General features: G+C 38.3%; 1 pseudogene; it reads right to left on the bottom strand.

Annotated features, from left to right (window-relative positions):
- Nucleotides 1–37746: 37746 nt before the first annotated feature.
- On the bottom strand, nucleotides 37747–68111 carry LOC122056397 (annotated as a pseudogene).
- Nucleotides 68112–72089: the final 3978 nt, after the last annotated feature.

Below are 72089 nucleotides of genomic sequence, written 5' to 3'. Positions count from 1 at the left end.
GGAGTGTGTTCAGACTGCACTAGGCACCAAACTCAAGTTCAGCACAGCCTTCCATCCTCAGACTGATGGACAGACAGAGCGAGTAAATCAGATCTTAGAAGATATGCTCAGGGCTTGTGCACTAGATTTTAAAGGCAGTTGGTGCAAGTATCTGTGCTTAGCTGAGTTTGCCTACAACAATAACTATCAGGCTACCATCAAGATGGCACCATATGAGGCGTTGTATGGCAGAAAGTGCAGATCACCCATTTGCTGGCAAGAAGCAGGTGAAAGAAGAGAGATGGAAGTGGAACTGGGCATACAGACAGAGATGATAGATGAGACTACTCAGGCTATTCAGAAGATCAGACAGAGAATTGAGACTGCCCAGAGTAGACAGAAGAGTTATGCTGACACACGCCGTAGGCCACTTGAATTCCAAGTAGGGGATTCAGTCTTTCTCAAGGTCGCTCCTATGAGGGGAGTGATGAGATTTGACAAGAAGGGCAAATTAAGTCCTCGTTATGTAGGACCTTACCTGATCACAGAAAGGATTGGGAAAGTAGCTTACAAGCTGGATTTACCACAAGACATGTCAGCAATACACAATGTATTTCATGTCTCCATGCTAAAGAAGTGTTTTCACGACCCCAGCCAAGTGATTCAGCCTCAGTCAGTGCAGATCCAAGAGGATCATAGCTACGAGAGTAGACCTACACAGATAGTGGACAGAGCAGTCAAGAGATTGAGAAACAAAGAAGTACCACTAGTGAAGGTTGTCTGGCAGAACCAGAAGTACGAGGAAATCACTTGGGAGCGGGAGGACAGTATGAGACAGAAGTATCCAAAGCTATTCTAAGTTCGAGGACGAACTTTTTATAAGGTATGGGGAATTGTAACGACCCAATTTTCCCTATTTCAAGTTTTAAAAGTCCATAAAAATATTTGGAAATACTTTTAAAATATTCCAGATATTTTTAGGAATTTTTAGAGTATTTTTATGTAATTTTTAGAGGTCGTTTAGTAGGGTTACAAAAAGAAAGAAATTTTGACAAAAAAATCGTTGAAGGCGAGGTTCGAACCTACGACCTCGGGTTGGACTGACCCAACCGAACCTGGCCCGACCAGTTGAGCTACGCTCGTTCTGTTAACTAGGTATGGAGAGAAAAATATTTAAAGTAAAGTTATATGGAAACCCTAGAGATAATAAGAGGGAAAAACTTAAGTGATTTTTGGGAAAAGGATCTTTTTCTCCCGAAATTCTTTCTCTCCTCACCTCTCTCGCGCGACAGCGGCGGCTCGGGCGGAAAACACACCGAGGCGACGACGCTAGGGTTCCTCTCCGGTGCCGGCGGAAGGATTCTTCCGGCCGACCTTCACTCATACGTGGTCACCGTGACGAAGGGAGCTCGGGAACTCAAGGGAGCCGCCGAGATCTTCAAGCTTCACCCGAAACCCTAGGGTTTTTTCCTCTCCGTCGGTTGTAAGTGCAAGAACAAGAGGTGAGTTGCTTCTCACCTGCAGTAGGAGTTGCTCCGGATTTTTGGATTTCGTTTACTTGCTTTCGGATCTTGTTGTGCCAAGTAGAAGAATATGCTAGGGTTTTCTTCCTTGCCTTGATGAGATTCCTTGTTTCGAAATTTCTGCTGTGAGTTCGGTAGGTTTGTGAAGGTTGCTGCCATATTCCGAATTTATTAGATTGGGTGTGGACAGATTTCAGTTGGGAATTTCGTGTAGCACTTGGATTTGAATAGCTTCGTAGCATGAAGTATGGTTATCCTTGCTATTAGGCAATATACATGAGATGATATAGATTTCCTTTTTTAGCATGTAGTTTCGGATTTGTGCTGTTAAATTGGCATGAACAGCTCGGTTTTGAGTTGTTGTGCAGTTCGGGTTGTGCACAAGGAATGTGCTGTGCAGTTCGGTTTGGGTGTGTTTGATTGGTCTTGGAGATTTAGAAATCCTCACAATGAGGTGAAGTTCTTCTTTTAAAGTGAGACCAAGGTCTTTAGTATAGAGTTGGTTTCGGTTTTGTAATGCAGGTGATTTCCTGGACAGATTCGTAGCAGATGGAAAAAAATGGATTTTTCATTGGGCTCTATTCTAGTTTTCTACCATATACGCTAGTCCCTAGATTAGTTCTTGCAAGCATTAGTAGACAATCTAAGTTCTGCATTTTATTATAGTTTCCTTCCTTGCTTCCAGGTCATGTTGTACAGGATCGAGGTTGATTCAATTAGTTTTCTTTTGCCCTATTTGGTAGCATGATTAGTAAGATTAGATTAGCATTCATTTGCCTAGTTTACAGCATGTTTAGAAAGCTCAAAGTTGCATTCTTTTGCCTAGTTTACAGCATGTTTAGAAAGCTCAAAGTTGCATTTTTTGCTTAGTTTACAGCATGTTTAGAAAGCTCAAAGTTGCATTCTTTTGCCTAGTTTACAGCATGTTTAGAGAGCTCAAAGTTGCATTCTTTTGCCTAGTTTACAGCATGTTTAGAGAGCTCAAAGTTGCATTCTTTTGTCCTATTCTACAGCATGTTTAGAAAGCTTAAAGTTACTTTCTTTTGCTCTATTTTATAGCATGATTAGTAAGTTCAAAGTTGCTTTCTTTTGCTCTATTTTATAGCATGATTAGTAAGCTCAAAGTTATTTTTATTCGCTACTTTAACAAGCATGAACAGCTACTCTCTAAGTGGATACAGTTTTCCTTTTAAAGAATGCAGATCTTTCTTTCTTTGATTTACTTCTGCTGTAGCATGCCTAAAGATTTCAGATTTGTTAAGTATAGTATGCAGACTTTAATAAGCAGATTTTTATAAGTATAGCATGCAGATTTTTAAAGTATCAGTTTAACATGAGCAGTAATGATTCCTATCTTTAGTCTTTTGCTATTGGACTAATATGAGAAGTTATAAGCTAAGAAAGACCAAGACTTTAACTTGATCTCAATTTCAGAAGTTTAAGATCAAAAGCGCACACAAGGTGTTTGCTTAAATGCCAAGTAAGGGCAAGTATAAAGAAGTTATAAAGAAAGTATTTTACTTTTAAAGGGCATGTACCGGACACAAGATCCAAGGGATGGGCTCCAAGTTGCCCCTAGACATAAGGTCTAGAAGTGTCTTAATGGTTTTGGGATTAGCCACCTCAATTCTCATTAAGAAAGGGATGGGCTCCAAGTTGCCCCTAGGCACATGGCCTAGAAGTATCTTAGTAGTTTCGGGATTAGCTACCTCGATTCTTATTAAGAATGCGCGCAAAGTGGTACAATGCCGGGCCCAAGAGAAGTTGATTATTATTTTGAAGTATTAAAGTATAAGTTTTGAAACAAATGAAACAAGCTTCAAATATGTTTAGAATTAGAAAGTTTAGTTTCTTGTTATTTGAAGCATGCAGTAGTAGTTTCAATTGTTTCCTTGCTACTAGATTATTCAGCATGTTTAGTAGTTTTACATGTTTAGTAGTTTTACATGTTTAGTAGCTTTACATGTTTAGTATGTTTCCTTTATTGGATTTTGAGCATGATTAGCTTTACATGTTTAGTATTTCAGTTAGTATGATTCATTCATTGGATTATGAGCATGATTAGCTATACATGTTTAGTATTTCAAATAGTATGATTCCTTTGTTATTTATGAGCATGAGTAGCTTTACATGTTAGCATTCAGTTTTAGCATGTTTTATTTATATACATGCATATCGAGTTTTTGTGAGTAGATAGCGCTCACTAAGCTTTATGCTTATAGACTGCACTTCCTCCTACTGCAGATAAAGGAAAGGAAAAGATTTAGCAAGGAAGGCGACAAGGTGGTGGTGATGAAGGTGTGTGATGACTGGACTATGGAGAGATCCAGAGTTTGCTAGCAAATGTTCAGGATTTACCTATTTAGAGTTTCAGTTTATGTTCTAGTTCTCTTTAAATGTTATTATGAGTTGAGATTGTAATTAAGTTTTTTTTTCCGCACTTGTAGTTGGGTCCTATTGTTGGAGTGATATAGTTGTTTGCTATTGTTAGAGTAGTTCCTTCTTCTTATTGTGTTATTATACTGCGTGGTTGTGAAGATATATGTTCCAGCCGCCTGTGGCTGAGTATAGTATATTTGTATTGATGATTTGGTCACCGGTACAGGGGAGATTATGCCGAAATTTTTCGGTAGGGATTCCTCGTGGTTTTTAATTATACCGGTTAAGTAGAGTTAGTAGTTAAGTAACGGTCACTCTTAGAGAGTAGTAGTAGTAGTAAGAAGGGTGGTCGTTACAAAGCAAGGCTTGGTCGGCCCTAGCTTGGCTCCAAGCTTAGCTTGGCTGGCACCTTGCTTGGTCTCCAAGCAAGGCTTGGCCGGCCCTAGCTTGGGCCATAAGAAGCTAGGCTTTTGGTTGGATATAAGGCTTTATATAAGAGGCTACAATAGGGACATAGAAGAGGAATTGGTTTTGGTCTCCCGATGAACTTGAGCTTCCCGTGTTCGCCCTGAACACCCAACTCAAGCTCATCAATAATATCTCATTCCACTAAAGAGTTATTATTGCACTACCGCACCAATCTCATATTACAATATGGGCTCCTTCTTATCATGAGTGTGTTAGTCTCCCTGTGTTTAAGATATTGAATGTCCACTAATTAAATGAGTTACTGACAACTCACTTAATTAATATCTAGCTCTAAGAGTAGTACCACTCAACCTTATCGTCATGTCAGACTAAGTCCACCTGCAGGGTTTATATGACAATCCTTATGAGCTCCTGAAGGGAGCATCATCAACCTAGATTACTAGGACACAGTTTCATTCTATAATCAACAACACACCATATAAATAATATCATTTCCCAACTTATCGAGCCTATTGATTTAACAAACTAAATTGTACCCTTTGATAAATTAAAGAAATAAATATTAAGTATACATGCTTGTTATTATATCATGATTAAGAGTACACACTTCCATAATAACAGAGGTTTTGTTCTTTTATATAGTCAGTATAAAAAGAAACTACCTCAAATGACCCTGCTCAATACACTCATAGTGTACTTAGTGTAATTTTATAGTCAAGATAAACTAATACCAAATTACATTATAACCACTCCAATGGTTTGTCGCATTCCATCTTGATTATGAGCTACTATTTATAATTTATAAGGAACTGGTAACATGATCTTCTGTGTGTCTCCTCACATCATATTATCTACAATATAAATTAAATGGACAACTACATTTAACATAAATGTAGACATTTGACGAATGTGATTCTTATTTCAAAATAAAAGTTTATACAAAAGCTAGACTTTTAGTATACACTCTAACAGATATGATGTGCAAGATGCAACAGTCATCACATATATATAAATAGAAATCAGGTATACTACAGTAAGCCATCATGATCAATAAGGTATAAGAATAAACAGCAGTCAAAGTAAATAAGCATGGTATCTAGTATCTGCTAAATATCATGGATGGCAATGAGAGACTGTATAGACATCAAATCAACTATCCCAAAGATCAAGTGGATAAGTATCAAACATAGGAAAAATATAAGTGGAGTCAAGGTAAATATAGTAACTATCCGAATATAGCTCATGCACTAAGGTCAAAATACTACAGAATCAAGATAAGAAGTACCCGCTTTTATGTGTATATCGTGCTAAAACTATCCTCACGTCAAAATGCTCGTCTCGTATCAACGTCCTACAAATCACATGATTTACAGTTTAACTAATCACAAACACAACAATTAGCTAAACCCAAAACTCATCCTAATTAGGGAAAACCCTAATTGATACAATAAACCTTGATACACCCAAATCTACAGATTGATTAGATGTAACCCCTAATTAACCTTAATCATGTCAAATTATTAACCTGATTTAATCTATTCCATCATCAACCAATGAATCAATCCATTCCATCACCTTCACAGATTCTAATTGAAACCCAACAACCAATCCTCCAAAACTAGATCTATATTAGCATCAGATTCAAACTCATACCAAACTACTAACCCAAATCTGAGTTTCAAACAACAAGCTATAGATCCAAGCCGTATTCATGAAATCAACTACATACCCTATAGCCAAGCTTCTCCAACAAGCCCCCACCATTCCGGCAACCACCCAAAACCTAATAATCAATCAATCCAATTGGTAGGTTAATCCAAATCTTCTCCCACTTATACAAGCAATTAGGTTTTTCATAGATCCTGGAACTTGGAATCAAAGCTTACCCTATGCAGCCAATCCCTCTTCGACAATGGAGTGGCAAGAAGGGTGATGCTTTCTTGATATACTAACACATCATAGTTAGAGGGGTAAAGGTGCCCAAAGGAGTAGATCTGCCGCGATCGACTCAGTTGATCGCTAGAAATGGTGGATGCTTTGTGTATGATGGCTGGATGATGTCGATGTCATTGAGATCTAGTGGCAACACACCCGTTGACGCACTATGGGAGAGGCTGGAGGTGGAGAAGGTGCATAGATTCAGTTGCCGACGGTGGATCAATCATGAGAAAGGGGCAGAAGGCGCTCAAGTTTGGCGGTCGACCGTAGCTCGATCGCAAGAAGGGAGAGAGAGGAGAAAGGCTCCACACTGCAAGAGGGAGAGGGAGGAGGGAGGCTCAGCCGAGGGTGCATCGAACAACACCGGTGTGATCGATTCCCTTGCGGCATCTGGGGAGAAGGTGTCGAACAGAGAGAGACCGAAGGAAGAAAGGAAGAGGAGATAGCGTTAAATGGTTATGTACTAATGTTATATTCTTAGGGTTTGATTAACTTAACCCTAAGTTAATTTCTCAATCAACTCCCACTTATTCAATATTCCAAACAGGCTTTCTCCAAGTCGAATCGATCCATCCCCTTAAAATGTACCGTACGATCTCCTATTAAAACTAGAAAAATTTCTAAAAATTCATGAAAAATCTAATAAGATTATTTCTCAAATAACCTTATTATTTAATTATTATTTAGGTATCGTATTTTACATAAACATAATCATGAAAAATCGTGGATCTCCTATCCTTAGTGGATTACCTTGAAGACACTTAATCTTGAGGTAGTTGAGGTACTTGCTCATCATTATAAGACAATATCTCACTTTAAGTAGAAGGATCCTCCAATTATATTAGAGATGATAAGGGAATATCTTAGTTCACTACTCATATGCAATATCCATAATGTAAGGTATGATAATCATATCGCTACTTATTGCACTAGTAGTAACCATAAGAGGATCTTTAATGTTTTTATTAAATGATAATCCCTAACCTTAGCACTCCACCTTCCTCAATGAATTTGACATTTTCTATTTTAAAAAGGATCTATTAGAGGGATTATAAAATTTATAGCCCCTAGACTTCTCAAAGTAACCTATAAAATTATAGCTAACTATCCTTGAGTTCAATTTCTTTTCATGAGGCTTATAAGGTCTAGTCTCAACTGGATAAACCAAAATGTGTAATTGTCTAATGCTAGACTTCCTACCTATCAACATCTCATATAAGATTTTAGATATTATTTCATTGTACTCTATTAAGTAGGTAAACTATAATCTTAAGTGCTCACCCCATAAAGACTTTGGTAAAGAAATAAAAGTCATCATACTTTTAACTATATCTTTTAGGATACGATTATGTTACTCAACTATACCACTTTGACTAAGAATACCAGCATGATATACTAAGGAATAATCTCATACTCAGTAAGATAATTCGCAAACGTCCTAGACGTTGTTCACCTAATCCATCATATCGACCATAATATTCACCTCCACGATCAAATCTAATGACCTTAGTTTTCTTACCTAGTTGATTTTCAACTTCGATTTTAAAATTTTTGAACACATCTAAAGATCGTGACTTCTCATGATTAAGGTACAGATAGCCAAATCAAGAGTAGTTGTCTATGAAGCTAATGAAATATGAGTGTTTATTCCAAGATGTCTTAGACAATGGTCCATAAATATTCATATATATTATCTCCAAAACATGACTACATCGGTTTCCTCCCTTATTCCTTTTGTTAGTAGTGTTCCCCTTAACACACTTTATACAAATATTAAAGTTTGACATGTCAAAGGAATCAAGAATTTCATATGACATTAATCTTTCTAGACATTGTTTGGATATATGTCCTAAACGCCTATGCTACAACATGGAAATATTCTCATCAATTAATTTGCATTTCGCAACTATACTATGCATAATCACGTTGTCAACTATAGGAGTTAAGGTATGCAATTTATACATCTTATCAATCAAGGAATCATTGTCAACTAACACTGCATTGAAGAAAATACTAAAAATTCTATTTCTAAATAAATAAGAATAATTTGATTTATCCAAACAAGAAATTAAAATTAAATTCTATCTAAAAGATGATACAACAAATGTATTTTCCAAATTTAGAAAGATATTAGTTTCTAAACAAACCCTAAAGACACCTATGAACTCTACTTTAACCTTCTTTCCATTCCCCATATAGATGTATCTTTCACCATGAAGTGAAAGGCGGCTCCTAAGATAATCTTGCATAGTAACACTTATGTTAGTAGTAGCACCGATATCTATCCAACAAGTATTACTAGATACTATAGCTAAATTAACTACTGAACTAATAAAGTTTAAAAAATTATCTTTCTTAATAGGTCCGTGTATTTGAGACAGTTTTCTTCATATGGCCTCTCTTTTTTAAAGAAGAAACAAGTGGATTCCTGCTTCTTATGCTCCCATTTTTCCTTTTGAGTATTATATGAGATCTTTAAATAAGTGAATCATGTAGGCAGAGACATCAAGACAAAATGCGCTAATATACTCTCGGACATTTTGAGTTTTAGTACTTTTATATTTGTGGCGATATTAAACATCTCCATAATGTACTCCCTTATTTTTTCTTTGCCATTATACTACATGGATACCAACTTTGAAAGAAGTGTGATAGTCTCGATCTTTTCATTTGATGTAAATCAGTCTACCAATTAGTTAAAGAAACGTCTAGCATCCTTCCCTTCTGTTATTGAATCCTTAATTGGTGCCAAAATTAAAAGTCTCATAATATTTAGACTCATGTATTTTGATTGTTCCCATTTTTCAAATTCATCCCTCTGCTTATAGTGTTACAATTGGTCAGGGGTGCGAATGATCATATCTCAATGCATAGTCTAAGTCCATGTTGTAAGTACCCCGGGTTAGTTTTGATGTGGTCAACTAGGTTAAATTAGATCCTGTAGTTTTAATGTCTCGTATCTGAGTATGCTACAACTTAGGAATATAAGAAGCCGAATGAAAGATGAAACTAGCGAGAAAGATGACATGGGAAATAAATTAATGGGCTCAATGCATCCGAGGGGCGAGGTATTGTGGAACAGTACATCGGAGGATGAGAAGGAAGCGTGCGACACATCTGAGGGATGAGAAGCCAGGAAGGAAGCCTGCTCAAGGAGAAGATCGGAGTTGAGTTCGAGTGAGCTCAATTTCGGACGACCGGAGCATCACCCAAGCGAGTGGGATCGAAGAAGATCAACTTGAAGGTTGATCTTGAAGACCCAAGGCGCCCCCCTTGTGATTTAGGGTGCCTCAGGTGCCGCTATTGAAGCTACCCGGAAAAGGTGTGAAGGCGCCTCCAAGGTGTCTGAGGGGCCTCGAATGAAAAGGCACGAAGGTGCCTCAAACAAGATCGAAGGTGCCTCAAGCAGAGGCGCCTCTAATCATATTGAAGGTGCCTCCATTCCCGCAGAGCTATTGGCTGACCGTTCGAGTTTGGATAAATATTTATCCACACTAGAGGCACCCTGGACCTCTTTGGAGGCACCTCCAAGTGAAGAATACCAATGGCTACTTTATCCCAAGAGACTATAAAATGTCCCCTGGTGCTAGGAATAAATCAACAATCTCTATATTCATTTCCTAGCTAGTTTGTGAGCTTCTAAAGTTTGTAAGAAGCTACTCTACCTTCAACGAAGGAGAATTTCTAGTGCACTTTCACTTTTCTTGGATTAACAATCACCTTTATTGCAACCAAGTAATTCTTGTATCCTCTTACTTATTTTATGTATTTTCTTTTGATTGTTTAATTAATATTGTGTTCTTGCTAAGTTCAAAAAGCAAGAGATTTCTAACTTTCTTTTTAGGCTATTTACCCCCCCCCCCCCCCCCTCTAGCCAGCCTAACGCAGACCCACAATTGGTATCATAGCCCAACTACTTTAAAAGGACTAATCGCCAACTGAAACAACAAAGAGATGGTCATATCAAGCATTCATCCACTGAAGTTCGAGGGAGACTTCACTACATGGAAGAAGAAGATGGAGGTATTTTTTTAAAATGGATTTTGACATATTACTTACAATTAAATATGATTTTGCAACACCCAGAGATCAGCAAGGAGCTAAAAAGAAGAACAATTTTAGAGCAAGAAGGAGCAAGCCAACTCTGTGGCAAATGGAAAAATAAAGTTCCATCTACTAAAAGTTCTACTACCGCAAGAAGTCAATTAGATCAGCGCTTATGACTCCACCAAGGAACTCTAGAAAAAATTCCTGGAACTACACGAAGGGACGTCAAAGGCCAAGCTAGTAAGATGGGACTTGCTCAAAAATGAGCTGATAACCCTCTTGATGCAAGAAGGAGAAATGGTAGCCCAATTGAATGGAAAGATCAAGGTGTTTATCACCGGACTAATGAACCTCAGAGAATTGGTAACAAACTAAGACTCAATCCGATATGTTCTTAACGTCTTTCCAAGAACACCCAAATGGATGTCGATAGTAGACACCTACTACATTTCCAAGGACCTCGAGGTAAGTAGCTTAGAAAACCTATTTTCTACCTTTGAATTATATGAGTCAAGATGTACAGACATAAGAAAGGATAAGGAGCCGAACAACAACATCGCCCTAAACACTAGAAAGGTCGAACCAGATTCTAACACATCTCTTGATGAAGATGAAAAAACTTACATGGTAAGAAAAGTTCTTTAAAACTAACAAATTCAACAAGTTTCAGGCTAACAAGCTTCCACGGAATAAAAGAAAAGTATGATACTACAACTGCAATGAGGAATGACACATGAAAGAGAATTGTTCGAAATTAAAAGTCAAAGACAAAGGGTCAAGAAAGCCCAAATAAAAGAATCTCAAAACAACATGGGATTATTCATCATCAGAAGAGTCCAAACTAGAGATTATGTCGGACTAGCACTAATGGCGAGTTACAAAGAGAAGAGCATCAATAAAAGGGGAGCTATATCAGAGGAAAGTAGCAACGAAGGGGGAAGTTAAACTTTGAGACCGACATGGTAAGTGAGATATGTTTTCTTCCTCCTAACCAACTTTATGAAGGTATAAAATTAATGTATAAATCTTTATGTAAACTTAAAATTAAGAATATCAAATTGAAAAAGAAAAATGTGAATTTGAAAACTATTTTCTCTAAAACATATCCACTAGAAGAATTTGATAAAGTTAAAAATGAAAATACAAAATTAAAAGAACATATAGAATGTCTTAAACATTCTACATGCTCACATTCTGCAATTCAAAAATTCAAACATTATAGTGGACTTAATTGGTATATTAGAAACCATAGGGGCTAAATTTTAAAAGTATCAAAAAATAGCATTCAAAGAAAATTTTTAATAAATCCTGTAGGCAAAAATTTATTTTGGATTTCTAAATCATGTTTAGCCTGATAAAATTAATTGCATATGTTTAGATTTATTTTTCTTGAATTATTAACATGTTGGATAAAATTAATTGTTTCATATATCTTATGTTCACATTTTTTAGTAAATTTATTTTGAGAAAAATGAAATACTGTTCATCTGAGGTTTTACATCTTTTTCACTCCCTGCAAGATGTGTTAGTCCAAAATATAAAACATATCCTGCAAAACAGAGTTAAGCACAATAAAATCATATTAAGATAAATATTTGACAGTTATGAGACAGTCCGGTTCTGACTTTGGATTTCCATCCGGAAACCCTAGGTCGAACCGACTCCTACTGTTCCCTCATCGGGGAACGCGTCCTCACTTACTCCACTTAGGAGAGTTTACCTGTTGCCAAGTCGATCCTCCAGATCGACTGGACTTTTGCTCAGCGCCCGAGGCTCCAAGACTTTCTACTGGACGTTCGCTCCATCACCCATCCAGTCTTTTCACCTAGTCCACGACCACCAAGACTTTCCACCTAGAGTCCTCGACCCTAGGGTTTTTACCCCAAGCCTTCGACCCTCCAAGACTTTCTACCTAGGGTTACCACCCCCTAGGGTTTTCCACCTGCCTAATCGCAGCTAAGACTTTCGCCTAAGTACACTTAAGACTTTCCTACAAACTCATTTAAACATGTTAGACCACAAATAGCCTTAACTTTGAATCCTTTGTCATTATCAAAACTTAGGTTCGATCGTTGGATGCTTCTCGCACCAACAATCTCCCCCTTTTTATTTATGGCAACAAAGTTCAAAGTTAAGTAAAACATGAAAATAGTATAAATGCGTACAAGCATAAAATCAAGATTCAAGTGAAAAAAATAAGTGAAAAAATATGTAGGTGCAAAAAATATAAATATTTAGTTGCAACTTGTTGTATCTCCCCCTTAATCACTTATCTTACTTAACTTTCACCTTCCTCTCCCCCTTTGCCATATATCAAAAATATTACTTAAAAAATAGGGGAAAAAATGGAATGATAGGAAATAAGTTTTGCAAGAAGAAGCAAAAAATTTGAAAGAAACTTAAACTAAATATTGAAAATAACTTAGCTTTAAAGGAATTTAAACTTAGGTAAGTACGAGCTTTAAAAAAACTTAGCTTTAAAAGTACTTTAGTACTTAGCTTTAAAGGTTTCGACAAAACTTAGTTAGAAGTACTCAAATTAAATAAAGATTCTGATAAAAGCTTTAGCTTAGTCAAGTATTTAGTAAAATCTTTTGATAAAACTACTTTTTGATAAACACTAAGCTTAAAAACTAATTTTAATTTAACATTAAGCTTAATAATAATTATAATTCAAAATTTGACATTAATTCAACATTAAGCTTAAAATAATTTAAATTTTGAATAAACACTAAGTTTAACTAAGCTTAAAAATAATTTGTTTAAACATGAAAAATAATTTTATTTTAACACCAAGTTTGAAAATAATTTAATTCTAACACCAAGTTTAAAAATGACCAAGTTTTAAAAATAATTCTAAGTAAATTTTAACAAAACAAAAAAAACTTCTATTTGAAAAATATTTTTAAAAACATGAACTTGGCTTAATTTGAAAATATTTCTTTTACTTCCCCTTGATTAATGTCAGTCAATTTTTGTAAAAAAAAAAATTTAAGTCCTAGAGTCCAAGCATGAGTAATAAAATATCTACTCTCAAACAAATGTCTAACGGTCTAACCTTTAGTTACTAGCTATTTTATCAAAAGGTAGTAGCTTTCACTTGGTTAGTCAAATTAAGTAAATGTTCCAGTTAGTTTGACTAAGCATGGATGACTTAATTTGATTAATATGAATTTGATATTTAGTGCCCAGACTTATGTTGATGTACAGACATAAGTATTCTAAAGTCCAGGCAGTACCCTATGCATCTCACACCATTCTAAGTGTCTTTCATACACAAGCAAGGTAATCCTAGTGTGCTTGTGAGATGCTTTGGTTGAAACCTAGGGGTGCATGCTTTCTGAGGGGTAGATACCTAGGTTAAGTCTAAATTTTGAAATATTAATAAAATTGGTATTTAAAAATATTTTTCCTAGAAGTTAAAAAACTTGAAAGGAATTTTGAAAAGTAAAAATCCTAGTCTATTAAGCATGTTCATCAAACAAACCAAAGCAAACTGTCTATAGATAGCATGTCAATCATATACAATGCATAGGAATGTATATAGTCTGATCAGTCAGATCATCGTCAGTAGGTGGTGGTAGTGGTCGCTCAGGGGCCCGCAGAGTCTAAAGGAGCTGCTCAAGTCTGGTAGTCATGTCATCCTGGAGAGCAATCATCTCCACTCAGAGTGCGCTAAAACCATCCGAGACTAACCGCTGTAACTGTTGGTGCGGTTAGCACTAACGATTTAACCCATGTTTTGATGAATGACAAATAGGTTAAGTTAGTTTTGTTGTTGTCTGACACTTTGATCGAGTGTGCAGGAGAAGTCCAGACAGGTCGACGGGCTGATCGGATAGCTGGCAAGAAGTCCAAGCGGGTCAACGGGCTGACCGGACGCTTGGCGAGAAGTCCAGCTAGGTCGACGGGCTGACCAGATAGCTGGCGAGAAGTCCAAGCGGGTCAACGGGCTGACCGGACGCTTGGCGAGAAGTCCAGCTAGGTCGACGGGCTGACCGGATAGCTGGCGAGAAGTCCAGACGGGTCGAAGGGCTGACCGGACGTCTGGCAGGTAAGTAAGGTAAGTCACTGGAGGGGAGTGACTGCGAGGACGCGTTCCCGGGAAGGGAACATTAGGTGTCAATCCGGCTTAGATCCATTTCGGATATCTAAGTCGAGATCGTGACTAGATTCCGGTCTCGGAAAGACGGAATCTAAGTCATACTCTTTGCTAATTCATACTCACTTTGCTTTTGCTAACAATCTGTGTTGCAGGGTAACTTTGCCTCTGGACTAACATTTGTCTTGCAGGACGGATTCTGCGGGAAAACAGGGTCCGGGCGCCCGGAAGGAATCCAGGCGCCCGGAGGTCCGGGCGCCCGGAAGGGATCCGGGCGCCCGGGAGGCAAACTTCATCCAAACTCGCCGTCGCCACGTGGAGCATCTCGGTTTGAGCAGCTACGTCACATTCCAGGCGCCCGGAAGGAATCCAGGCGCCCGGAGCAACATATAAAAGAAGCCCCAGGCAGGAGCTTCAGAATGAACTTAGAATCCAAGATCTGCTGCTCTGTGCTCTTGCGACGCCACGAAAAGCTCTCCGACTCAGTGCTGGTTCTGTTTTAATTCTATTGTTGGTATTTTCTTTATCTGTCAATTCTTGTACTTAACTTTGTAATATTCGAATTGATAGTGATTGCCCAACGAAAGTGGTCAAGGACCACGGGCCTTCGAGTAGGAGTCGTCACAGGCTCCGAACGAAGTAAAAAACATGTGTCTATTTTACTTTTTCGCTGCGTTTATACTCTTGTTTTTCGAATCGATATTCACCCCCCCTCTATCGAATCTAACGGTCCTACAAGTGGTATCAGAGCAGGTACCGCTCTGATTTGGTGCAACCGCCAATCAGGCAAAGGGGGGACTTTTTTAAAGAAAAATTAGATATCGTTTGTCTTTTAAATAAAACCTTACGCCTTTCATTTTTTCCCTCCAAAACGGTTTTTGAAAAATACATCGTCATCTTTTCACCATTGTTTAGTATTTAAAAAATATTACATTTTCAAAATTTTGAAATAATATTTTTTTCAAATATTTTATTAATATTTTAATAATATTTTATTATTTTTTCCGAAAATAGTGAAATATTATTTTTTCCAGCACTGCTAATCCAAGACCAAGTCTTGGGATTTTTTTTCTGTTTCTCTGTGTGCAAGAATAATGACTTTTCAAGAAGGACGGAACCCCCACGAACCACCACCATACGATCAAGATTTCAACTATTGGAAGCGATTAATGGAATGCTTCTTAGGAAGCGTAAACTTTGATTATTGGCTGATATTGAGAAAGTCTTCTCAGAACTCAGAACTAAACACAAATGTAAGTAAAATCATTTGTAATGTTTTACCTAACAATGTTTTATGCAGACTAGAAAAGTACAAAGATGCACATGAGCTTTGGACCCAATTGATCAAACTTCACGAGGAGCCGATGGAGCTCGAGGATCAAGTAAAAATCGAATCCGAACTCGGGTTAGATCCAATCGAAAAGCCTGCTGAATTAGGGGTTGCGCTCAAGGTTAGTGATATTTACCAAAATACCCCTGCTAATAGTAGTTTAAAAAATATGAGCATTGATCTGGTTATTTCTGAAAATATATGTGAAAATAATGTAGTTGACAATAATTACAAAAATACCCCTAGGATATTATCTGATAAAACAAATCCAATTAATTTAAAAAATTCAAACTTATACCTAAACAAATCTGAAAACTCAAATGATAGCGATGACAAGGTCAATATTGATCTAGATAAAATTAATAAATTATTTAATAATCTAGACAATATTAATCTAGAAAATCCTATTCAAACCCAAGATAATTTAATTAATAAAAAATTAAAGTTTAACGATAAGAATAATCAAATAAATTCCACTAATTATATCAACTTAAAAAATAAAGAAAATATAAGAATAAAATCAAACACTTTGATAAAATCAAAACTAAATTTAAAAAAATTAAAATTAAATGTTAAAAATAACATATTAAATAAAGATAATCCAAAAAATTCAAAATTAACAATTAATAAAAGGTTTAAAGATAAACCTTTAAGGAAACATAATTCAAACAATTTAATTAATTCAAAGTTAAAAATGAATAAAAAATTAAACTTTAAAAATAAGCTATTAAAGAAAGATAATTCAATTAACCTAATAAAAGTGAAATTGAAAGAAAATTCAAATATTAAATACACTCTCTTAAAGAAAGATAATTTGACTAATTTAATTAATTCAAAATTAAAAACTTAAATTTAAATTATAAATTTTAACCAAAACTTAACTATAATAAACCTAGAACTAAAAACTAAATTAATGGCCAATAATTCAAGGGGAGACTCCAGAATAGCTGGCACCTCCAAAACTAACATACCCGAAAGGGTAACCCAAACCAACCTACCTGACAGGGTAATTAGGACTAGTTAAAGAGGGTTCAAGTTTAACTTGAAAAATGGTACTGGTGAAGTTTTGGATGATAGTACGTTAGGGAAGCTTAGTCTATGCATGTCTAGGAAGATATGGCTTCGACCTGGTGCATCTGGCTAAGTGGAACTGACCGAAGCTACCCTTAATGAATCCAAACCGGTTAGACCAAGGTTTAGTACTAAGCTCCGTGGATAGGACTATTCGGAAAACCTCGAAAGGTTGGTTACTTCTAATGATGTCCAGGTGACTCACCAAGCTTAGAAGTTTATCCGAAGAATGCCTATTTGTTGAGACCAAAGCTAAACCTGAATCTAACACAAGTTAAACCAAACTCTGTAACTAAATCTAATTCATCTCACAAAATTATAGAATTCCCTGATTGATAATCTAGATCAGGTGAGATGAATAAGGATCAAATTAATTTTCAAATTAAATTAAAATTAATTAAAATTAAATTTCAAATTTTAAATTGAATTACAAATTGAATTTCAAATTAAAATTAAATTTCGAATTAATTATTAATTAAATTTTGAATTAAAACTAAATTAATTTTAAAAAAAATTTAAATTAACTTTAAAAATTATTTTAAAAATAAAATTAACTTTAAAAAATTATTTTAAAACAAAAATTAACTTTCAAAAATATTTTTAAATTTAACTTTAAAATTTTTAACTTAAAAATTTTATTCTAAACTTAAAAATTCTTTTAAAATTATTTTCAAATTTTTTAAAAATTATTTTAAAAACCTATTTTAAAAATTATTTAAAAACTATTTTAAATTCTTTAAAAACTATTTTAAAATTATCTTTAAAAAAATTATTTTAAAAATTCTTTAAAAAAAAACTATTTTAAAAACTATTTTAAAAAATTCTTTAAAAACTATTTTAAAAATTCTTTAAAAACTATTTTAAAAATTCTTTTAAAAACTATTTTAAAAATTCTTTAAAAACTATTTTAAAAATTCTTTAAAAACTATTTTTAAAATTATTTTAAAAACTATTTTAAAAATTCTTTAAAAACTATTTTTAAAATTCTTTAAAAAACTATTTTAAAAATTGTTTAAAAAAAACTATTTTAAAAACTATTTTGAAAATTCTTTAAAAAAAACTATTTTAAAAACTATTTTAAAAAATTCTTTAAAAACTATTTTAAAAATTCTTTAAAAACTATTTTAAAAATTCTTTAAAAAACTATTTTAAAAATTCTTTAAAAACTATTTTAAAAATTCTTTAAAAACTATTTTAAAAATTCTTTAAAAACTCTTTTTATTTTAAAAAATTATTTTAACTTAAAAATTATTTTAACTTAAAATTATATTAATTATTTAATTAACTTAAAAATTATTTTTAAAATTACTTTAACTTAAAAATTATTTTTTTAAAAAAAACTTTTAAAAATCATTTTTTAAAAAAAAAAACCATTTTAAAAATCGTTTGAAACTATTTTAAAAATTATGTATCATTTTGAAAAATGCTTCTTATTTTTTCACTATAATGAAATTCTGTAAACTTAAAAATAGTAATAATAAATTATTTCTATAGATTATTTTCACTTTAAAAATTATTATTTTAACTTTAAACTCATTTTTAATCTTACACATCATTTTAATCTTAAAATTATTTTTAAATTTAACTTAACTGAAAATTAAATCTTAAATTAAAACTTAATATTGAAATTACAATCAAAATTAAAAATTTTAACTTAAACTTAAAATTAAACTTAAACTTAAATTAACCACTAATATTAATTTAAATCTAAAATCAAAACTGAATCAAACGTATGTTAATTGACATAAAACATATTATAAAAATCATTTTAAATTCCTTTTAAATGTTGTTTTAGAAATCCCTTAAAAAAATAATAATAAATAAATAAATAAATAAAAATAATAATTATTATTATAACTAACACTTTCATTGACCAACTCAATCAAGTCATATGAAATTTAAATTATTTCACTAAGTATTAAATTATTAAATCAAGTAAAAACTAATCAATAAATTATTGATAACGCTTAACTGTTATTAAATTAATAAAATCTTATCTTATTTAACCTTAAACTAAAGTTAAGCACCTGAATCTAAAATTAATTAATAATTGATTAATCAAATCAAATAAACAGTTATACCAAGGATACAGAGATAATAATATAAGTGTTACTAAATTAGACAAATATGTTAGGCCTTTGAAATTTAACACAACCAAACCTTAGTATTAACTTAAGGGGGAGATATTAAATTAAGGGGAGTAACCAATTCAGGGGGAGGTTCAATGTTTTTCTTTTTAAATCCCCTAGAAAAATTAATAAATTAAAGGAGAGTAATAAATTAAAGGAGTATCAAATTCAAGGGGAGGTTGTTTTTAATCTCCTTAAGCGTTATTTTTTAATCTTCTCTTTAAAATCTCTCTAGAAAATTCTACCTCATTTAAAAAAAATTTACTTTGAATATTTTTAGCATATATTTTCAAAATTTTAAGTATCAAGTTCAGGGGGAGAAATTAATTAAAATTTTGTGTGTTTGAAAAATGCTTTTTTACATCTATTTTAAAACTAACTTATTTTTAAAAAACACCAGTTTTCAAAAAGTTAAATTTAACTAAGTTTAATCCCACCTAATTTTACTTAAACATGAAAAGTAAATGTTACTTAAACATGAAAAGTAAATTTGAAAAACCTGATTTGAAAATTTTTACACCCTTGAAAAGTTAAACTTGATTAACTTTAAATTTATACTTTTCAAAATTCAACTTGTCTCCCCCAAGTCAACTTGACTATTTTTTTTAACTTGGTGTTAAAAATTGTAGTTTCATCTTTCAATTTTGAACCAAACTTAGATATGTTTCAAAATCTGATTACTTTTTACAGTAACTCTACACTATGATTGTTTACCCTTGCTTATTTTTGATGAATGCCAAAGGGGGAGGGTTAGGTGGTTAAGTTAGCTAAACCAATTTGAAAATACAAACTAACTTTAAAACCACATAAATGCATGTTGTTTCTTGCATATGATTTCACTAACTTAACCAGGTTGTCATTCCATCAAAAAAGGGGAGATTGTTGGTGCGGTTAGCACTAACGATTTAACCCAGGTTTTGATGAATGACAAATAGGTTAAGTTAGTTTTGTTGTTGTCTGACACTTTGATCGAGTGTGCAGGAGAAGTCCAGACAGGTCGACGGGCTGACCGGATAGCTGGCAAGAAGTCCAAGCGGGTCAACGGGCTGACCGGACGCTTGGCGAGAAGTCCAGCTAGGTCGACAGGCTGACCGGATAGCTGGCGAGAAGAAGCGCGGCGAACTCCAGCGACCGACGACGATTGGCGGACGCCGCACCGGCGAAAGCCACGCAACCTGTCGGCAAGTCCAGACGCGACGCGCCTGGACCTGCCTTTCGGCTTTAGCGCGCCACGGAGGGGAGTGACTGCGAGGACGCGTTCCCGGGAAGGGAACATTAGGCGTCGATCCGGCTTAGATCCATTTCGGATATCTAAGTCGAGATCGTGACTAGATTCCTGTCTCGGAAAGACGGAATCTAAGTCATACTCTTTGCTAATTCATACTCACTTTGCTTTTGCTAACAATATGTGTTGCAGGGTAACTTTGCCTCTGGACTAACATTTGTCTTGCAGGACGGATTCTGTAGGAAAACAGGGTCCGGGCGCCCGGAAGGAATCCAGGCGCCCGGAGGTCCGGGCGCCCGGAAGGGATCCGGGCGCCCGGGAGGCAAACTTCATCCAAACTCACCGTCGCCACGTGGAGCATCTCGGTTTGAGCAGCTACGTCACATTCCAAGTGCCTGGAAGGAATCCAGGCGCCCGGAGCAACATATAAAAGAAGCCCCAGGCAGGAGCTTCAGAATGAACTTAGAATCCAAGATCTGCTGCTCTGTGTTCTTGCGACGCCACGAAAAGCTCTCCGACTCAGTGCTGGTTCTGTTTTAATTCTATTGTCGGTATTTTCTTTATCTGTCAATTCTTGTACTTAACTTTGTAATATTCGAATTGATAGTGATTGCCCAACGAAAGTGGTCAAGGACCACGGGCCTTCGAGTAGGAGTCGTCACAGGCTCCGAACGAAGTAAAAAACATTTGTGTCTATTTTACTTTTTCGCTGCGTTTATACTCTTATTTTTCGAATCGATATTCACCCCCCCCCCCTCTATCGAATCTAACGGTCCTACAGTAACTGCATGGAGGACTCCTCGAGACGAGTGAGTCGATCCTCGACGGACAGTGAAGTGGGTTAGGTCGAGGTCGAGGGTTGTGCCGGAGAAGGAGGATGCCCAAAGATCTCTGCATCCGTAAGCTCTAACCACTCCTCTCCCTTGACTGGGACATAAAACTCATCTCCCGCGACTAGAGTGGCTCCCTCAACTGGAGCAGCATCCTCAGTTGGAGCAAAAAACTCATCCTCGAATGGAGTAGCTGGCTGCGGCCCACCTCTCCAAGCCAGGACACCTGAGCGGTAATGTCTATATATACTAAGGCTAACTGACGCTATCCGAACTCGTCATATGGACTAAGGGAAGTAACCCTCCCCTGGGTCGTATCTATCTCTAAGGTCGAAAAAATATATGACAATAGGGCATGTGGACCTCAAGTCTAGTGACAAGACTGGATGCGCGTATAATGTTATGAAATATATGCAATGCTATATCTATATCTAAATGCTAACAGAGGGCATACAAAAAGAAGGAGTGAGAAGGTCACATCGTCGAAACATTCCGAGACGCAATTGGCAAAATGTAGGCAGTCAGGACCCAATATATGATATAGTCCTGGACCCTAAGAAAGAGTGACCTAAAGTCAGTCACTACAAGTGATCTCTGTTGGGGTTGCAAGGTTGCAAACATAGTCCCACATTGAAAACACATGGGAAAGATCATGGGTTTATAAAAGAAAGATATCTCCATTGGCATGAGGCCTTTTGGGTAGAGCCCAAGAGCAAAATCATAAGGGCTTAGGCCCAAAGTGGACAATATCATATCATTGTGGAGATATCTAAATTCTTTTCGATCCTACAATTGGTATTAGAGCCCGGACTGCTAGAAGGTTTAATCGTTGACTGTGCATAAGAGCTATAGTCTGATTGAGCCATGTGGGTATAATATTGACCTCGAACAAAGAAAGTGGGGGCTCCTATGTTCGGATCAAAAGGACCAGACACCAGGCAGGAAGTCCTAGTTGCGGCTAGGCAAGGAAGTCCTAGTAGGTCGGGTGGACCGAGAGGCAAGAAGACCTGGTGGGTCGAGGATCAGACATGGGAAGCCTGTGGTCCTTTGTTTGAGGGGGGGATTGTTGGGGTTGCAAGGTTGCAAACATAGTCCCACATTGAAAACACACATGGGAAAGATCATGGGTTTATAAAAGAAAGATATCTCCATTGGCATGAGGCCTTTTGGGTAGAGCCCAAGAGCAAAACCATGAGGGCTTAGGCCCAAAGTGGACAATATCATACCATTATGGAGATATCTAAATTCTTTCGATTCTACAGTCTCTCCTCCCTAAAAAGATGCATATAGATAGTATCTAAGGTAATATGGGAGTAGTGCTCACCAAATGGCAGGTCCCTACTAGGGTAACACAAAAATGAACATGTGGATGGCCTAAGTCCTAGACTAGTGCATAAGAGGGTGGGAGAAAACTGAAAATCCTTTCCACCAACTCTGATGGAGTAAGTCAGATCATCTACTCTATCTAGGTTGTTATAAAACTGAGCATACAAGTCATGATTAACTGCATGGCTACAGTAAACCAGCCTATCTAGCTGGTAATGCTCAATCATCTGGGTAATAGGAGTACAATATTTAGCAAAAAAAAGATCTGCTTAAATATCTACACTTTAATGGAGAAAATGTGTGCCTAATAAACTCTAGCCTATGCTGCTCAGTAGGGAATCTAGCATCGGTAGATGAGGTACTACTAGAAGCAGGGTCTATGTTCAATTTTTTCTTATTTTTATACACGTACACATAAAAAATGCACGGAAAGTAAATATGGAAGCAATATAATGAAATGGGGTATACCTATAAGGCATCTTGAGGTGTTAATGGAGTTAAAGGGGAGAAGGTCAGGCTGAAAGGGCACTTCAGCGTGACTAGACTCGTGAGAAAGCACACGAATAGAAGTCTCTGTTCGTCGGAAAAAATTGGTGTCGAGGGTGCCCTTAATCACATGGAGGGCGCCCTCAATGTGTTATGGGAGGTGCCTCCTATAGCTTTTGGCTGGAAAATTGTCACCGCTCCCGAGGGCGCCTCCTTTCATCTAGAGGCACCTTCAGGAGGCGCCCTAAGGGTTTTTTTTTTATTTTTAATTTAAGTTAAGTTTTAGGTTTTTAATTAAGTTTAAGTTTAATTTTAAGTTAGATTTAATTTGTAAAGTAATTTTAAGTTAGTTTTAAATAGGTTTAGTTGAGTTAAGTTATATTAATTTGGAATTAAATTAGTTAAGTTAAATTAATTAAGAAATTACGTAGGTTAAATTAAATTGAATAGATTTAAGTAAGTTAAATTTAAATTTAATTTGACTTGAATTGATTTGTTTTAATAAGAGTTATTAATTGTTTTGATTAATTGAATATTAGATTAATTTATTAATTATTCGATTACTAGATTAATTAATTGATTATTAATTTATTAGATTAATTAGATTTATTAGTTGACTAGGTTAATTAATTAAGTTTATTAATTGATTGGGTTAATTGATTAGGTTAATTGGGTTAATTGATTAGGTTAATGGATCTACTGTTTTGCCTAAGTCCATCTCACCCTTTTCTAAATTATCAATCAAAAAACCTTATAGGTTTTTGTGAGATGATTAATTTTATTTTTGATTTAGGTTATTATCTAAGGATTGAGTTACATTTGAGTTAGATTCAGGTTTTTCAATTAGTCAATTAAATATTTATTTTAAAAATTGGCTTCCAAGCTGTGGCGAGGCACTAGGATCGGTTCTAAATATTCATTTCAAAGATTTATTCTATTTATAATTGATAAATAAGACTTGTATTTTCCGTTTAGCCTTAAATCCAAGTCCAGATCAGTTGTAGATGACTCTGTTTTCCAAGAATCAAATCAAGATTCTTGGAACCCAAAGTGAACCATTCTAGCGTGTCTTTAAGTTCTTTGACTTGAGTTTTCAAATTGGAGTTTTCTTCCTCAAGTTGTTGGACTTGAGTTGAACATCCAATTTGAACTGGTTCAGTCAAAGGACTCAATTTAGTCTCCTTCTTAAGGATTATTACCTCCTTTTGGAGTGAGTTGACTCAGAGCTTGGATTTGGCTAATTTACGCATAAGGTAATTAACTAAATTATGCAGTTTACTTAATTGAGAAATACTTACAGTGGGTTTAGGCCCTTCGGAAATAGATATGGATCCATGGCTTCGCTCGGACTCAATCTCTTATTCGCTCTCGGTTTCTGATTCTTCGAGTTGTTCTCAAGCCGTTAATACGAGGAAACTCATCTGTTCGAGTTCTTCGTCGGAGTCTTCTAAAGAAGACTCATCCCATGTTGCTTGTAGTGCTTTCTTCTTCCTTTGCTTCTTTGCTTCCTTTTGATTTGGACAGTTGGCTTTGATGTGCCCCTTTTGGTTGCAGTCATAGCAGGTAACTTCAAACTTTACTTTTGGGCTGGATTGCACTGTCTTAGACTGAATCACCTTCTTGATGTCCTTCTTCATGAATCCTTTCTTCTTTTTGTAGAGTTTGTGTACTAGGTTGACGATCTCGGCTGTGATCTTGTCGTCGTCATCTTCTGAGTCTAATTCATTTTCAGACTCGGGTTCGGTTCAGTGCTTTGTTTTTGGTTCCCAGGTTCTTCTTGTACCTGCAACCAAAGCAATACCTTTCTTGGCTGGATGTGGATTAGTCTGTTCATGCAATTCAAATTCTGAAAATAACTCATCTAACTTAATTGATAAAAGATCCTTGGATACTTTGTAAGCATCTACCATGGATGTCCACAAAGTATTCCTCGGAAAAGCATTGTGTGTACCTTATTACATCTCGATTCTCCATCTTTTGTCCGATCCCATGGAGTCCATTCAGTAGATCTTGTATCCGTGCATGAAGTTGGCTAGCTGTCTCACCTTCCTACATTTTTATGTTATATAACTTATTTAAAATTAGATCACGCTTACTTACTTTCGTATCGAAGGTACCTTCGTGCAGCTCGATCAGCTTCTCCCATAGTTCTTTCACGCTTGAGAATGGACCAACTCGGTTTAGCTCTTCCTTTGTTAGACCACATTGAAACGTACATGTTGCTTTGGCATTGGTCTCGACCTTCTTTATTATACTTGCGTCCCAGTTCTCGCATGATACTGGTTTTCCCGTGCCATCGAGTGGGAGTGAGATGCCGGTTTTGATGATCATCCACATCTCGAATTGGGTTTGGAGGTAGGACTCCATTTGGCCCTTCCAGTAGCCGAAGTCCTCACCAGAGAAGAGAGGTGGGTGGGTTGTGTTGTAGCATTCTTGGTGGGCCATTGTAGAAGTAAAATCTCGCACAAACAAAAACAAGAAACTTTGTTCCAAGACTTGGTCTTGGATTAGTAGTGCGGGATTAAAAATAAATGTGTAAACTCAAGTGGTGTTGCACCAGCTTCGAGGGAAAATTTTGATTACGATAAAAACAAATTGGAAGGTAGCAATTTTACCAATTCCGATCGACTCCGAAAAATTAAAAATTACCACAAAAAAATTGCTTGAATGGTGATTCACCAATTTGTAGTGAACTTGCTTTGATACCAATTGTAGGATCGAAAGCACTAGAGGGGGGTGAATAGCGCTCGTGGCTTTCATGTCGTTTTAAAATAATCGATCGGAGTAAACGTTATGCAGTGGAAATAAAAGAAACAATTGCAAACTCGAACACCAAGATTTACTTAGTTCGGAACCTGTGGTGATTCCTACTCCAAGGCCCACACTCGTTGAGTGTTTACTTTGGGTAATTCACTATCAATCGAGAAATATTACAAAAGGAGTATTACAATTTAAATGCAATAAATTAAAAGTATACCAACAACTCAAGAATGGAGAAAGTCGAGCTTGTGGTTGTCAGAGTAGCGTTATAGCTTTGCCGGATTGTTTCGTTAGCAGTGCGCAGTAGAAGAATCGTGAATTTCAGTTGTGTTCAAGCATCTAGTCGAGATAGGCTTATATAGCCTGTTGAGGGCGCCCTCAACCGGATGGAGGGCGCCTCCAACCCCGCTGAAGTCGCAGCGTCGATAAGCTCTGCTTCCCTCATTGCTTATCTGCCTGAGGGTGCCTCCAATCTCATGGAGGGCGCCCTCCACCCAGCGTCCAGGGCGCCTCCAGCTCCATGGAGGGCGCCCTCTACCCTGCTGTGCGGAGGTCTTCGACTAGTGAACCCTAGGCGCCTTCAAGCTTCATGGAGGGCGCCTCGGGTACTATTCATCTAAGGCTTTATATTTTTTTCACTTCCTGCAAGATGTGTTAATCCAAAATACAATATATATCATGCAAACCAAAGTTAAGCATAATAAAATCAGATTAAGATAAATATTTAACAGTCACCGAACTGTCCAGTTCTAACTTTGGATTTCCATCCGGAAACCCTAGGTCGAACTAACGCCTATTGTTCCCTCACCGGGAACGCGTCCTCACCTACTCCACTCAGGAGAGTTTACCTGTTGTCAAACTAGTCCTCCAGACCGACTGGACTTTTGCTCAGCGTCCGAGGCTACAGGACTTTCTGCTGGACGTTCGCTCCATGACCCGTCCAGTCTTTTCACCTAGTCCGCGACCACCAGGACTTTCCACCTAGAGTCCCCAACCTTAGGATTTTTGCCCCAAGCCTTCAACCCGTCAAGACTTTCTTCCTAGGGTTACCACCCCCTAGGACCTAAGGTTACCACCCCCTAAGGTTTTCCACCTGCCTAACTGCAGCTAGGATTTTTGCCTAAGTACACTTAGGAATTTCTTGCAAACTCATTTAAACATGTTAGACCACAAATAGCCTTAACTTTGAATCCTTTGTCATTATCAAAACTTAGGTTCGATTGTCAGATGCTTCCTGCACCAACATAAGTGTGCAAGAATTAGGAAGACAAGAGTACACCAGCAGACAAAAAGAAAGCACGCAGCGCGTCCAAGGGATGAGAAGCCAGGGAGGAAGCCTACTTGAAGAGAAGACCAGAGTTGAGTTTGGGTGAGCTCAAATCCAGATGACCAGAGCATCACCCAAGTGAACGAGATCAAAGAAGATTAACTTGGTGGTTGATCTTGAAGACCCGAGGTGCCTCCCTTGTGATTGAGGGTGCCTTGAGTGTCATTGTTGAAGCTACCTAGCAAAGGCACAAAGGTGCCTCCAAGGTGTCTAAGGGGTGAAGGTGCCTCAAACAAGATTGAAGGTGCCTCAAGCAGAGGCACAAAGGCGCCTCCAATCACATTGAAGGCGCCTCCATTCCCGTCGAGCCGTTGGTCGACCATTGGAGTTTAAATAAATATTTATCCACACTGGAGGCGCCCTAGACATCTTTGGAGGTGCCTCCAAGCGATGAATACCAACAACTACTTCATCCTAGGAGGTTATAAAATTCCCCCTGGTACTAAGCATAAATCAACAATCTTTATATTCATTTTCTAGCTAGTTTGTGAGCTTCCAAAGTCTATAAGAAGCTACTCTACCTTCAACGAAGGAGAATTTCTAGTGCGCTTTCACTTGCTTTGGATTAACAATCACTTAGGTTGTAACTAAGTAATTCTTGTGTCCTCTTACTTATTTTATGCATTTTCTTTTGATTGTTTAATTAATACTATATCCTTGCTAAGTTTGAAAAGTAAGAGATTTCTAAAAAAAATTTCAGACTATTCCCCCCTCTAGTCGGCTTAATACAGACCCACACATGCAACCCAAGACTACTGTTGACCTCCGCAAGTGTACGGAAATATCGCAAGTAATATAAAAGATTATCGTATCCACAGGGACTGTTGATTAAGCATTAGTTAACTTCGCACGACGAATTATCTAGACAATCAAAAAGTGGTTTACAAATGTTAGGATAAGAAATAGAAGAGAAAAGAAAGAGAGTAAAGAGGGAGAGAATGAGCGTAGTGAATGGAGGGGAATAGATACTAGGATTTCGGTTTCTTTGTGATGTTATTCAATGTAAATGATCTACCAAATCTTATTTCTCAATTGTCCACCATTTGTAGAAGGTTGTCGGTTCTCTCTTGCAATAGACAACCGGCTTAGGACTGAAATATATACCTAAATGCGATTAATTAGATATGAGCCTATGTTGTCCTTACACGGGCATGTTCCTGTCACGAAGATCCCTCGGAAAATCAATATAGAAATCATTACCTCTCAACCCATAAGATATAAAGATTAATGCATAAATCTATCCTTCCCTCTTGAATTATCCTATTTCCCCCCTAAAGCTCATCCCTCAAACATCCTTACACGGGCTTGCACCTTACACGTGCTTCCCTCGAAAAATCGAGTGAGAGATAATCTCTACAAGATCCACAAGACATTCAAACAATCAATCAAGAATGTGAATTAGGTCCAAATCACAACAATACATCCAAGATTTAATTGATACAAATAGGGAAAAATCATGGAAAATAGGGAATTGGCAAATCCACAAGAGTTTGCATACAATCACATTACATCAAACAAGAACAACGCATCAACAAGTCATTGAATAGAATCATGGCAAAAATCTACATAGTTTTACATCATTCATCACATCACAAATACTCCCTACATCCTAGATCTAGAGATCTACTCCATTGAAAAGGAAGAACAGCCCCAAAACATAAAGAAAAGCATACTTACAACCCTAGATTTGAGAAGAAGGGGAAGAAGAGATGCTTGCCGATAATTCCGATGTCTTGGGGATGCTTCCTCGCTCCGGAGATGGATAGATAGCCAAGGGATGGAGGAGAATGGAGCTCTAGGGTTTCCCCCTAAGGGGAGAACCCTTCCCCCAAGGAGAGGGACGAAGTCCCAGATCTAAAATCTCCCAAGATGAGTCAAAGAATGGGGATCTTGACTCTTATATACCTCCTCCAAACTGCCCAGGAAAACCAGGAAAATAGGGGTCCAGTAAATCGGATTTTTCACCTATTAAACCAGGTTTTCTCGTGATTCACCCTGAATCAAAGTTTTAGCTCTTGAAATTATCTTCAATCTGATACATGGATCGAGCCATGGCTCCAACCGAACCGAAAGTTATGGTGGTTCAAAGTTTGGTCTGCAGTCTAGGCGGAGGTCCAGTTGAACCCACGGTTGGGAGGCAAGGCCGTGCCATTTAGCACGGGAAGAAAAGTCTCCCTCTCTGTTTGACCTGAAGAAAAGTTGTATATCTTGAAGTCTTCTACATTTCGGTATAAAGATCATCCAAAAACTCCAACCGAGCGCAAAGTTATGGCCATTTTACGAACGGTCTGCAGTCTGCCCAGAATTCAGCACAGCTCTATTTTGGCGTGGCACGGCTCGTGTTCTTCGTCGCACGGCCGTGTGAGATCCACACGGCCTCACACGGCTTCTTCTCTGGTTGAGTCACACGGCCGTGTGGCACACACGGCCGTGGCATTTTTCTTCACTGCTGAGGTCACACGGCCGTGTGGATTCACACAGCCATGGCCTTTCTCTCCCTGGAAACTTGGCACGGCCGTGCCATTTGGCACGACCGTATGTTGCTTGGCCACGGGAAGCTTAGCACGGCAGTGTGGGACACACGGTCGTGGCCTTCTTTACATCTGGTGTTGGAGCACGGCCGTGCCATTTGGCACGACCAAGGCATGATATGGCCACATGGCCGTGTGGTATACATGGCCCAAGCATTAATTCTTCCGAAGTTGCTCCCATGTGCGTTTTAGCTCCATTTTTGCTCCAAATAGCATCCTATTAATCAAAACAAGCAAATAGCATATTTTCGAACAAAATATAATGGAAGTATGAAATTACAATGAAATAGGGTGTAATAAACATAGATTATGCCAATGAAATACAAGTAGATGTGCGTCAAAGCATGTATAAAAGTGTATATAATCTACGCACATCAACTACAATTACATATTGTTTCCATTCCACCAAATTTGATCTAGTTAATGTAGGGATGTTGTTTATGCTGGTAGTTACTGATTGCACTGAATTAGAATATAGAATTATTGTAAGCTAACAATTTAAAACCCAAGAACAAAGATATATAAACATGAGTGCATGCAATAAAAAATTATAGGATCGATGCGCGCTAGAGGGGGGGTGAATAGCGCTCGTGGCTTTCACGCTCGTTTTAAAACAAAAATTGAAGAGATAAGGGCAACAGAATAAAGATAGAAATAAAAAACAAACAACACTAACACACCAAGATTTACTTAGTTCGGAGCCTGTGACGACTCCTACTCTAAGGTTCGCAATCGTCGATCACTTTCGTTGGACAATCACTATCAATTCAAAAAGTTATAGTAATGATTATAATTAAACAATTAACTTTAACAATATCAAATAATACCGACGACTTAGAGAATCAGATCTTGAACATGGTTATTATCGAAGCAGCTTTTGGGTGTCGTAGAAGCGGAAGTTGCTTAGAATATTGTTGTTAAGCCACTAGTAAAAGGCTTCTTTTATAGCCTATTCCGGGCACCTGGACCCCCTCCCAAGTGCCTAAACTGTGCTGACGTGGAGTGCTCTTGTCGAAAGTTGATCGACAAAGGTTATTCACCTCCGGGCGCCCGGACCCCCTCCGAGCGCCTGGATCATAACACAGGTCCGACCAATCCTTTCGCTCCAGCTTGGCTAACAGATGATATTTGGTTGTCTGGGCACCCGGACCTCGAAGGCGCCTAGCCCTCGCCCAGGCTACTACTCAACGAAGCCATCCCAGGCGCTTGAACTCCTTCCAAGTGCCCGGACCCCCATTTTGCCCATTTTCAACTTTCTACAAAATAAGCTTAGTCGAGGCACATAATATGTAAAGAATGATTAGATTTGACAGCCTTCAGACTATCTGGTCCTGAATTTGAGTTTCGTTGAAACTCTAAGTCAGACCAACGCTTATTATTCCTTGTTCGGGGAACGCGCCCTCACCTACTCCTCTCAAGAGAAATTACCTTTTGCCAGACCAGTCCTCCAGATCATCTGAACTTTTGCTCAGCGTCCGAGACTTCAAGTCTTCATGCTAAAGTCTTATCCATGACCCATCCAGTCTTCACCTGGTGTCTGCAACCCCCAAGATTTTTACCTAGAGTCCTCGACTCTAGGATTTTGCCCAAAGTCCTTGACCCATCAGGACTTCACGCAGTCCTCCGGACCAGGACTTCATTGCTTAACCACAACTAGAACTTTTCACTTGACTAATTGTAGTTAGGATTTTCCTTTACCTAAGATCACTTAGAACTTTCCTGCACACTTAGTTCAACTTGTTAGACAACAAGATAGCTTAACTTTAAACCCCTTTGTCATTATCAAAACACAGGTTCGATCGTTTGGTGCTCCCTGTACCAACAAAAATATGCATATAATGAGCTCTTAATGTGATACAAAACACAATATTACATTTTAATCTTTAGACTAAAATGTAATTTGTTAGTGGTACTCTTTAATATAACTCAAACCTTAGTTGGCCACATGATATGTCTTCCTTTGGGCTGATACATTATGTGCACAATTGACACTTTATATCAGTTGTACGAAACCATAGCTTACAAAAACCTTAATTAGTCACCTAATATATCTTCCTTTCGGCTGATATATTTTGCACATAATCTAAGCAAATAAAATTTGTTCCTTAGTTGTAAGCTACCTCTAACATATATATATATAACCTAAAAGTAATTTTCCTTTGGGTCAATTCGTTTTAGCATAGATATACATCTACTGACATAAATGCACTAAGCCTACCTAAAATGTCTTTCTCTAGATGGACACAATAGTTCAATTTAGTAGCACTGTATAGATAGACTCAAGAAAACTATAGGAAACTAAATTGAATAGAAGTAATTTCCTCCACTAATGATCCTCAAGTGGTCCAGAGTGGAAACCCAAGCAGTGGAGCAACAACGCGACTTATAGAACTTGACACGGCTGTGTCAGAGCTTACAACCCTTAACACGTCCTAGCCGTGTTGGGAAGCATGGCCATGTCAGAGCTTACAACTCCTGACACAACCTAGCTGTGTTGGGAAGCATGGTTGTGTTGGGGCTTACAACTCCTGACACGGCCTAACCGTGTTGGTAAGCACGACGATGTTGAGCAGCATGGCTGTGTCGGTCACCTAGCACATGGTCATGTTGGCGCATTTAGCACTTGACATTGCACATCAATGTTCAACTGCACAACGCTTAACATGGGCTAGCCGTATTGGGTGACACGGCCATGGCACGTCACGTGTGAAATGCCCAACGCACGACATGGACTAGCCGTGTTGGCCACTAAGGTCATGGTGCATCATGGTGAAACTCTAAACACCTCTGTTTGCGGATCAAATACGATGGTTTTCACGAAACGACGATAGTTACAACTATTCTTTGTGAAAATCACTACTAATGACACATATTTTACATGTTGATTTGGGATCGCGAAGAACTTATATCCTAGGTTTTCTTTTCTATGTACTTAGACAAACAAACATCATTTTACGCTAGCAAAACTAAATCTAGCGTAGAACAATAAAATCAACAAAAATATAAACATTAATGTCATAAAATCGACAAAATGAACTTAGCTCTGATACCACTTGTTAAATCTTGTAAATCCTAAGCCACATAAATTTTAAAATCATACAAGAATTCAAATATAGGAAATACAAAACAAGATCTAATTCCATTGTATAATATGATATCAAATAAATACATAAATTGAAATTTACGAAGAATCTGAATGTAGCAAAATTATCATTGTTCTTCGTGTAGTACTCTTGATCCAACAATCTTTACGAAAGAAGGAGAGCAAGGGGGTTGGTTTTCTAGAGGAATTAGGATGACGACTCCAAAATCACTTCACCAATGGGGAGCAAAGAGTGATCAGAATGCCCTAATTCAACAAGGACTAAACCCAATACATACTATGCACCCACATCCATTATCAGTCCATCAATAATAACAGAGTAGGTTAAAATGTTCTACACATCTAAATCCCACATCTATTAATACAAACCCAATAACTATTAATTAGATCACAAATATATGTGTTCCTTAACGGCATTAATCCACATGTTAATAAATTGAATGTGAACCCAAAAAGGAAGATAAAATTCAACCGTTTCAAACACTAAAAATGAAACCGCCACTCTTTCATACATTCACGTCTTGTTTTCTAAGACATTTTAAAACCAAAACCTAGATAAACAGACCGTTTCTAAGCTTCTTGAAGACATCAATTACTCTAAACAGGTAGTTTCTAAGATTCTTGAAGACATGGATCTGTGGAGTTGTGGCATAAGCTCCCAATTCCAACTAATCTCCAGAGCAAAACAGAGCTCAGGTTGCCACAAGGTTCATCTAAAGTTAGCGACCAAGCCAGCTCTGATCTGGTTGGTCTATTTAAGTAAACCAGGGAGGCTTTTGTCTCTGAAAACTCCATGCACGGACAGCCGCTTGGATAAAACCGCATCATACGATTGAACTGAACATCGTTACCTGCTAAAAGCCCGCACCAAGCGGCCACGTCATGGGTTCTGCCCCCTACACACGAGCGATGGTTCACCTAAAAGAGATAAAAGAGAATTATCAGAATTGACCGGATCAAATCATTAAATCAAATCAAATTAGTTTTAGGATTATTCTAATAATTCTGTTATAATTATTAGAATAATTCTCAGAATAATTTTTAAAATTATTCTGTTATTTATTAATTGGTTAATTGACCGAGTACTTGTTTAAATCCTATATATTGTATTATCTTGAGGGCAAATATCAACAAACAATAAGATTAATTAATACTCTCCTATTTTATCTTCTTTCTATTCTTCTTTTAACATGGTATCAGAGCCATGATCCTTCGTTCCTTCTCTTTCTCTTAATTCTCCCTCACAAATCCTCTTCCCTTCCTTTTCTATCGCCGCCCAAGACAAAAGAGGAGTTTCTTTTTTGAAACCGCAAAACAAGACGGCAAAAGGGCTTCTCCTTTTGTGCTACCGCCGCTGTCCACCGAACGCCGACCAAACCTCGACGTCGACAACAAGTGGTTGCTCCAGCCAAGGCTTCTATTTCCCCCAAGGGGAATTTCTCCAGGCGAAAGACCCCCTTTCCGGCGATCCAGTCTCTCTACAAGATAAGTTATTTTACTTTAGATGTCAAATACTCAACACTATCAAGGAGGCCAAAAATAAAATTCAATCCGATGTCAAATTTGTCGCATCATTGGCCATACTGGAAATTTATGCCCTAAAAGATTTGATTACTCTCGGGTAAAATGTCAAATTTGTCACATCATTGGTCATCCTGGAAATCTATGCCCTCAAAGATTTGCCTCAAATTTCATTGGTGGTTCTACAGTCTCAAGACAACCGTCTATTTCACAAGCATATCCTAAAGCTCTCTCATCTGTGCCTACTTGCGGTAAAACCCCAGAGTTTTCATCTACTGATTGGTATATTGACACTGGAGCAACTCATCATGTCACATCGGATTATAATATCCTTACAGACGTAATGTCATATTATAGCTCAGATACGGTTCAAGTAGGCGATGGCTCATGTTTGCAAATTGCTAATCTTGGAAACACATATATTCATTTATCTAATCGAACTTTTCACATGCGCAATATCTTTCATGTTCCATCTATCGCTAAAAATTTACTTTCTACCCGTCAGTTTTGTCTTGATAACAATGTCATGTTTGAGTTTCATTATAATCATTATCTTATAAAAGATAAAGGAATAAATGCTATTGTGTTTCATGGGAGAATCAAAAATGACCTCTACTATTTTCAAAGTTCTTCAATCAAAGCTTTTGTTGGTGAATGCACAAATAAACCAGCTTGGCATGCTCGACTTGGTCATCTTTCTCTTCATATTGTCCAGTCAATCATCAATAGGTATGATTTACCTACTTCCATTACCTCTTCTCCATCTTATTCATGTAGGGCCTGCATGAAATCTAAAAGTCATAAGCTATCTTTCTATTCATCCGATTATGTTTCTAATTTCCCACTTGAATTAATTCATTCTAATGTTTGGGGCCCTGCACCTGTTTTATCTAACCAAGGTTTCCAATATTATGTTACCTTTATTGATCATTTTAGTAAATATACTTGGCTCTATCCTATGAAAAGAAAATCTGATTTATTGGATATATTCTGTAAATTTCAAAATCAAGTTGAACGATATTTTAATCGTAAAATACTTTCTTTTCATTCTGATTGGGGAGGTGAATATCAAGCTCTCCATCGTCATCTTGTCTCTTGTGGAATTGTTCATCGAGTCTCTTGTCCTCACACTCCGGAACAAAATGGCTCTGCTGAGAGAAAACATAGACACATAGTCGAAACTGCCTTAGCTCTTCTTCATCATGCATCAGTTCCACGTAAATTTTGGGATGAAACTGTTACCACTGCTGTATATCTCATAAATTGACTCCATACTCCATTGCTCAATCATAAATGTCCTTTTGAAACACTTTATAATCAAACTCCTAATTACACTTTCCTTCGAATTTTTGGTTGCGCATGTTATCCATGGTTACGCCCCTACTCTAAACACAAACTTGACTCTCGTTCACTACAATGTGTTTTCCTTGGTTACAACAATTTGCACCATGGTTATCATTACTTCCATATACCAACAGGTCGAATTTATATTTCACAACATGTTACTTTTGATGAGACTCTATTCCCTTTTTCAGTATCTTCTTCGATCTCTCCTCCAGATACAGGTGGCACCTTCTTAATGTCACCTAATATTGTCAGAAATGATGGCATCCTAGGTCCTGCTCACCTCTCTAATAACTCCCCTATACCATCAGAATCACCTCAGGATGCTGCTCCAATCTTGGAAGCCTCGCCGGTCGAAGACAATTTGCTCTCTAGTTTTGAATCCTCAGATAATGCAAGTTCGTCATCTACATCACCATGTCAGCCTACTTTCTTATCACCATCAACAAGTGATTCAGATGATAATGCTCCTCGTCGCATGCTTCCCATTAGTGACATTTATGAACGTTGCCCACCAAATGCGACTCGATATCCTCTTCCATGGGCTCTAGTGGTTTCTTCAAAATCTATTGAAACAACTTGTTTTACATAAGTAAACAAGGATCCAAATTGGCGTTGTGCAATGGCTACAGAATTTGATGCACTTCTTCGCAATGGAACATGGAGTCTAGTTCCACGCACTTCCTCAATGAATGTTGTGGGCTCTAAATGGATATTCCGTCTTAAGTATCGAGCTGATGGCTCTCTTGAACGATACAAAGCTCGACTTGTAGCCAAAGGTTTTTGTCAGCAACCAGGTATTGACTTCAATGATAATTTTAGTCCAGTCATCAAGATTACATCTGTCAGACTATTATTATCGATAGTTGTTAGTTCCAATTGGTCTGTACGCCAATTGGACATCTCAAATGCGTTACTCCATGGTCATCTTGAGGAAACTGTATTTATGGAGCAACCACCTGGATTTATTCATCCACAATTTCCATCTCATGTTTGCCAACTTAAGAAATCTTTATATGATCTTCGACAAGCTCCTCGTGCATGGTTTCATCGACTATCCAATTGGTTATAATCTCAAGGATTTTCTGGATCAAAGACTGACTCATCTCTATTTCACAAATATAATGATGGGTCTATGATATTTTTCTTATTTATGTGGATGACATCCTGATAACCGGTAATGATCACAAGGGCATCATAACTTTATTAAATCTTCTTAATTAAGAATTTCCTACCCGAGATTTGGGCATTGCTCGTTTTTTTCTTGGTATTGAGCTTATTCCACATGAGGATGGCTATCTTCTCTCTCAGAGCAAATATATTACTGGACTTCTTCAAAGAGCCAAAATGGATGGAGCACGTCCGGTCTCTACACCAATTGCTATAAACAACTCTCCATCTGCATCCTCTCCTACTCTGTCTTATCCACAGATTTATCGAAGCATTGTTGGAGCCTTACAATATGTCACTATCACACGCCCTGATATTACTTTTGCAGTAAATCGTGCTTGTCAATTCATGTATGCTCCAACTGAACAAAATTGGGATAATGTAAAAAGAATACTTCGCTATCTCAAAGGTACTATTCTACATGGTCTTCTTTTATATCGTCAATCGTCTCGAGATTTACATGCCTATAGTGATGCGGATTGGGCAAGTTCTCCTGAAGATAGACGCTCTACTAGTGGATATGCAATATTTCTTGGATTAAATCTTATCTCATGGAATTCGAAGAAACAACCTACGGTATCTCGTTCAAGTACTGAGGCAGAATATAAAGCTATAGCAAATACAACGTCTGAAATTATTTGACTTCAATCACTTCTCTCTGAACTTCATCTTGCATCAAATATTGCACCAAAAATTTGGTGCGACAATATTGGAGCAACATATCTCACAGCAAATCCAATCTTTCATGCTCGTACAAAACATGTGGAGATTGATTTTCATTTTGCTCGTGAACGTGTGGCAACTCAACAATTATCCGTCTCTTATATCTCTGCTTAGGATCAAATTGCTGATATTTTTACTAAACCATTATCCAGACAACGTTTCAACAAGTTAGCAAGCAAACTCAACGTCAAAGATCTCTCGTTAAGTTCGTCGAGGAATAAAAGAGATAAAAGAAAATTACCAGAATTGACCCGATCAAATCATTAAATCAAATCAAATTAATTTTAAGATTATTCTAATAATTCTGTTATAATTATTAGAATAATTCTCAAAATAATTTTTAAAATTATTCTATTATTTATTAATTAATTAATTGACCGAATTTTATTTAAATCCTATATATTATATTATCTTGAGGACAAATATCAATAAACAATAAAATTAATTATTACTCTCCTATTTTATCTTCTTTCTATCCTTCATTTAATATCCCCAGATTTAACAGCAGAAAATTCGACAACAGGATTAATATTACAACCCAGAAAAGTAGTAGTTTCAGCGGCAAGCTTTATCAGCACATGTTCAAATAGAAGTTCTCATACAACAGACCCACCGACACTGTTCATCTAACACAGTACGCTACATGGAAACTGCACGGTGGCTTATCAACTTTAGCGAAGAATGATTGATTGTAGCGAAGAATGATATATTTTGCTGACTCGTCGACACTCGCACTAGAAAAGGCTGTGGCTGGGTGTCAGCTTTCTTTCATTTCGTTGTTCTTTTCACACACGGTCTTTCTCACAAACTGTCCACGCACACGCGGCCTCTGCTCTGCGAGTATTTTCCTGCTCTGGTAACGTACCTGAAAACAGAACCAACAGAAGGAACAGCCCACTTCCATCCAAAGTTCCAAATTTCTCAAGTGTAAAGTAAAACACCCGACGATATGATAGAAAGAGGATCCCATGAACTATCTAATATGGTCATGATTCTAACAGAATCTCTTCTTCCAAAAAGTTAACAGAATCAAAGTTAACTTGAGATTTCTTAAGGTACCCAAAAAATGCTGTCTACCTTTTTTATGAAGTTTCTTTCTGTCCTCTTTTCTCGGAACTTCTTCAAGGCCGCTTCTCTTTGAGCAATACGGATCTGAACAACTCCACTGCCGCTTGCATTGCCACCTCCAGATCTGCTCATCTCTGTATTATGATTAGCAACTAGTACGTTTAACATTGCAGGGTTTGCAGTGTTCCTATTTCCATTATATCCATTGCAGGGATGATATATGGCAGAATTGCTTCCCATTAGGCTATATTTTGAAGAATTACCTTCAACTGGCCCAACAAAGGCATTGGACAACCAACATTGTAGAGCTGGTGACGCCATTTTAGGCTGCAAGTCATCCAAATCTGGTGGCTGCTGCTGCTGCTTCTGTTGTGACATACTACGAACATGTAGGTGATGGTGATGGTGGTGGTGGTGATGATGCTGCACTTGGACCTGATGCTCTATTCCTCTCGCTTGTCATGTAACTCCAGTTGCCTGTGGCTCTTCTGTTTTCTCATGGACAATTTGCTGATTTGTTGAGGTTCGAATCTGCTTATGAAGGGGAACTGCTGTGGTCTGGATGCAGTTGAATACAAATGTGGATGCTGTTTCCTTCTTGTTTGCTTCAGGTTGGGTGAATGCATTAATGGTGGATCCTGTGGCGTTTTTGTTACTGCTACCAGCAGAACCTGATTTCAAAGGAGCTGAATTTGAGCCAGTCATTGCATTATATATAGAGTTGTTCCTGGTAGTGGTGCCCATATCATTGTTGTTACTACTGCCATTGGAACCTTGTTTTAGCAGATCGACATTTGAATTGGATATCATGTTGTATATAGACTCTGCCCTCATTGCCTCGGAGCTGTTATCAGGTGGAGAACAACTTCCTCCGCAACCAGTTGGTGCTTGATTAGAACCAGCAGATTTGTGATACCTTACACAGTGATAGAGTTAGTTAGAAAGCTTCTTTTTCTTAAATGAACAAATACAAAATCATTTCGGAATTTGGTTTTTGCACCTGGAGAATGCAGACTGTTCTGAACGTCTTAGAACATTGCGGTCATCAAGAGTGGCAGAAGATCCACATTCCCCCCTTGCTCTAAGCCTCTTCAAGCTCAACTCCAGATTTGGTAAATCACTAGGATTATCAGTGGTCTTTTCTTGACATTCTGGAATCTTAGACAAACCTTCAGGGACTTGAAGTGCAGATAATGGATGTGTATCAAGGTTATTAGCCATTGCACCAATCAAATCAAAAGTTTTTGTGCTTCGTTCATCAGAGATAGACACGTTATTGCTCTCTAGTGTAGGAATTTCCTGGTTTTGGTCACTATCCAGCAGTTTTTCCTCATTCATGTCCCTTTGCTTGGAAAGGTTCATTACTTTTCTTGGATGAGTTTCATACCGTATCTCTGCAATTATTGGTACTCCTATCTTCAAGTCTTTACCCATGATCTCATCTACGCAGCAGATTATCCATGATGCAGATGCTCAAAAATAGAAAGAAAAATGCTTCATTGAATCTGAATGAAGCATACCAGTAAGCTCTTTTTGTCCTGGGCGCCCTCCATTAGATGATATGGGTACCCAATCATTACAAAAGGTTCCAGGATTCGGATGAATGACCTGTGCACAAGTACTGTCAGGTGAATCAGCGATCTGATCTTGTGGAGACATATGTTGAAGGCTGTCAACCTCCATTGCACGTTTTATGTAGGAACTCTGCATCGGGAAGTCAGTTTACTAAGACAAATTTAACGGTGAGCACATGCTATTGTTTGAAATAGTGGTATAGAAGTATAACAAATTGATTGCAAAAGTTGATAAAACTATTTCATCTCTTAAGATGGATTGTGGCACATGCTTTTATGATTTCAAAAACATAAGCAATACATATTTATCATAATTGTAGAAGAACAGAGGGAGCGAGAGAGTTCCTACTCCTCCATTTAGCTTGCTCGACCTAGTTCTTCATTCTCAATCGTCATTGCACTTTCCTATATGATACCCTGTGATACCAATTCTAATCCAAATCAAAAGGTAATGCATATGTAGCCCTATTTCAGTCTGACATTCCTACTTACGCATAGAAAGACTTTAGATCAAAGGATTGACCCCTCCCAAGAGATTGGCAGGTCAATTGACCTCTCCCAGGAGGTGGCCTGACGCGGTGGAGTAAAGGCAGAGTCTTCGAACTAAGTAATTTGCATTGTCTTTATTATATTTCCATTGGCAATATACTTAACAGGACAACTTATACAGGAGTACTCACATGCAACTAACCCTTGAACTGTCTTTATTTTGCAATAAGTTTTATTTTTAGGTTTTGACTATTCACCACTCCCCTTCAAGCCACATTGAACCACATCCAAGTCTCTTCCAAACCAATCATCAATCCTATGCTTACTTGTATAAGATATCATGTTAGGAGTGTGGTTGGTTAAGAAAATAACTCGCTCTTCTCACCAACTAGTTCTAGGTTAGCCTAGAGCTTATCAACTCATCATTTCTTTTAATGTGTAGTTCTTGTGCTTGACATCACCAATGGATTGAGGTAAGGAGTTGTGGCTTGGTGAATTATGACCAACTAAGTAAAATTCTTCAAATAGAGTTTCATATTCTCCTCCCACTGCTTTTTTTAATTTTGTTTCCAAGTAATTTTCAACGCCATTTTAGTAACCTAAGAACTTCAAGGACGTCACCTTTAGTTCTTATAAATAGACAATAATAATTATATATAATCAAATGCTTTTTTCTACCTCTCATCTATGCAAATTTTCAAGTCATAAATGACACTATGAATAAATTTTAGAGGTATCATGTTCCTTTCCACAGCGAGAATGATATCTTTGGTAGTTTAGTCTCTACACAGGTCTCACACTTTCTCAAGCTATCAATTGCCCATGAAATCATCATTTTTGTTTTGGTTGGCCTCAAAAACCATTGACCAGCTTAGGTTTTATGTATATTAGGATTGTACAAGACATCAAGAAGCATTAGTTCTCTTTGAAAATTCATCAACACTACTCTACCTCTAGGACGATGATAAATTAACCATAAAGAGCTTGTGTTTGGAAATCAAGGTTTAGAAGGAGAGCATCTCTTTGTGTGTACAGAGTGTCTAGTGGCTCCAATGTCAAACCACCGCTCTCTTGAGATATCCACCATATAAGATTTAAACATTTTCTTGGTTACATTGACCAGATTATGAGGGCTTTGCTTTAGATTGTATTATTTCTTCTTTTTGGATCTGTAATCCTCAGCGCAGTTGCTGATGGTGTTGTTGTATTTCCCATAGACATAGCAGCCCCCTTGAATTTTTTAGCTTGCTCGGTCAACCACTATCAGCGTGCTTCTATTTCATCAGCCCTTAATTCCATAAAAGTTGTTTCATTAGCTCTCTTCTTGGATACTCTATTTTTGTTCTCTATTCAGAGTGAAACAATTAAACCTTCAAGCTTTATCTTTTTGCATTTAATGTTGAGATAGTTCTTGAAGTTCTTCTACGTTGATGGTAGCCTCTCAGTTGTTGCAATGGCCTGAAAAGGTTCATATAACTACATGCCCTCGATATAGATCCCTTATACTACTAGTTGCAGCTCTCGAACCTAACCCATTATGGGCTTAGAGTTCACCTTCTTGCAGTCCAAGATGTTGGTGTAATGATGCTCCCAAGTAGTTTGGGGAGATTGTTGGTGCAACAATGCTCGGAAGTGGTTAGGTTCAATAAGGATTTTTCGATGTGCTTGGCAAAGAGTTTAAATTATATTTGTTTGTATTACCAATATGTGTACATCAAGTTTGCAAAAACATGGCATATGCAACACATGGATCTTGTGACTCAATAGGATTGAGCTAAAATGGTTGACTTGATGACCAAGATATTTTGGTTTGGCTCAATAGCTCAAAGGTATGAGATGAAATGGACTCGGAGGTGATTAATGAAGGATGATATGACACATTTGAGCAATAAAAAAATTAGCGAGGTGGGCGTTAGAACGAAGAGCATGGAGAGATTAATGATTGGATAATTTTGACCGTTTTGAAATAGGGATGACAATGGATCAGATTCAGATTGGATTTCGTATCCTCCATCCTCATACACATATCCATTAAAAGATCGGATATTTTCTATACTAATAATTTTTCTTCTTTTCATCAAACTATCATCATTCAATAAAAGCATATTAGAATTAAAATCATATATATATATATATATATATATATATATATAGAATATTCGATATTCAGGCCGGATATTAAAAGTCCCTCCAAACCCTTCTCCATTCAGGTCGGATATCGGATCCTCCTTCGAGTTCGGAGGAAATTGTCATCTCTAGCTTGAAATGAGATGAGCTTATAGGTGAATGATGAAGGATGACATGGAGCACTCGAAGGACTAAATAAAATTTCTAGAGAGGTGTACTCAGGCAAGCAACAAGAGGTGTACTCCATAGGTAACCCCATGAAGGATGATATAAGCTTGGAGCGCTTGGGGCATCTAAGAGCTCAAGAGCAATATAAAGTTGCGACAACTTGAAAACCCAAAAGATGGTACATTATGAGAGATTAGGAGCGATTTGTCATGTGAGTTTATATTAGTGCAAGGAGCACCATAATCGAACATATATTTTGATGTTGTCAAAGGTTCAAAGTTAAGTCTTGTTATTATCTGATGAATTGATCAAGTATGCAGGATGCTCACCTTGGAAAGTCCTAGTAGGTCAGCTAGACCCAATACTCTGCAAGGGAAATCTCAACAGATTGTGGAACCAGATAGGAAATCCAAAAGGGTCAAGTGGGTCTGACATATATCAGGTGGACTCAATAGGTCTGAAGGACCCGATATCGAGTCAAGTGAAAGCCCTGATAGACGATCCAATGCTGAGTAGTTAAGTCCAAATAGGTCTTGATGACCCACTGTTTGGCAGATGAGTTGAGGTAAGCTACTAGATGTAATGAGGTGAGGTCGTGTCCCAATAGGAACAAATCTTAGGCGTTGATCTAACTAAAAAAACCAACGGAGGTTTCTAAGTTAAGATCAAGACAGTCCTTACTGTCTTAATAATGCATACTATATTTATACTAATCTTGTCTTGCAGGTTTCTGTTCTAACACTGTCTTGCACGATAAACTTTATATCTATTTTTGCAAGATCATTTTGTCGACCGAAAAGGCTGTTCAGTCGATGGAACCATGGAAAATTAGAGCAATGACATTCGATCCAGAAGCACAAATGGAATTATGGTCCCGTAAACGGATCAAGGTGATCAATCGACGGATCAGTGGATTTCCAAAATTAAATCAAGATTCGAATCAGAGTACAAAAGGTATTTCTGATATTGAACGGATAAGATCAAAGCAAACAAAGAAGGAACAAAGGATTAGTCGACGAATAAGCATATCAGTCGACGAATAGGATCAGTTGGCAGGACCTTTATCAGTCAACGGAACAAAACCTATAAAAAAAAGCCCTCGAGCTCTGAGCCAGACACAACTCTTCATCTCTGATCTACTCTGCTCCGGCTGCGATTGTTCGTGCAAGCTTCAACAACTCTGCTCCATGAAGATCTCCAAGCGCTACATCTCTAATTAATTGTTGTTATTGGTAATATTTTTTCTTATGCACTTATTCTTTAAAGATAGTAGAACTGTTACTATCATCATATCATACTTGTACGATCTTGCTTCTTCGAAAGAACTTTATTAGCATTGCCGAATGAAAGCGGTCAAAGATCGCAGGCCTTGGAGTATGAGTCAATTGGACTCCGAACCAAAGTAAAAAAAATAAACGTATCTTTAGTTTTGTTTTCTTTTTATTTCCGTTGCAAATTTTAGCTCCTCTTGTCTTTCATGATCCAACAATTTATGCTTTTGGGGGCAACATCATTAGAAGATTATATGGGTATGCTAGGTAGGGGCTACCTAGTCAACTTGTAGAGTCTTCGAACAAGGAGGAATAGATTCTTGGTTATAGTTTATAGTTAAGAGAAATCTCGATGCTTTGTGTAGGCTTACAATAGGTAAGCAGAGTGAATTCAACATCTTTGAGCATATTGAGTTGACTGGATGTTGATCCAATCGATTGGAGTGATAAGTCATATGTTGAGTTGACTACAAACTATCTAATTGGAGACAAATTGCTCTCTATTGGACTGAACTTTGGTTCAAGTCGACTAGACATCAATTGGAGAATTATTTGAGCCAACTAACTATTGTGTTATAATATATAAATTTTGAATTTTAGTCGACTAAACTTGTTCCAAAACTAGTTGCAGATCACCCTATATAAGTGGACACATTTTCTCTTGATAAAGCTGTATAAATTGAGCATTGTTATTCCAACAACTTAGTATTCTAGAAAATGAGTAAGAGTTTAAGGAGGCCTTGTCTTGGTAATCCTTCTCTTGCTCTTATTTGTTATATTCTATAAGAGAAGTTATATTTTGTATGAGGCTTCTTCACCTATGTGAACAGAGGTCCTCGTTGGATTTCAAGAGTAATATCAATAGGGCAGTCGGCCATGGGTAGGAACTGAAGTCCAAATCAAATTAAATATATCATGTTAGTGTTGTTATTGATTAACTTATTTCAACTATGAAATAACACACATAACCCAATCCACACCATCAGCACCACGTGTACGGTGTACTAACAAGTTTTTTTTGTCATTGTGTGTTTGCAAAAGAAACACATTTTTAATTTTTAGATGACAATCCATTCCATGCTAATCTAAACATAAGAACCTTTTGATAATAAATTTCATCAAACCGTCATCCTTCACTTTATATTTCTCTCACATAAAGCCTTGGGTGTTTTTGCATTAGTATTCACATTGTATATAGGGGTTAGGGTTTTTAGGGTTTAGGATTTTAAGGTTTTAGGGTTATCCAACTCATCGAACAACCTTTGAGGATATAATGTTTGCATAGGAAGTCTTTATACTCCAGGCCTCTAATGCAATTTTTGTTTGAGGATCATCAAACTCGGAAGGTAATTCTCCAACAAGAACCCAACTAGGTTCTAAGTCATTAGGCAACATAACATTTTTGGTCTAAGAGAATTTTTCCTAACTTTCAGCAAGGAGAACCTATGTCTCCATTTAGGGAATATTATTTTAAGATTTTCATATACCTTTGAGTCTATGAGGTCAAAAGTAAGTTCAACAACTTGGTAGCTCGACTACTTGAAAGTGGCTTGGTGGATCATGATAGCAAAAAGTGAAATCGTCACTAATACGAGTAGTAATTTGTGGACCCAGGAGATAACAAGATGGCCAAGGTATAAACCATACGGGCAAAGGCCGGCTGGGCTCAACGCCTTTAGCCTTGTAAAGTTCTTAATATACGATCAGTCGGATAAAAGCTGGTCGAACATAAGGTTTTCTGTGTATGCCCGACCGGGTAACGGTCGGCCGGTCTTAGCGCCCTTAGCCTCGTAAAGTTCTTAATATACGATCAGTCGGATAAAGACTGATCGAACATAAAATTTTCTGTGTACACCCGACCGGGTAAAGGCCGGCCGGGCTTAGCGCCCTTAGCCTCGTAAAGTTCTTAATATACGATCAGTTGGATAAAGGATGGTCGAACATAAGATTTTCTTTGTACGCTTGGCCGGGCAAAGGCCGACCAGGCTTAGCACCCTTAGCCTCGTAAAGTTCTTAATATACAATCAGCCAGATAAAGGCTAATCGAACATTAGGTTTTTTGTGTACGCCCGACCGGGCAAAGGCCGGCCAGGCAAAGACCAGCCAAGCTTAGCACCCTTAGCCTCGTAAATCTCTTAATATACGATCGATCGGATAAAGATCGGTCAAACATAAGGCTTTCTGTATATGCCCGATCGGGTTTAACACACTTAGCCTCATAAAGCTCTTAATATATGATCGGCTAGATAAAGGCTAGTCGAACATAAAGTTTTCTGTGTACGCCCGATAGGGCAAAGGCCGGTCGGGTTTAACACACTTGACCTCATAAAGCTCTTAATCTATGATTGGTCGGATAAAGTCTGGTCAAACATAAGATTTTCTGTGTACACCCGGCCGAGCAAAGGCTAGCTAGGCTCAAAGATACTCAACCTCATAAAGTTCTCAACATATGCTCGGGCGAGGAAAGGTCGGCCTGGTTTAAAGGCACCTATCCTCTAGAGGCTTCACATGAACAGCCAGCCGAGCGAAGGTTGGCCGGGTTTAAGATTATCCGATATCATATTGTCTCTTAAATGTTGCTTTAATATACAATTGGTCATATGACTCCTTGAATAGATTTTCGCCATACTTTGGGCACCATATCAGTCTCTGAACATATCTTTACAGTATTTAATACACGACAGAGTAGGTTAATACAAAGGTAGGTATAAATATGGCGGCCTCGGAGACCGACCGAGATATACTCAGCAGACAACTAATGACAACATTATAATAGCTTATCAGAACTTGTTGGGGAATATTCCTTTGAAGCCTTCTTCGAAGGTTATTATGTCTCTCGTAAACAGCTAATCATAACAGCATATTCTTTTAACCACCTTAGTAATGACATGAAGTATAAACCACAAAAGAGATACATCAATAAGTAGATGAAAGATTCCTCGTATAATTATTTCGTAAAGTCCAAGTTGTACACTTTTTTTCACCTAACAAACTCCGACAACTTAAACCACCTCATGATCACGGAGGTTATGGGAGGTGGTATATAAAGGGATTTTCTCCATTGGCAAGGTATGCAATTAGCATCATCTAAACCTTACGCTCGTGCGTATCCTCTGATGTTCTCCATTCACCCGCCGAAAATTGTACTGACTTGAGCGTCGAGGACCCCTTGCCTAGTCTTTGGTCACTAACGTTTTGTCGAATCATCGGATTGTGTGCAGGATCGTAGGAAAGTTTCGTTCCAAGCTAAAGAAGTCTCCCACTAGTCAACAAATAATCTACCAAAGTCAACACGCCATCTCCCTAGCCTTCAGACAAGATCAAATTTGACGCTATCTATGAGAACCTTCGCCTGAATCTGAAGCTTCGAGATGGAAGAGACTAGAAAACTCACTGACGACACTTTAACACAAGAAGATTTAGAGTTGCTCATCAATGCCAGAGCACAAAAATTACTACAGCAACAACAACAAACAAACACTGGTGGCACGCTGCCGCCACCAAATCCGGCAACGTCGACAACAGCGCATCAGAGGGAAAGGGGGTTCAAGAGGAAGACCTTGCTCATTTACTTCCTGTGCCTCTTTCACGAATCCGACACCCCCAAGTACTCTTCCGCATACGGCCTGAGCAATTGGGCCAAGGAGGATTACTCCAAGAATCTTCGGGAGAAGCGCCTGTCCGAGACAGGCGCAAAAGTCGTAGCTAGTGATAGCTCTGCTGAGTGAATCGTCACCCCGTTCTCTCAACGACTGGAGGATCCATTGCCAAAATACTATCAGTCTAAGCATAGGAGAGTATTCCGAAACAATCGACCCAGAGGATCATCTACTCACATTTGAGAATACTGCCCTTCTTCAACAATTTTCGGATGGTGTGAAATGCCGAATGTTCCTCACCACATTCGGCGGGGCAGCCTAGCGATGGTTTAAACGACTATCAGATAACTCCATTCGTCGTTTTAAGGACTTCCGTAAAATATTTCTCCACCACTTCTCCAGTAACAGACGCTACCACAAAATCCCTTAGAGCCTTTTTCGCTCAAACAAAGGCCCAAAGAGACACTCCGAGCCTATATGAAGAGGTGCAATCAAGTGACTATGGATGTCCCTATAGCCACCATGGAGATTTAAGTGAGTGTCTTTCCTTAATGGCTCATCGATAATGATTTTTTTCGTGATTTGGCTAGAAAACCTCCAACGAACTTTAACCTGCTGATCGACCGGACAGCTGAATTCATCAACGTTGAAGAAGCACAGGCTGCCCGAAGGAACGAGGGCACCACGCTCGCTCCGGCTCCAGCCACTGAGCACCCAGCGTTACTTACCCCTCCGCCTAAAGGACCCCGGGCAGGTCCTCAATATTGTCATCCAGAGTTGCGGCCTCAAGTCGTGTAGCATGTGGAAGCTCCTCAGAAAGCTCCACGAAGGTGGTGCATATACCATCGAGCATCCACTCATAACACTAAGGATTGTTACACTCTACGAAATCAACGAAACAACAACCCCAGATACCGCAGGTATTCTCCAGCTCCAAATCATCGACCGTATCAGCAATAAAATAGCCCACTTAGGATTAAGTACCAAGCGGTTGAGCCGTAGTAGGGAACATTCAGCCCCAGGCCGAACAAGTTCAAACCCGAGCGAGCTTTTATTGAGAGAGGCAACTCAGTTAACATTATCTTCAAACAAACATTTAAGTAGTTGCAAATAGACCCGAGCGAGCTTCAGCCTATGGTGACTCCTTTGTACGTGTTCACAGGCAACGAAGTTCGACCGCTCGACCAAATAAAGTTGGCCATATCGTTATGGGAGGAGCCCCTGATGAGAACGCGCCGATCGATCTTTATAATTATAGATGCGCCCTTCGCTTACAACGCCAATTTGGACTGACCGACCCTAAATGAATTCCGAACAGTCGTCTCAACCTTCTGCCAGGAAATAAAATTCCCCATGGATGACCAAATGGGAGAAGTCAAAGGCGATTAGCTGGTAATGCGCAAATACTACGTGGAGATAATTAAGATAGAGACCAATGCTGCCCGGAAAATTCAAAGGATGGAAGTCAATACTATTCAAGAGAAGCCCCCTTCCAAAAAAAAGAAGAAGTACAAATTCAAACCAGTCGACTACGAGCCACCACTCAGATAGCTACCGACCTAGCTCCTCAGCTTAAGGCCGAGCTGGTGGAAATTCTGACACGCAATAGTGATGTGTTTGCCTGGACGCCCAAAGAAGTAACGGGCGTGTCTCCAATGTCATGGAGCATGTGCTCCATATCTATCCTGACGCCTGCCCTGTCAAGCAAAGGAAGTGAGATTTCGGGGTTGACTAGAATAAAATCATCAAAGAAGAGGTGGGCAAATTATTAGAAGCGAGCTACATTTGGGAGGTGTAGTTCACGAGCTAGCCGGTCAATGTTGTCCTAGTCTCCAAACCCGAAAACAAGTGGCGAGTCTGTATTGACTTCAGTGATCTTAACAAAGTCTGCCCGAAAGATTATTATCCCCTGTCTCGTATCGATCAAATAGTAGATTCTACTTCTGGCTGTGAATTCATCTGTATGCTGGAGGCTTATCAAGGATATCACCAAGTCCCGCTCGCCAAGAAAGATCAGGAAAAGGTTAACTTCATAACCACCGAGGGTACTTATTGTTATAATGTTATGTCATTCGGACTAAAGAACGCAAGGTCTATCTATCAAAGACTTTCAAGAGCAAAATGGGCAGAACATGGAAGTCTATATGGCTGATATCCTCATGAATCCCTCTGACTTGTGTGCCGACATAGAAAAAACCTACAAAACTTTAAGACAATATGGGCTCAAGCTCAACCCCTGCAAATGCTTATTCAAAGCTAGAAGTGGAAGATTTCTGGGCTATATAGCCACCGAGCGAGGGATTAAAGTCAATCCCAGGAAAGTACAAGCTCTCTATAAAACATGGCTCCCCCACACAATTTGAAGGAGACACAAAGACTAACTAGCCGAATCACTGCTCTGACTTGCTTCATCTCCCGATCGGCCGATCGAAGTCTGCACTTCTTTAAGATACTTCGTCGAGTGACCAAATTTCAATGGGATGTTGATTGCAACAAGGCATTCGAGGAGTTGAAGAATTATTTGTCCGCTCTGCCCGTATTCGCTAAATCAATAGTGGGTGAAACTTTATGGATTTATTTATCAACTAATGAGTATGTTATTGGTTCAGTGTTGGTGAGGCAGGAGGGAAAAGAGCAATAGCCTGTATACTTTTTAAGCCATTTATTAAAAAAAGTGTCGTTATACCGCACTCGAGAAATTAGCGTATAGATTGGTCTTACCTGCTCGAAGGTTGCGTCCTTATTTTTTATCGCATTCAATCATCATATTAACTAATAGCACTTTGGATCGAGTGCTTGTCAACCCTAAGGCGTTCGGAAGATTGATCAAATGGACAACTAAACTTAGTGAGTACGGCATACAATACCAACCTCGAGCAGCCATCAACGCCCAGGCCCTCGCTGATTTCATAACAAAAGTACAAGATCCTGAAACTGAAGAAACTTGGAGGATATATGGTGATAGATCCTCTACCCGGCAGGGTAGTGGGATAGACATTCTTGTTATATCACTCAAGGAAGATTGAATGCAATTATCTATTTGGTTAAATTATCGGGTCACCAATAATGAAGCAGAGTATGAGACATTAATAGCTAAATTGCAAGTTGCGCAGCACATAGGAACTGCTCCGATTTTAATCTATTCAGATTCTCAGCTGCCAGCTCAATAGTTGTTCAGCAATTTTAAAATCAATAATGAACGACTCAAGTTATATGCGGAGGCATTTGATAAGCTGAAAGACGAATTTCAAGATGTAATTATAGAAAAAGATTCCCCGTTCAAACAATCAAATAGTAGATAAGTTAGCTAAATTAGCCTCTGCCATAATTCCTTGGGATTTAGATAAGCCTATTGAGCAAACATTATTAGTGGCTTGCATTGAGCAGCAGACCGACCCGGAGCTATAAAGCGATGGGAGAATGCCAATCATCTTATTTTTACAACAGGGTACTCTATCAACTGATAGGGAGCAAGCACGTATGCTAAAGAAAAGGGTTGACCAGTTCACTATGATTAGAAATCAGCTTTATAAGAGAGCTTTCTCCTGTCTTTTACTCAAGTGCATTAGGCCAAACGATATGTAGTACATTTTACAAGAAGCATATCAGGATTCTTGTGGTAATTATGTAAGAGGTCGGTCTCTTGCCCGTAAAATATTATTGGCAGGATATTTTTGGCCTACTTTACAGACTGATGAGCTCAACTAGTAAGAACTTGTTTATCCTGTCAAAAATATCAAAATATCTCACATCATCCTACAAAATTGCTTAAAACCTCTATTGTTTCTTGTCAGTTCGATCAATGGGGTATGGACATAGTAGGACCTTTTCCCTTAGCACCCGCTCAGAAGAGATTTTTACTGGTGCTGTGAATTATTTTTCAAAATGGGTGGAAGTCGAGCCCTTAGCCAAAATAACTAAGCAAATGGTTATTAAATTCTTATGGAAACATATTATCTACAAATTTGGTATTCAACATAAGTTGATTTCTGATAATAGAAGGCAATTTCAGGGCAGAAGGATCCGAGAATAGTGTTTGGGATATGATATTATATATGTCTTCGCCTATATGGCTTATCCACGGAGCAATGAGTAGGTAGAAGTAACAAATAGAGAGATCATTAGAGGACTTAAAACCAAGTTGGATCACGTTAGGGGTAGTTGGGTGGACAAATTACCTAGTGTATTATGAGCATATCGTACAACTCCCGGAGAATTGACAAGTATAACTCATTTTCACCTAGTTTACAGGGGTGAAGCAGTTGATATTAGTGTAGAATCCGACCGAAGACGCTTATATGACAAGGATAATGTTGACCGACGTCTGATGGAGCTCGACTTGATAGAAAAAGCACAAAACAAGGCGACAGCTAGGCTTATATCATATCGCCAAAGGATGAGACAATTATAACAGAAAAGTTATCCCTAAATTTTTTTATGTGGACGATCTGGTATAGAAACGCATCAAGCTAGTCGGAGATGGTAATAAACTGGAGCCACAATAGGGAGAACCATACAAGGTGATACAGAAGTTCGCCTCAGGCTCTTACTATCTCCAAGATGTAGAGGGGAGAAACTAGAAAGATCTTGAAGCGCCAACCATCTCCAATCTTATAGAGCTTGGCAAGTATGCCTGTAATTTACTCTTGTATTTTGTTCAATTTTTTATAAACCTAACGAAAGTGCAGGCGAATTAAAAATTTATTTAGCATCTCAAGCAATCGAGTTTGTTCCATAGACTTTAAATTCTATACAGTCGAACTGCGACTTTAAACTCTATACAGTCGAACTGCGACTTTAAACTCAATACAGTCGAACTGTGAGTTTAAACTCTATATAATCAAGTGGCGACTTTAAACTCAAGAACAAGTAAGCGTGTTCTCAAGCAATTGGTTCTATTCCAAGCCCTTGAGTTTTCGGGCGGGTTCTAAGCAAGTATTCATTCCGGATGGATTATAACATCAAGAAGTTATAAATATCTGATCTATTTATTTCGCTCGGCATTATATGCTCGTCCGGCTCATTATTCCATCCGGGAATTCATTATGAAAACTGCTTATAAATATCCGGTCTGTTTATTTCGCTCGGCATTATATGCTCGTCCGACTCATTATTCCATCCGGGAATTCATTATGAAAACTGCTTATAAATATCTGATTTGTTTATTTCGCTCGGCATTATGTGTTTGTCCGACTCAATATTTCGTCTGGGAATTCATTATGAAAATTGCTTATAAATATTCAGTATGTTTATTCCGCTAGACGCGAGTTTTCACCCAGCTTATTATTCAATCAGGGAATTCATTATGAAAACTAATTAGCAATATATGGAAGGTATTGTTGCCCGACTTGACTATTCATCTTGGCACAAATAATTCGCTCAGCAATGTATTCAGTCCAAGGATCCCTTATAATACCATTCATCTGCTTAGCTGGGTCATTATCTCATCTGACATTTTATGCAGATTGATGTATATTTCATAAAGAGCACACATGGGGTCTAATCTTATAAGTAGTATTAGTGGTTCTAAAGATATGCAGGAAAACAGGTGCTACCTATTTCTAAATACGCAGCTCAGTATTTAATTGTAATTTTTCTTGCATAAATACATATGGTTACATGTTAGGAAATATAAATATATCATTCAAAGTTGCTTAGGATATCTTCTGGGAGCTCATCGAGAAGCTGGTTTTGATTTATAAATTGTAGAGGAGGTTCCGTTGGTAGATATCCTCCCTTTCATAACTGTTAAATTACTCCCCTGGATGCATGGTTAAGGGTTGACTAATTTCTCTTTAAAATCAGTAGAGTTGAGATAAGCTCTTTTCTTAATTTCAAGGCGTTCATGCTCCCTCGCCTTGTGGGCGTTCAGATTAGCTTGTAATGATTCTATCTAGGCTTCTCATGCCTTCAGCTCCTCCTGTCGGTGCAATAGCAGGAAATTTTTATGGGCTAGCTCCTGGGTTAGTTCAGAGGATCCGGACGTATGGGAAAGCTTTAGCTTTTCTAACATAGTGGTCTTATGAGCTAAGTTAGAAATGATTTTATCTTTCAAAGCTCTTTCTATTTAGAGCTTGAATTCGCTGCCTTGCAGCAGGAGCTCCAATTTCTGCTTCTCCATCTGGTGAAAATCTGCCAACTGTTGGTGTTCTCGCAAGATATTTTCCATACCTGAAATAAGTAGGATTTGCTCTTCTACTTTTCTCTTCAAATCGGTCGTCTCATTGCCTGTAGCAGTAGGAGCATATTCTAATTCATTTACACAATCCTTCATAATTTTGTTAGAGAGCTCCAAGCTCCAAGTCTACCATCAATTGACTTAAGTGCATGCCAGAAACATAGAACTAGAAAAGATAGAGATGAGATTGTAACCCTTCAAGGTAATTTATAAGGGAGATTAATTATGAGCTTATTGCAGTAGCCTTTCAAGCGTGTTCATCAGCACACTCTAATACGGTGATCCCTTTTATTTGCCTATATGATTGCATCCAAGGTTTTGTTAGTGAGCATTTTAACCTTAATACCCCATACGAAGGGGAAGCATTGAGCTCTAGCCCTTGTTCGGACAGTAGTATATAAGATTGTTTGAAATGGCGTTAAAGACCGGTTGGAGAGGTGGACCCTAATTGAAGGGCACTAGAGTGCCTAGGACTCATCTCAAGCAGCTCGGGGACTTGCATAGGATCGCTCAAAGCTGGTGTAGTACTGACCGATTGCCTTTTAGTTGATCTGGTGTGAGATCGAGGGTGTTTGGCAGGTCCAGGTCTTGTTCTCTAAATAAGAGAGGCTATAGATGCATCAAGGGAAACTGGTACAAAGGAGAGGAGCTCGGGCAAATTCAGATTTAAAATTCCTGAGGCAGAAGGTCCAGGAATTATCTTAGCTGGTGCTGAAGAGGCCTTGGCCATTTCTCTATCCAGTTCGGTCGGTTCAGAAGTCTGCGTTGCCTTGCAAGATGCAAAGATCAATCTACCCAGTCGCATCATAGCAAGCTTGAGGTTGTATTGATGACGTACCAGGGAGCAGGCTCTTTCACTCAAGCGAAGGGATCCTCAGCTACGTCAAGGGAAGCTTGTTCAGCTAAGGGAAGCTCTGATAGTCCCAAGGTAGAGGATTGAGACATTTGGCGTTTGATTATGAGAGGAGCCTCCGAATTCGAGAAGTCAGAAGGGGGCTCATGAGTAGGTTCAGCTAGGGGAGTGGACCAATAGACGCGGAAGCTTACTTGAGTTGATGCTCCTATAGTAAATCCTCCCCTATCTTGTTTAGGACCGCTCTTGTTAGCTGAGTGTTTTTTATAGGAAAGCTGGGAGAATGATCTCTGCTGCAAAAATAAGTGCATGTTAGAAGGTTATATAACAAATGGTTAGGGAATTACAAATGGTTAGTTACAAGGAAGATAGGGATTTTTTGTTTACCAAAGGTGGCACTTAGCAAGTTGACCGAGGTGAATCCAAAAATAAATAATAAGTCTCCTATGGTCAATACAGGTAAGTTAAATTTCGCGCCTTTTAGTTTTCCTAAAGCATCACGAAGGGTTGGATCTGCAGAGATGTTACCTAAATCAGGGATAGGGGAAAGATCTTGTTGCCAGGTCATAGGGTAAGGTGGAGTTGGAAGAGGTATGAAGAGATATTTATTTCTCCATTCTTCCTGGACTGGAACTCTTAAACAAAACTGCCTTAGGGCGAGCTTGGAATTTGAATAGACCATTAGCTATCTGGCGAGGGCAAAAATAATAGTGAAATAGGCGAAGAGATAAAGGAACATTGAACAAACGAAAGACAACAACGACACCACTTAAGATGCTAAGGGATTAGGGAATAAGTTAGTTTAGAGGAATATTGAAATATCGGCTGACAACAACAAAGAAAGGATGCAAGGGAAAACGGAATCCTGATACCACTTGTTCCCTAAAAATAGCGATGCTCCATGTCGGGGGACGATGAGGATGATCTTCAGGCGTGGGAATGACTATAAAGGAAGGAAGGTCATAGTTGATATTGAGGTCATAGGCATCGTTGATGGTGAAACTGGAAGAACATTGCACATATAAATCATTACTCTCCTCCATTTTTGAAAGAAAAGATCATTGGAGCCAAACTATGGGAGGAACAGAGAATTAGAGAAGAAACAATAAGGACGGTGATGAAAAGAAAGCCCTAGGGGTTTTTCGTAGTGTGTTTATAAGGATTCTTCGAAAAGATTATCTGAATAAGACCATCAGATCATAACAGTAAAAAGGCAGGATTAATTGTGTGAACCATGGGATGATGAAGATGAGGCGATGGAAAAATAAAAAAATTATATACCTATAATGACGTGTACACATAGGTCACCAATAAAAAACCTGCAACAGTGAATGATTCAGCAGACTGTCATCTCGAAGCGTCAATGTTTTTACCGAGGTGGACCCAGATTTTGATGCAACTCTCTAGTCATAGGCCCAAACGAGCCTTTATGACTCGAACGGAAAAATAATAAGTTAAAACTTGGTCAAGTTTGTGCAGATTGACTCTTCACCCCAAACAAATTTAATTTTGGCCCGTCTTAAATATCTTAATTTGGATAAATGTCCTGTTCTAAGGATTAAGGTTCAAGCCGACATAAACCTGAGCAAAAGTTCGCTCAGCCTTAAGGGTCGTACATCATAGTTCGTTTGGCCTTAAGGATGGAACACATTTTACGCAAAATAAAAATTAGGAAGGTTTATCTTTCTATAAGCAATCTTTACTTTACCTCATCCAATTTATTGCCCGAGTGGGCCTTATTGCGCAAGCTAAAGGAGGAACATCAGTTACTAAATGATGAAATTTTAGAATAAAAATGCTTACTAAAATTAATAAAAATTTAAGGACTAGCATATAATGAATGTCAATATCCGATTCATTAAGTCTACAAACTAGAAGAAAACAAGGCAAATCAGGAAAGATTGGGATACAAGCCGAGGGGAGCATTTTGGGTTATCCGGTCGTAGTCTAAGGAACTAGCGGGAGGATCAGAATTTAAGTATCCACCTTTTTTTAGTTGTTGCATTGCACCTTTTGCTCCAAGTATAAGTGCTCTAATGACGGAACGGGCAATCATTGCGTTGAACTCCGATGTTTGGAAAAGCTCGTTTTTCTTTGCTTCGAACCACTCATCCTCCCCCGCCTGATAGGTTTTTAACTCCTCCCGAATTGTTGACAATTCAATTTGGGCATTCACCAGATCCGACAGCAGGGAATCCTGATTAGTCACCAGCTCGGATTCTTTAGCAGTTAGCTCGGCAGTATGTGCGACCTCCAGTGTTTGTAGTTGAGCGGATAGTTGCACATTCTTTGCAATTTATTCGTCCGACTTTGTCTGTATTTCCGCCCAGAGACTTGTCTTCGACTGAAGTTGAGTTTCAAAAGAATCCAAGGTAGTCTTCCACTAGGTTGTCTTCTCAAGTTCAGCTTTGGTAAGCTCTTGAGCCTCTTGGAGTTGAGTAGATAATTCTTTTATTTGCTCAGATGCCCTGGTAGAAATTGCCTCAGAAGTTTACTATTTTAGCAACTTGTTTTCTTGAGTCAAATCATGCAATTGTTGAGCAACGCTCATACTAATTGCCCAGCGCTGAAAAATAAGCATGGTTATGAGCAACCGAAGTAGATGAAAGATAATCAATTAAAATTACGATATCTTAGTTTGCTCATATGAAAACTCATCTGCTAACTCTTTAGGGGGAAGCTCATTGAGCCGATTTTTGGCATTTAACCAAGCATCTATTAGACGATCTCCTAATAAGATGGGGAGAGTATAAGGAAGGAGAGATGTTGGGGAAATTGAAGCTTAGGCAGAAGGTAAAAAAAAGGATGGGTGGTGGGCCAGACTCTGCTTGTACAGTCGCACCGGATTTTCCCCAAAGAGATGTCAAGATGCCTGGAGCTGGTGAACTGCTCGGTAAGGAAAAGTCCTCTCGAGTTTGAACGGGACAGGTGTCAAGAGGGCAGGATAGAGAGCGGACAAGGTCTATTCGGGAGATTGCTCTCGTCCATCTTCCTGGGCAGCATCTTCCGGAGCAGATATTGAAGGTGGAGCATGTGGTAGCTCTCCGGGAAGAGTAGCTACACTGGTTTCAGCTATGTGACTTGTGGAGGTCCCACTAGCGGGGACGGTTGATGGTAGACCTTGCTCGATCAACAACTCCTGCTCCCTTAGCCAGGATAATTTCTTTAGAAATCAGGGCTTTCAAAACAACATCCACTGCACAGGATAAAAAATGTCTCAATTAGTCCAACATAAAAATCAAATTATTAAAACTTACCAAAAGAGCAGGATAATTTCTTTTGGATTGGGCTTGAACTAACTAGATACAAAAACCCCTCTTGCAACCACTGGTGAATTCTGAACCATTGGCTACTCAGCCTAGGAAGATAAGAAATAAAGATAGGATCCTGTCTAAGCTTTGTAGGATTTGGAAAGGAGGAAAAGAAGATTGCCAAGCAGTAGACCAAGTGGTATAATAAGTCATTTCCATAAAGAAGAAATGAGACCAAGCAGTAGAAATGTCGTACTCTTGTTCGAGGACGACATGTCCTCGAAGAAGACTGCTTTTGGGCAAGACTAAAAAAGGAAAGCCCTATGTTCTAATTTTTTTGGAGGTAAGCAAATAAGTACAAATTGTGGGGTAGGAGGAATGCTGAATAGACGAAACAACATAAATATCACACATATATACCGGAAAGCATTCAAAATGAATTGTTGTAAGGGGATATGGAAATACTGACATACCTCTGATAGAAATGGATGGACAGGGAAAAGCAAATCGGTAAATCGACCACTAATTGATCAGAAAAGAAAGTGATATGGTTATCGAGAGGAAGGTAAGGACAATCATCCGAGAAAGGAAGATAGATACGATAATTATGAGGGATTTCATATTTGGAGTAAAGTTCGGTCAGAGGCATCAAAATTTGAGGGGGTAGAGGAGTACCAAGGGGCAAAAGACTCCTGAGCCATTACAGAACAAAACTATAACAAAGGACGAGTAACTTATTGGGTTATCTGGGGCTCGAGAAGGTGAGAATGTAGAAGAAGGAAGGTCGTCAGAGGAAAGCATCGGGAAAGATGCAAGGCAAAGTGTGGAGGGCGCATAATGTTTTGGGTTTTATAAGAGGAATTTAATTGTCACCGTTAGATTGAAACAACATATTTAAGGAGGATTGTTGATATGTAAAGTTAGACGTGCCCTTACGTCATACAAAGAGACGAGTGTCCAAAGACGTTGCAGAGAATAAGTAGTGGTGTCACATGACACTTACATGTAAATGGGCATTTATGATAGACGTGACAAGCGAAGCATTTTGTAGACAAAATGTCTTTCCACCCGTTCTCAATACTGGGGCAAGCATAAGGTGGGCCAATTTTTGAAAAATCACCAAGTACAAAAGGCGAGCGAGCGAGACTAGAACTCAGGTCCAGTCAGTCAGCTCCCCTCCTTTGACTAGACTTGAAGGGGAGACTATTGATACGAGTAGTAATTTATGGACCCAGGAGATAACAAGGTGGCCAAAGTCAAGGCGATGTGGCAGTCAAAGTTAGGATAATGGTGTACTCCCCATCTGGTCCTGCCACCTGTTCGGCATCAAATCATTAAGTCCAGCCTGATCAGGGTATAAACCACACGGGCAAAGGCCGATTAGGCTTAACGCCCTTAGCCTCGTAAAGTTCTTAATATACGATCAGCCAAATAAAAACTGGTCGAACATAAGACTTCCTGTGTACGCCTGGTCGGGCAAAGGTCGGCCAAGATTAGCGCCCTTAGCCTCGCAAAGTTCTTAATATACGATCAGCCAGATAAAGGCTGGTCGAACATAAGATTTTTTTGTGTAAGCCCGGTCGGGCAATGGCTGGTCGGGCTTAGCACCCTTAACCTCGTAAAGTTCTTAATATACAATCAGCCGAATAAAGGCTAGTCGAACATAAGATTTTCTGTGTATGCCCGGCCGAGCAAAGGTCGGTCGGGCGTAACGTCATTAGTCTCGTAAAGTTCTTAATATACGTTCAGCCAAATAAAGGCTGGTCGAACATAAGGTTTCCTCTGTACGCTCAGCCAAGCAAAGGTTGGTCGGGCTTAGCGACCTTGCGTCGAAAAGTTCTTAATATATGATCAGTCGATAAAGGCTGGTCGAACATAAGATTTTTTTGTGTACGCCCAGCCGAGCAAGCACCCTTAGCCTCGTAAAATTCTTAATATACGATCAACCGGATAAAGGTTGGTCAAACATAAGGTTTTCTGTGTATGTCCGACCAAGCAAAGGTTGGCCGGGCTTAGCGCCTTTAACCTCGTAAAGCTCTTAATATACGATCGATTGGATAAAGGCCAGTCGAACATAAGGCTTTCTGTGTATGCCCGGTCAGGCAAAGGTCGGCCAGGTTTAACATACTTAGCATCAAAAAGCTCTTAATATACGATCGGCTGGATAAAGGCTGGTCGAACATAAAGCTTTCTGTGTACACCCGGTCAGACAAAGGCCGGCCAGGTTTAACACACTTGGCCTCATAAAGCTCTTCATCTACGATCGGTCAGATAAAATCCAGTCGAACATAAGGTTTTCTGTGTACGTCCGACTAGGCAAAGGTCGGTTGGGCTCAAAGATACTCAACCTCATAAAGCTCTCAATATATGCCCGGGCGGGGAAAGGCCGATCTGGTTTAAAGGCACCTATCCTCTGGAGGCTTCACATGAAAGGGCTGGCCGGGCGAAGGTCAGCCGAGTTTAAGATTACCTAATATCATATCGTTTCTTAAATGTAGTTTTATTATACAATTGGTACTTCTTGAATGGATTTTTGGCATACTTTTGGCACCATATCAACCTCTGAACAGATCTTTACAGTATTTAATATACGACAGAGCAGATTAATACAAAAGCAAGTCTAAATATGGTCGGCCTCGGAGACCGGACAAGATATACTCAGTAGACAACTTCTGACAACATTATAATAGCTTATTAGGACCTGTCGCAAATATTCCTTTGAAGCCTTCTTCGAAGGTTATTATGTCTCTCATAAGCCAACTAATCATGACAGCATATTCCTTTAACCACCTCAGTAATACATGAAGTATAAACGACAAAAGAGATACATCAATGGGTAGACAAAAGATTCCTCGTATAATTATTTCGTAATGTCTAGGTTGTACACTTTTCATCACCTAACAAACTCCAACAACTTAAGTCACCTCATGATCACGAAGGTTATGAGAGGTGATATATAAAGGGGTTCTCTCTGTTAGGAAGGTACAAAATTAGCATCATCTAAACCTTACGCTTGCGTGTATCTTTTACTGTTCTTCATTCACCCACCGAAAATTGTACTGACTTGAGCATCGGAAGGTCTTGCTAGGGAGCCTTCCCTGATCTTCTTTGATCACTAACGCTTTGCTAGATCGTCGGATTGTGTGCAAGATCGGAGGAAAGTTCCGTTCCAAGCTGAAGAAGTCTCCCATCAGTCAACAAACCATCCACCAAAACTAGCGAGTCAACTCCCTAGCCTTCATACATGATCAGCCACCTTAGCGTCAGTGTTGAGAAAATCGGACCGGACCGGCTGGTCCGGCCGGTTGAATCGTGAACCGCCTCTTAATCCGGTCCGGTCCACCATTAAAGCCGAAAAAATAAAAAAAAACGGTCAAAATAGCTTAAAACTGGTCAAAACCGCTCGAAATCGATCAAAATCGCAGGTTCAATCAGGATTGAAGCATGATTTTTAATTATTGAAGCATGATATATATATATATAACGGTTGAACCACCGGTTCGACCGGTCAAACCTTAAAAAATCTCGACCCGATCATCGCACCGGTTCAGTGACCAGTCCGATTTTCAAAACATTGCTTAGCGTCCCCTATAGGGTGGCCCCACAAACTCTGAAAGGGGGATAAATCACAAGGGTCATTTGCCTAGTACAACAGCTCTTTGCATGGGGAGGTCAAGCACTCAGCGAGACATTTTGCACCCGCTAAGAATTGACTCCAAGGCCTATTGTAGCAAATACTCATGCAGGTACCAACTACATCAACCGGGCTTGGCTTGGTGGATCATTGATTTGACAATGGGTTGTTGGTTCGAACATGGCTCTTCTAATGGTCATCTTGTATGTTTATCAAATTGAGAATTTGCCAAAAAAAATTAATGGAAACTAATTTCATCATTACAAGAGGTGGACACTCTCTCTTCTTAATCTTTAAGATGATATTGACTTGCACGGTTTTCTATAGTTCGAAAATCGCCTCCTAATATACAATGATCACTCATCTTTGAATAACAGCACTCCATATTCTAAAACTCCATAAACCTATAAGGCCTTGGAAATCTCTCAGATGAATGGAAGATAAGAAGGTTTAGAACCAAGAAGAGAGGATGCATGAGATGTTTTTGGATGTCTACCTACCTTTATTTTTTAAAAAAGGTTTTAACCTCTTACGATTACTATTATCAATAATCTAACTAAAACTTACCATAAATTATTGTCTCCTAAATTATTATTGTTTGATACTCCTTTATACCCTTTACCATGAAGCATTTATGAGGCTTTGAATAATAATGGAAAGACAATAATCAACAACCATATACAAGATCAAGGCTATTCTGTTCTTGTTCCTTCAACAATTGCAAATCTCCGTCGTTTGTTCAAAATGCAATTTTCAAGTTTTAAAATAGTAAATTACTATGTCAGCGGGAGTTAATTTCATACCTGAATTCCACTACCATTCTCACTGCCATCCGTTGCATTCAAATCATTGCAACTGTTATCCTCAGCATTGCTCCTCTTCGTTTTAGAGTCAACAGGGCTTCTTGATTTGGCTGACTTTTGGGTCTGGATACCACTCTCGCTGCCGCTGCCACCACCGTCACCACTGCCACTGGACTGATAATGAGTAATAAATTTCACAATTAGAAGCAAAAGGGAAAAATATTAGTTTTGACCTTAAGGCAACTGTACCTTGCACAAAAAATTTACAAAACAAGATGAAGGAATTAGAAACCATAAGCAGGATTTCGATGGGCAATACCACCATTCATGTTGATTTTTATAGGCTTAAGCTAGAACCTAAAATGCCAAAATTTAACAGCGTGAATAGAAAATTACACTTTGAAGTCTCCTCCAGACATGTTGCCATAGATTCTTAAGTTCATTCTTACGAATAGGCTTCACCAGAAAGTCCACTGCACCTTTTGACAAGCATTTAGATACAGTACCCATGGAATCGTTCGACGACATCACTGCAGTAAAGCTCATCAGTGTAGTAGTTAAAAGTACCAATGGAAATTGATTCCATAACAAAATCCAAAATGGAATCAACTACAATTTAGGAACAGTACTCACTAATCACAGGAATATTGTTGCAGGTCTTATGGTTCATGATCTTGCTTAGAAGAGCGACACCACAAAAATCAGACATGAATACCTCAGTCAAGACAAGGTCAATATGATTAGAGAGGTCTTCTAAGATTTTCCATGCTTGCAAACCATTAGCAGCAACTGTAACTGTGAAGAAGTGACAAAATTTCATCAGCTAATGTAATTCTGTATACACCATGGAGATACATAAAGACTATTGCTAGAGATCAGAAACTGAACTGTTTAGGTAAACAGAAAAGTACTAGGAATTAACAATCTGAGAACTTCAAAATTGTTACAGGAAAACATTATACATCATGTTGTAGTTGTATGCAGGAAAACGTTGTTCAATGAATGTAGATTCCTCTACATTCAGCAAACAGAGTAGGCATATAATTAAACGCAACAAACATTATATGCAAGGTCATCGAATTCTAAATTTAGGTTATGAACAAAGGCTAGATCTAAGATCATATTTAATTGAGATAAAAAAAACTTAATTAAATAAAACAACAACAACAACAATAACCAAGCCTTATCCCATTAAGTGTAGTTGGTTATATGGATCATTTTATATTATTGAGCTCTATCTCCTACTATATCATCATCTATACTTAAATAAATTTTATTTTATTATTGTTAACTAAGTCTTGTTTGGCCTTCCTCCTCCTAATTAGAGCATTTATTGGTCGTCTAAATACATACACGTACCATCTTAAACGTGTCTCTCGAAATTTTCCCTCATGCAACTCCAACTTTCTCTCTAATGCTTTCATTTCTTATTTTGTCCATCCTGGTATGTCCACGCATCCATCTTAACATTCTCATCTCTGTAACTCTCATCTTCTGCTCATGTGCTCGAGTCATACTCAACATTTAGCTCCATATAACATAGCAGGTCTAATTGCGATTTTGTATAACTTTCCTTTAAGTTTTAGAGGTATTTTACGGTCACATAAAACATCCGACGCTCTCCTCATTTCAATCATCCTGCTGGTATATTCTATGTTAAGACATCTCTCTCAATCCCTCCATCATTTTGCTCCTAAAAATTTAAAGCTCTTGGTTCCGGACAACTCGTCATCTCCTATCTTAATAATTGCCTCATTATGTCTAATATTGCTAAATCTTGATTCTACTAAACCTAAAATCTTTCCCTTCTAGTGTTTCCCACCAAGATTCTAGTTTAGCATTTACTCCTTAATTTTTTTTCTATTACTTTTTCCCAAAGTTTCATGGTATGACTCATTAGTTTAATACTCCTACAGTTTATACAATTTTGTACGTCTCCCTTGTTCTTATATAATGGAACTAGAGTACTTATCCTCCATTGATCAGACATTTTTTTTTTGTTTTCAATATCTTGTTAAATAATTTTCTAAGTCATTCAATACCTTATTCCCCTAGACACTTCCATACATCTATCAGAATATCATCTGGTCCAACGACTTTTCCACTGTGCATCCCATTTAAAATTTGTTCTACTTCTGAAGTTTGAGTTCTACAATAAAAATTTAAATTTCTATTCTCATTTGAGCTACTTAAATTACCCAAGTTAAGTTGGTCAGCTAAACCTTGATTAAAAATTTGATAAAAATACTTCTTCCGCTGCTCTTTTATTTCTCCATCGTTTACTAGTATCATATTACATTCATCTTTAATACATTTTATTTGCATAAGATTAAATATCTCCTTCCCGTTCTTTTGTATCTAATTTTTGATATAATCGTTCAAAAGTTTCATTCTTTATTTTATTCACTACTTTCTTAACTTCATTCTGGGATATTTATATTTTTTTTTTAAGTTTTCCTCATTTTTATAGATATATAATTCCTTATAAGGTATTCATTCTTCCTTCACTTTCTCTTGTACTTTCTCATTCCATCACTAAGATTCCTTTCTTAGTGATGCATGCCCTCACCGAGTATACTCTTAGCTACTTATTTTAACTTTAATATCATCTTATCCCATGTCATATTAGAGTCACTGTATATTTCACCTAATGTTTGTAATCCTACCTTCTCCTTAAATATATTTTGTTTCCCATCCTTTAACTTCCACCATTTAATTCTAGGAGTCGTATATATTTTCTTTCTATTGATACTATGTTTAAGGCGTATATTCAGCACTACTGACCTATGTTGCGTAGTTAAGCTTTCTCTAAGGATGACCTTGCAATATTTACAAATCTTTCTATCCTTCTTCCTAATCATAAGAAAAATCAATTTGCGATTTATTATTTCCACTTCTGAATGTGACTAACAATAGCAATGTTGCAATAGGTGAAATCCGTACACCCTCATGATTGCCCCACATTATTAGAGGGAGTAAATCAGGTATCGAGCAAGCCCCGTGTGGGAGGGCATTTGTCAACAACAGAGGAGGAGGAGCAGGAGGAGGAGAGAAGTACGGAGGTAGAGGAAGTGGTAGACAAGGTAGAGGAAGAAGCATACCACGTACCTTAAAAAAATCTCTCCCGTCGTAAAACACTAGTCTCCTTTGTCGCTTGTGGAGGAAGATTTGGGGTGGAGGAACACAACTCGTGGTTCCTCCACCCCAAATTTAGGGTTGTGTCAACGCCTCATGCTTTCTCGACTGCAAGTCCGAGAGTGCATAAAAATTTTTGTGCATGCCGATTAGCACAACACTAAATTTGATTATTTGTTGGTGGCAATATGATATTTTTGTAAAAGAGAAAAATCAATTATTATAGCTACCATGCTTAGTACATATTTGCTTATTTGGAGTACATATTAGATAATGTTTCCATCCGACTAATGAAAGCTATATTGGTCTAATCTTTTACAAAAATATGAAACAAATTAAGTTATATTATCAAAGAAATAATCACCATTTTAATCAATTTCAATAATCATCCATATATAGTTTTGCTATGTCTTTGAGAGGCCCAAATTGGAGTAGATCTTATAATATTTATGAACCAGCTTAATGTTTAATTTTTAAACATATAAACCTTCTATAATAAGGACTAGGATACTGCCATGTGTCCTGATAATTTTTTTCATTGAACAAATAACATACTAACAGAGCATTTCTTAACAAACTTTACTGGAAATATAGAAACCATATATAAGTATATGATAGAAAAGGAATGAGGCACAATTTGACCTAGATTAGCTTTTTAACTATTCAATTTTATTGATTCTATAAACTGGGTGATCAGCTTAATTTTGTGCCTAGTAGGTCCTCTTTAGACCAAAATATTATTAGTGATTCATCATTAATGATCAGCCCTTACGACTAAAGTTCACAAACTGTTACCACTTAAGTTGAAGTCTTGGATCCAACATGAAATGGCATCCGCAATTTGATTCCCTGCTATGGCGAATTTGTAAGAATTTTTCCCCCAAATGGGGCGCGCAACCAAAAGATGTTGGACTTCTTGACCGCCCGCCACAAGCGCTCCCTGATTTACCCTAGTGGCAGGTGGAAAAATTCTGTGGGACCGAACCGGTCACCCCAGGGCTAGCTATGGGTTTACCATTTTTTATTTTTATCTTGGATCCAACATGAAACATAAAACCACATGTTATTAATACTCTTTGTTTACAGAAGGGACAACAAGGACTTCTAGATTCAATTAATCACCTTATATAATTAAGATTCCTAAAACATCACTATTAAGAAAAAGACACTATATTCATTGAAAAAAAAAACAAGAATACGAATATATTTTTTATGATCAGGTGATTTCTGACAATCAACGGCCAGAAACCACCAAAAGAAATATCATTTTGCAAGGATACATCTCTAAAGAAAGCCAAGAGTTCATAATAAAAGAATAAATAAAGGCTTGAAAGAAAACGATGACGTGTTAGTATATGGTCAAGCAGAGAAGATAGCTAAGCTCGTTACCTTCGTAACTACAATTACGTAGCAAGGCAGTAACGACTTGGCGAGTAGAATCATCATTTTCCACAAGTAAAACCTTGAGAGATCTGACAGGAAGGAACCTCTCCCACCTTACGATTGGCTCAGGAGGCTGCTCAGGCTGTTCCTGGAGTCCAGCCTGATGTGTCCCTTTCAGATTTTCAATTGCCACATTGTTTCGGGAATTATCGTGTTCAGAGATTCCCTTCCCCTTCCTTAAGACACCATCCCTGACTTCCTCGCGTTCATACAGTATGTGTTGGTTTCTTTGTTCCGCCCCGTTGAAACTAACCTGGTGCATAGTTCCCATCGACCAGACTCTCCTTTAGGTTTTGTTGAGTTGTCGGTGTAGTCTCAAAGCAGTGAACACATTCCGTTGCCTTCACGACAGCATGATGCGGAAGCAGGGAAAACAAATTAATGTGGACAAGAACACTCAAAGATGGAATCGTTTCATATAGAAATTTCTACTAAAAGAAACTGTTCTGTCAGAGAAGATTCCAGGAGCAGAGGATTAATAGCTGTTACTCCCCTCGCGAATTAGCAAAACCAGAACAACACGGTAAACCCGATCAAAATAAAACATCAAGAAGAAACCAAAACGCGGCGACACAAAGTCCTTTCTAATTTCTCTGAGATCGAAACAAACAGCTAAGTTAGCAACAGGATCACAGAGTAGTAACATTAAAGAACACTAAATCTAAAAGCTATATTAGGGTATAGAAATAAACAGAGAAGAAATCTAAGCTGTACGAAAGATTATTTAATATTATTCCGATCGAAATATTGAGACCCAAACGAATCAGGAAACAAAACACACACATCCCGATAAACGAGTAACAGATAATCCACCGAGAGAGCAGCCAAGAAACATTATAGAAAACAAGGGTCTCCATGTCTTCAACGAATATCAAATACGCGTTTCAGTTAGGAAGTTACAAATACCATAAACAAGTAACAGGTAAAGAAAAACACAACAAAGAATCGAAACAAGAAGAAATTAAAGAAATGGGTCATAAGAAAACTCGATCGAAGGGCACGCAAGTGTCTCGAGGAAATAAAGGTTCGAGCACTACCTTCGCTACGGTCGAAATGGCGAAGGGGAGCAGAGCCCCAAGATCAACCGCCGGCGAACGGAGAGGTTGAAGGCTCCGTGGGGAGCAGCGATAAGGAGATGACGATGGAAAAGGAGAGAAGAGATCAGGTTGGAGCGAATGCGGAGCTCATGGGGCGGTGGAGAAGACTGGCCATTGCGAGGGAAGAATGAGGTCGCAGAAGCCTTAGTCCGAGAGAAGAAAGCCAGACACCCAGATGTATCGAGAGCCAGAGCTAGAAGCGGGTCGGGTACGAACGGGCCCGCCGAAGAGGAGTGACGTGGTACAAATGGCGGTAGGGAGCGGGCGAGAGATCCGACGTGCGCTGCGAATCATATCAAATGCCGGTTGCTAATGCTCGGCGCGTATCCCCGAGATCAAAACGGCCCCACTGCCCTATCTTTTCACGTTGCCTCGGCGGTGTCGGCCCGGGTGACGACTCCGCGTCGCTTTCTAAAAAATAGATATTCCGCGGTTGTATCATTAGACTCTTAAGACACCAAAACCACTCACCCTCTTTCGCCACTTCGATATCATTTAGCTCTTTCCTAGGCCTCAAAAACAATGGCTGCCGAGATCATATATTAATGGGTCTTTACCGTACAGAACTTGATTTTAGCCAAGAAAAATGAGTACTAATCTTTATTTGACACTTTATGTTAACAAGTTTCCGCTACCACATGTCCACCTACAACGTAGAATTAGCGTCGAATTTTAATTATACAATGTTTTGGCCCTCTAAAATCGTTTCTCATGGGCTCTTCAGAGCAGAGGAGAAGTAAAAGTTGATGCTTACTATAAGTTTAATTTGTTGGCACTAACAAATTGTTTAACAGTTAAAAGTACTTCAATGCAACTATGCCTGACTAAAGAATGTTCCGTTGTGATTTATGTGGTGGAAGGCATTGTCTCTTCTGGGACCACAAAATCCGGATCGAATTAAACTATCATCAAATTACTCGTACCAAATCATATTATTCAATTAAGAAAAATCTTTTAAAAGAAAGGACAAAAAAATCTTGGAAATTCTAAAACTGATTCATAACACGTTTGAAAATATATAAACAACATGACGTAGCATGTGAACGAGCAATCCATCGTGGAAGACAGACTCACAAAACGGCATTACGGCAGTTGTTTAGTTGTCGACTAAAAGTAAGCACATAAGTATTGAACTAAACACCACAACGTATTGAGTTGAATCGAGGAGATGGTACAGTGATTCCCTTTGTGTTTTTTTGCTCTTTTGTTGGTTGTGGCCGTGAGGCCGTGCTTTAGCTTTGCATCTGCTTTATTTATCCCTTGTTTGCCTGTGTGGCTGCCGTTGGCTTCTTTCAACACCTTACTTTTAGTTATCTTGGTGCAGGATGGTGCTGCGAAATGGTAGCGCCTTTCTTTATTCCCTGCTTTGGGATTGACTTGAATTTGTGCTTTTAATTTGATGGTATATCGCCAGGAATCTTGCAAGGATGAATATGTTGCTTCGTTTCTTTTGCTTGGTATGGCTGTATATGTGCAGTCCATGATGACCAGAAGCGAAAATATTAGGACCGACAATAGAAAATGCTTCATCCTTCATCTTCTTTGTATTTGTGTTCTTACTAAAAAAAACTCTTGTCTACTGAGGAGAGTGATCCACGTAAGCTAATCAAAATATATCGACGGGGTGAATTCGTCATGTGTACCATACTAACTCCAGTAAGCTCTGCATAGCTCGGTACCACAAGGATACGGCCGGTGTTTGGCGGGTAAAGATTCCGCGTCCCTTTTGAAAAAATCGATATTCGGTGGTTGGGTCACTGAAATCTCAAACGCCAAATGATGCCACCCTCTTTCACCACCTTGAGATATTTAGCTTCCCGGGGCCCGAAACACCGACATCTGCGGAGTGGTGTGAATGGGTTGACGAATTTTTACAAAGTACTTGTGGACTTGTTGTTATTGCTCAGGTGGTGCCTAGTATACGCTACTATACGATAAATTTCATCCTGTCTGTACAGGTATTATCTCAACTTCTCATAATGAGATGATGAAATCCGCTACTTAAGTGTGAGTCTCATTATCCCAATGTAAAAGATTGAGACAATGCTTGTACAGACAGAATCGAATTAACCCTACTATACAGAATTAGATCTTAGCCAAGAAAGACGAACGTAGGAGTTATGTTATACTTTATATTAATTAGTTTGGACTTTGGAGTCGTGCCGGCTCAAAGGCATATGCCAATTACAGAAGGAAAAAACAGCTAATTTTTTTTATCACCTAATACTATAATCTTCCACGAATCTTATCTTCCAATAATCTGGGTCATCTCGATAGTTGTTGAAGCCCAAGCGGAAAGAATATATATATTTAATATTTTTTAAAATATTAATATTAGTTTTAAAAATAAATTTTTAATTAAATTTAATTATTAGCGTTCAAAATTACTAATTAATTTTTTATATTTAAGGTTTAGTAATAAATCTTTTTCAATTGATAAAATTATTTAATTTTTATTGAAATGTTGGAAACTGAATGAAAAATATGAAGGAAATGAAGAAGACTCATTATTGTTAGAAATGTGAATAAAAATAATAAATGGGGAAAGGAAGAAGATTTCATTATGTGTGAGAGTTTACTTCTATCTTGGGATTTTCATAACATTATAGTTGATTTATAATGTATCATAAGTATTGAAGTTCTCCGTGGCAAAAGATAATAGCGCTCATCTCATGCGGCCTAGTATCACTAGCTCTCGGTTACATACAGACAAGTAAATCACGAGGAGTTTCACCCAACAACAATAGCACATGAAAGGGGTGGCGTAATCCATGAGACTTTCATATCCTCTGAGAAACAAGCATTGAAGTTGTGAACATATGCATGGAGAGAGTCTCTCTCTCTCACGTGCACTTGTGCAAGGGGTGCAAATATAGAATTCAGATCACACTGAACCAAAGATGACTCATGTACAAGTACGACCTAAGGTCATCGTATGTCAGATCAATCGAGGTAAAATTTACCCAAATAAATCAGCCATCATTTTTGTTGGTACAATCGACCTTTAGGATTTTGATGTTTGACAATGTACCTAAGTCTGGTCGGTAAGAGTTGATCTAAATAGAACTTGATATTTGGAAGAGATAGGTGAGAAGTCATGGCTAGATGACTAACAAGTGTAAGGTAGGTAAGAAGTCTACTAAGTGACTAATCCTAACTGGAAGTTAGGAAAGGGAAAGTCCTGGTGAGTGAAGTCAGGTCCTAGTGAGTGAAGTTAAGTAATAGAAGTCCTGGTGAGCGAAGTCATGCCCTAGTGAGTGAAGCTAGGTGGTAGAGGTCCCGGTGAGTAAAGGCGAGCCCTAGTGAGTGAAGGTAGGTAGTGAAAGTCCTGGTGAGTGAAGCTAGACGATAAAATTCCTAGTGAGTGAAGCTAGGCAACCCTAGGTAATGAAAAGTCTTAGAGGAGTAAACTCCAAGCACACGATCGACCGGACCAACGAATTATTAATAATGCTAACATTGTTTCTTTTTTATATCTATTATACTAACTCAGTGTTACAAGTAAGTCTTAGTAGATCTGCTTGATCAGATACTAAGCAAGACCAGAGAAAGTCCAAACAGATCTAGAGTATCAGATGTTTGGCAGATAAGTGGAGATAAGAACTGGAGAAGAGTGTTCCAGTGAGGACGAGTCTCAATTAGGGACTTTAGGAGTAGGTCTAGTTTAGGTCTATTTTAGAAACATAAACTGAGACCCTGGCTAGATCCTAGTTTTTTATAGATAGTATCTAATTAATAAACTATTTATTTTATTGTGCTAACTTTATTTTACAAGGTATACTTTATTTTGTTAGACTAACACATTTTACAGAGTGAAAGGAGCACAAAATACCTCGGTTGATAGTACTCGAAGCGTCTTCCATGCGAAGGAAGGCGCCTTGAGTTGGGCGATGAAAGGCGCCTTCGGTCGGATAACGCAGAAGACCTCGGCAATGATAAGGCGCTATTTTTTTTGGGATAAAAGTTGGGGTTGAAGGCGCCTCCAGTGCTATAGAAGGCGCCTTCAAAGCTCAATAAAAGAAGGTCTTACCCAAGGCTTCTACAGAACTCATACACACTTCTTCTACGAGCTTCTACACGTTTGTGCGACATTCTGACTACTCCGACCTCATCCTGCTGCTCTGTT

This window comes from Zingiber officinale, chromosome 3B, assembly GCF_018446385.1.
Source record: "Zingiber officinale cultivar Zhangliang chromosome 3B, Zo_v1.1, whole genome shotgun sequence".
Classification (NCBI taxonomy): domain Eukaryota; kingdom Viridiplantae; phylum Streptophyta; class Magnoliopsida; order Zingiberales; family Zingiberaceae; genus Zingiber; species Zingiber officinale.
Note: the sequence above shows the minus strand (reverse complement) of the source record. Positions and strands in the feature narration are given on the sequence as shown.